The 72,089-nt window shown below is 44.2% G+C and overlaps 1 protein-coding gene across 1 annotated transcript; it reads left to right on the top strand.

Annotated features, from left to right (window-relative positions):
- Positions 1 to 7,193: 7,193 nt before the first annotated feature.
- On the top strand, positions 7,194 to 57,457 carry LOC122923185 (uromodulin-like; the record flags this gene model as incomplete). The annotated part of the gene is made up of 15 exons (XM_044273919.1): positions 7,194 to 7,211; positions 7,444 to 7,576; positions 14,020 to 14,079; positions 16,394 to 16,549; positions 20,400 to 20,638; positions 22,476 to 22,595; positions 26,704 to 26,878; positions 29,490 to 29,627; positions 41,883 to 42,704; positions 44,820 to 44,924; positions 49,649 to 49,857; positions 50,875 to 51,032; positions 51,628 to 51,867; positions 53,803 to 53,956; positions 57,434 to 57,457. Coding segments are annotated over exons 1-15 (2,751 nt in total), but the record flags the coding sequence as incomplete, so codon positions are not given.
- Between the last annotated feature and the right edge of the window lie 14,632 nt (positions 57,458 to 72,089).

Consider the following 72,089-nt stretch of genomic DNA (forward strand, 5'->3'; position numbering starts at 1 on the left):
CATTTTTTGTTCTGGGTTGAAGTACAATTCCCAATTTAGCAATTTCATAATTTAGTGGTTCCTGCTATATCAGAGCTATTTGAAATCTATCCCAAAAAGGGTATATAATATTCAAGGTGCACATTGGGTCATTCAGAATAACTTCACACACACGCTTCTGTGCATTTCCAAGTCTAATTCTGTCACTAAATCCATACCGGTCACCCAGCGCCTAAATACTAGGCCTCAAATTTATATCCCGCTGAATTTGAATACAATACATTGGGCCAAATAATATATTTGTTGTTGTGGTGAACCATAACAATGAGAAAAACATCTAGTAAGGGACGCGGACGTGGACATGGTCGTGGTGGTGTTAGTGGACCCTCTGGTGCTGGGAGAGGACGTGGCCGTTCTGCCACATCCACACGTCCTAGTGTACCAACTACCTCAGGTCCCAGTAGCCGCCAGAATTTACAGCGATATATGGTGGGGCCCAATGCCGTTCTAAGGATGGTAAGGCCTGAGCAGGTACAGGCATTAGTCAATTGGGTGGCCGACAGTGGATCCAGCACGTTCACATTATCTCCCACCCAGTCTTCTGCAGAAAGCGCACAGATGGCGCCTGAAAACCAACCCCATCAGTCTGTCACATCACCCCCATGCATACCAGGGAAACTGTCTCAGCCTCAAGTTATGCAGCAGTCTCTTGTGCTGTTTGAAGACTCCGCTGGCAGGGTTTCCCAAGGGCATCCACCTAGCCCTTCCCCAGCGGTGAAAGACATAGAATGCACTGACGCACAACCACTTATGTTTCCTGATGATGAGGACATGGGAATACCACCTCAGCATGTCTCTGATGATGACGAAACACAGGTGCCAACTGCTGCGTCTTTCTGCAGTGTGCAGACTGAACAGGAGGTCAGGGATCAAGACTGGGTGGAAGACGATGCAGGGGACGATGAGGTCCTAGACCCCACATGGAATGAAGGTCGTGCCACTGACTTTCACAGTTCGGAGGAAGAGGCAGTGGTGAGACCGAGCCAACAGCGTAGCAAAAGAGGGAGCAGTGGGCAAAAGCAGAACACCCGCCGCCAAGAGACTCCGCCTGCTACTGACCGCCGCCATCTGGGACCGAGCACCCCAAAGGCAGCTTCAAGGAGTTCCCTGGCATGGCACTTCTTCAAACAATGTGCTGACGACAAGACCCGAGTGGTTTGCACGCTGTGCCATCAGAGCCTGAAGCGAGGCATTAACGTTCTGAACCTGAGCACAACCTGCATGACCAGGCACCTGCATGCAAAGCATGAACTGCAGTGGAGTAAACACCTTAAAACCAAGGAAGTCACTCAGGCTCCCCCTGCTACCTCTTCTGCTGCTGCCGCCTCGGCCTATTCTGCTGCTGCCGCCTCGGCCTCTTCCTCCGCCTCTGGAGGAACGTTGGCACCTGCCGCCCAGCAAACAGGGGATGTACCACCAACACCACCACCACCACCTCCGTCACCAAGCGTCTCAACCATGTCACACGCCAGCGTTCAGCTCTCCATCTCACAAACATTTGATAGAAAGCGTAAATTCCCACCTAGCCACCCTCGATCCCTGGCCCTGAATGCCAGCATTTCTAAACTACTGGCCTATGAAATGCTGTCATTTAGGCTGGTGGACACAGACAGCTTCAAACAGCTCATGTCGCTTGCTGTCCCACAGTATGTTGTTCCCAGCCGGCACTACTTCTCCAAGAGAGCCGTGCCTTCCCTGCACAACCAAGTATCCGATAAAATCAAGTGTGCACTGCGCAACGCCATCTGTAGCAAGGTCCACCTAACCACAGATACGTGGACCAGTAAGCACGGCCAGGGACGCTATATCTCCCTAACTGCACACTGGGTAAATGTAGTGGCAGCTGGGCCCCAGGCGGAGAGCTGTTTGGCGCACGTCCTGCCGCCGCCAAGGATCGCAGGGCAACATTCTTTGCCTCCTGTTGCCACCTCCTCCTTCTCGGCTTCCTCCTCCTCTTCTTCCACCTGCTCATCCAGTCAGCCACACACCTTCACCACCAACTTCAGCACAGCCCGGGGTAAACGTCAGCAGGCCATTCTGAAACTCATATGTTTGGGGGACAGGCCCCACACCGCACAGGAGTTGTGGCGGGGTATTGAACAACAGACCGACGAGTGGTTGCTGCCGGTGAGCCTCAAGCCCGGCCTGGTGGTGTGTGATAATGGGCGAAATCTCGTTGCAGCTCTGGGACTAGCCAATTTGACGCACATCCCTTGCTTGGCGCATGTGCTGAATTTGGTGGTGCAGAAGTTCATTCACAACTACCCCGACATGTCAGAGCTGCTGCATAAAGTGCGGGCCGTCTGTTCGCGCTTCCGGCGTTCACATCCTGCCGCTGCTCGCCTGTCTGCGCTACAGCGTAACTTCGGCCTTCCCGCTCACCGCCTCATATGCGACGTGCCCACCAGGTGGAACTCCACCTTGCACATGCTGGACAGACTGTGCGAGCAGCAGCAGGCCATAGTGGAGTTTCAGCTGCAGCACGCACGGGTCAGTCGCACTACAGAACAGCACCACTTCACCACCAATGACTGGGCCTCCATGCGAGACCTGTGTGCCCTGTTGCGCTGTTTCGAGTACTCCACCAACATGGCCAGTGGCGATGACACCGTTATCAGCGTTACAATACCACTTCTATGTCTCCTTGAGAAAACACTTAGGGCGATGATGGAACAGGAGGTGGCCCAGGAGGAGGAGGAGGAGGATGAGGAAGAGGGGTCATTTTTAGCACTTTCAGGCCAGTCTCTTCGAAGTGACTCAGAGGGAGGTTTTTTGCAACAGCAGAGGCCAGGTACAAATGTGGCCAGCCAGGGCCCACTACTGGAGGACGAGGAGGACGAGGATGAGGAGGAGGTGGAGGAGGATGAGGATGAAGCATGGTCACAGCGGGGTGGCACCCAACGCAGCTCGGGTCCATCACTGGTGCGTGGCTGGGGGGAAAGGCAGGACGATGACGATACGCCTCCCACAGAGGACAGCTTGTCCTTACCCCTGGGCAGCCTGGCACACATGAGCGACTACATGCTGCAGTGCCTGCGCAACGACAGCAGAGTTGCCCACATTTTAACCTGTGCGGACTACTGGGTTGCCACCCTGCTGGATCCACGCTACAAAGACAATGTGCCCACCTTACTTCCTGCACTGGAGCGTGATAGGAAGATGCGCGAGTACAAGCGCACGTTGGTAGACGCGCTACTGAGAGCATTCCCAAATGTCACAGGGGAACAAGTGGAAGCCCAAGGCCAAGGCAGAGGAGGAGCAAGAGGTCGCCAAGGCAGCTGTGTCACGGCCAGCTCCTCTGAGGGCAGGGTTAGCATGGCAGAGATGTGGAAAACTTTTGTCAACACGCCACAGCTAACTGCACCACCACCTGATACGCAACGTGTTAGCAGGAGGCAACATTTCACTAACATGGTGGAACAGTACGTGTGCACACCCCTCCACGTACTGACTGATGGTTCGGCCCCATTCAACTTCTGGGTCTCTAAATTGTCCACGTGGCCAGAGCTAGCCTTTTATGCCTTGGAGGTGCTGGCCTGCCCGGCAGCCAGCGTTTTGTCTGAACGTGTATTCAGCACGGCAGGGGGCGTCATTACAGACAAACGCAGCCGCCTGTCTACAGCCAATGTGGACAAGCTGACGTTCATAAAAATGAACCAGGCATGGATCCCACAGGACCTGTCCGTCCCTTGTCCAGATTAGACATTAACTACCTCCCCATAACCATATATTATTGGACTCCAGGGCACTTCCTCATTCAATCCTATTTTTATTTTCATTTTACCATTATATTGCGATGCTACCCAAAGTTGAATGAACCTCTCCTCTGCCTGTGTGCTAGGCCTAAATATATGCCAATGGACTGTTGCAGTGGTGGCTGACATGAAGCCTGATTCTCTGCTATGACATGCAGACTAATTCTCTGCTGACATGAAGCCAGATTGTCTGTTACGGGACCTCTCTCCTCTGCCTGGGTGCTGGGCCTAAATTTATGACAATGGACTGTTGCAGTGGTGGCTGACGTGAAGCCTGATTCTCTGCTATGACATGCAGACTGATTCTCTGCTGACATGAAGCCAGATCCTCTGTTACGGGACCTCTCTCCTCTGCCTGGGTGCTGGGCCTAAATTTATGACAATGGACTGTTGCAGTGGTGGCTGACGTGAAGCCTGATTCTCTGCTATGACATGCAGACTGATTCTCTGCTGACATGAAGCCAGATCCTCTTTTACGGGACCTCTCTCCTCTGCCTGGGTGCTGGGCCTAAATTTATGACAATGGACTGTTGCAGTGGTGGCTGACGTGAAGCCTGATTCTCTGCTATGACATGCAGACTGATTCTCTGCTGACATGAAGCCAGATCCTCTTTTACGGGACCTCTCTCCTCTGCCTGGGTGCTGGGCCTAAATTTATGACAATGGACTGTTGCAGTGGTGGCTGACGTGAAGCCTGATTCTCTGCTATGACATGCAGACTGATTCTCTGCTGACATGAAGCCAGATCCTCTTTTACGGGACCTCTCTCCTCTGCCTGGGTGCTGGGCCTAAATTTATGACAATGGACTGTTGCAGTGGTGGCTGACGTGAAGCCTGATTCTCTGCTATGACATGCAGACTGATTCTCTGCTGACATGAAGCCAGATCCTCTTTTACGGGACCTCTCTCCTCTGCCTGGGTGCTGGGCCTAAATTTATGACAATGGACTGTTGCAGTGGTGGCTGACGTGAAGCCTCATTCTCTGCTATGACATGCAGACTGATTCTCTGCTGACATGAAGCCAGATCCTCTGTTACGGGACCTCTCTCCTCTGCCTGGGTGCTGGGCCTGAATATTATGCCAATGGACTGTTGCAGTGGTGGGCTGACGTGAAGCCTCATTCTCTGCTATGACATGCAGACTAATTCTCTGCTGACATGAAGCCAGATTGTCTGTTACGGGACCTCTCTCCTCTGCCTGGTGTGTGCTGGGCCTAAATATATGCCAATGGACTGTTGCAGTGGTGGCTGACGTGAAGCCTCATTCTCTGCTATGACATGCAGACTGATTCTCTGCTGACATGAAGCCAGATTCCTCTGTTACGGGACCTCTCTCCTCTGCCTGGGTGCTGGGCCTAAATTATGACAATGGACTGTTGCAGTGGTGGCTGACGTGAAGCCTGATTCTCTGCTATGACATGCAGACTGATTCTCTGCTGTACATGAAGCCAGATTGTCTGTTACGGGACCTTTCTCCTCTGCCTGGGTTCTGGGCCTAAATTTATGAAAATTGACTCTTACAGTGGTGGGTGACGTGAAGCCTGATTCTCTGCTATGATATGAAGACTGATTCTCTGCTGACATGAAGCCAGATTGTCTGTTACGGGACCTTTCTCCTCTGCCTGGGTTCTGGGCCTAAATTTATGAAAATTGACTCTTACAGTGGTGGGTGACGTGAAGCCTGATTCTCTGCTATGATATGAAGACTGATTCTCTGCTGACATGAAGCCAGATTGTCTGTTACGGGACCTTTCTCCTCTGCCTGGGTTCTGGGCCTAAATTTATGAAAATTGACTCTTACAGTGGTGGGTGACGTGAAGCCTGATTCTCTGCTATGATATGAAGACTGATTCTCTGCTGACATGAAGCCAGATTGTCTGTTACGGGACCTTTCTCCTCTGCCTGGGTTCTGGGCCTAAATTTATGAAAATTGACTCTTACAGTGGTGGGTGACGTGAAGCCTGATTCTCTGCTATGATATGAAGACTGATTCTCTGCTGACATGAAGCCAGATTGTCTGTTACGGGACCTTTCTCCTCTGCCTGGGTTCTGGGCCTAAATTTATGAAAATTGACTCTTACAGTGGTGGGTGACGTGAAGCCTGATTCTCTGCTATGATATGAAGACTGATTCTCTGCTGACATGAAGCCAGATTGTCTGTTACGGGACCTTTCTCCTCTGCCTGGGTTCTGGGCCTAAATTTATGAAAATTGACTCTTACAGTGGTGGGTGACGTGAAGCATGATTCTCTGCTATGATATGAAGACTGATTCTCTGCTGACATGAAGCCAGATTCTCTGTTACGGGACCTCTCTCCTCTGCCTGGGTGCTGGGCCTAAATTTATGACAATGGACTGTTGCAGTGGTGGCTGACGTGAAGCCTGATTCTCTGCTATGACATGCAGACTGATTCTCTGCTGACATGAAGCCAGATTCTCTGTTACGGGACCTCTCTCCTCTGCCTGTGTGTGTGCTGGGCCTAAATATATGCCAATGGACTGTTGCAGTGGTGGCTGACGTGAAGCCTCATTCTCTGCTATGACATGCAGACTAATTCTCTGCTGACATGAAGACAGATTCTCTGTTACGGGACCTCCCTCCTCTGCCTGGGTGCTGGGCCTAAATATATGCCAATGGACTGTTGCAGTGGTGGGTGACGTGAAGCCTGATTCTCTGCTATGACATGCAGACTAATTCTCTGCTGACATGAAGCCAGATTGTCTGTTACGGGACCTCTCTCCTCTGCCTGTGTGTGTGCTGGGCCTAAATATATGCCAATGGACTGTTGCAGTGGTGGCTGACGTGAAGCCTCATTCTCTGCTATGACATGCAGACTAATTCTCTGCTGACATGAAGACAGATTCTCTGTTACGGGACCTCTCTCCTCTGCCTGGGTGCCGGGGCCTAAATATCTGAGAATGGACTGTTCCAGTGGTGGGTGACGGGAAGCCAGATTCTCTGCTATGGAACCTCTCTCCAATTGATTTTGGTTAATTTTTATTTATTTAATTTTTATTTTAATTAATTTCCCTATCCACATTTGTTTGCAGGGGATTTACCTACATGTTGCTGCCTTTTGCAGCCCTCTAGCTCTTTCCTGGGCTGTTTTACAGCCTTTTTAGTGCCGAAAAGTTCGGGTCCCCATTGACTTCAATGGGGTTCGGGTTCGGGACGAAGTTCGGATCGGGTTCGGATCCCGAACCCGAACATTTCCGGGATGTTCGGCCGAACTTCTCGAACCCGAACATCCAGGTGTTCGCTCAACTCTAATCATAATTCCTTTTATTGTATGAAATGTGTAGAAAATATAATGAAGTATGACACCTAGATTATATGTGTGGCTCATGTCCAACTCAGAGCGCGCACACTGACACTTTGCTTTAATGTGCTCGTTGAAGTCATGTACCTTTTCAACAATGTAGCAATGTGTTGGCGATTTTATGTGTGAAAATTTTCATTAAAAAAAAGAAATCTTCATACGATTTTATTGTATGTTTTAAAAGGGCCAATTTTATCATGCGATTTTAAATAAACGAATGTTTATCGAATGTATACTATTTTATAATGCGATTTTAAATAATCAAATGTATATGATTTAAATAATCGAATGTTTATCGAATGTATACGATTATATGTGAATCGGAATTCAGGAAACAGGATCTGACATAAGAGTTGGGAGTTATAAGAACACAGCTTTGGCTGATTTAGTTTGTAACGCCCCAGATGAAGCAAAGGCGAAACCCGGGTCGGGCATCTACACACGCTTTTTACCTATTGATGTTTGTAAGTACAATAAACCTTACTTAATATTAAACACCCTGGGTATTGCACTATGTTCTGTTTCTCCTGAAGGAGAGGAGGAAAGAAACTTTGCTGGTCGGTATCGGGATTGTTATTGGAGATGTGCCTGTAACATCGTGGAATCTCCATAGAATCTTCCTGTGAGTGAAAGCCTGCCTGTGGAAACCTAGCGCGGACCCATACATATGTACTTTAGTCAGCAGCTACTGGCAAGCCAAGATGTGGGGAGATATCCGCCGTACACCAGTTGGGCAAGTAGTGATGAGGTGAGGCATGGCAGCTGGTGTTGCGAGCGATAAGGCTCCTGACCCAGAGACGATTGAGGAGGACATCAGTGACGTGCAGACAGTACTCGATGATGATGATGTAGCTGATCGCACTTAGGAGCCGGGTGATGAAGGGGCTTCATTGTCATCGGGATAAGAGGGTGGCAGCTTGCCCGTGAGGCAGCAGCGGAGCCAGCAAGTGGCCGGGAGTCAGCAGGGTGGTAACAGTGGGAGTTCAGGAGCCAAATATGCCCGGGGTAGACCACCTGCTTTGCAGGAGCCTACCTGCCCGGAAAGTAGTGGTGCTGGGGTTCACGGAAGCAGTGGCGATAGCAGTCAGTCAATGGGTAGTGTTGGGGGTAAAATCACCTACTCGGCAGTGTGACAGTTTTTTGTTAAGCCCCTAGAGGAGGTATACATGGCTATTTGTAGAATTTGTAGGCAGAAGGTGAAGCGTGGCAAGGGTGCCAATGTTGGCACCTTGGCCCTGCATCAATATATGTAGTGTCACCATAAAGTGGCCTGGGAGAACCATGGCTCCGATGTGATGGTTCAGTCTATTGCATCACCCAGTAGCACGCACCCGATTTCAGGCAGTCAAGGCTCCACCACCTCAGCCGAAGGGAGCTGTCTGTCCTTCCCATCATCTGCTGGTCCTGATGCTCCTACTCCTTCTCCTACTCCTCATCAGTCATTCCATCAGCAATCAATCACAGAAGCGATTGCCAAGAGACAACAGTATGCGTGCACTCATCCAACAGTGCAGAAGCTGAATGTGCTCCTGGCCAAGTTGCTGGTGCTGCAGTCCCTCCCTTTCCAAGTGGTGGACTTTGCACCTTGCAGAGAACTGATGGCTTGAGCGAAGCCGAGGTGGAGAGTGCCAAGCCGTAATTTCTTTGCCAAAAAGACCGTACCAGCCCTGCACACATATGTAGAACAGAAGGTATGCCAGTCCTTGAGCCTGTCGGTTTCTGCCAAAGTGCACAGCAGTGCCGACATGTGGAGCTGTAACTACGGTCAGGGACAATGCATGTACTTTACGGCCTACTGGGTGAATGTGGTTCCTGCACAGTCACACCAGCAATTTGGCCAGGTGACGCCTCCACATTCTCAGGCCGTTGTTCCTGCTACAATGTCCGCTTCTGCTTCCTCATCCTCCACCGTGTCCTCAGCCTCCACTGCAGGGACAATTCACAGTGCCCCTCCAGCATACCACATGTGCAGGGCACGGCAGTGTCACGCTGTTCTGCACCTTGTTTGCCTGGGCGAACTGAGTCACACATTGGAGGAACTGCTCTGTGTCCTTCATCAAGAAATCAAATCCTGGCTTCTCAAAATCAGAATTATGGTGACCGACAACTGGAAGAACATAGTGCCGGCGCTGCGTCAAGGAGGGCTGAGCCATGTGCCCTGCATGGCACACGTGTTTAATCTGGTCGTCAAGCGGTTCCTGAAGTCTCCCACCCATCTGCAAGACATCCTAAAAACGGCCAGGAAACTTTTCATGCATTTCAGCCACTCACCGCAAAGCACACCCTCCTTGAGCTGCAGCGGCAGAACGGCATCCCCCAACATAGGCTGATATGCGACGTTTCCACCCGTTGGAATTCCACCCTCCATATGTTGGACCGACTATACAAACAGAGAAAGGCCATAAACTATTTCTTGATGATCCAAGCGTACAGGAGTACTCGCCTGTGTAACTTCGATGTCAGCCAGTGGCAGCTCATGCGTGACACCTGCCGTTACCTCAGACCCTTTGAGGAGGCCACGTTATTTGTCAGTCGCCTGGACGACGGGATTAACAACGTCATTCCACTGCTTCATGTCCTGGAACAGATACTTCTAAATCTGGATGGTCAGGGGACTGGAGACGTGGAGCCTAGATCTCAAGGCCACATGAGCCCTGTGGGAGCTGAACTGGAGGAGGATATTGGAACACAAACAATGTTTTTATACACAGGTGACAGAAGAGGAGGAGCAGGAGCAGCCAGAGGAGCTACAGGGCGATCAGGAAGATGAGGCAGAGGATACAGACACACCGTGGCAGTATGCAGTGGAGATGGAGGCAGGGAGTTCCTCCGAGTCACTTGCACAAATAGCCCGATGCATGCTCACTTGTGTGTGTAGTGACAGCCGAATTGTCAGCATTCGGCAGAGGGATGACTTCTGGCTCTCCACTATGTTGGACCCTCTCTACCGGTCCAAAATGGGGGCCTTTTTTACACCCGCTGAGATGGAGGACAAACTGAACTACTATAGAGACATCCTATGTAGTCAGTTGGCCGCTGCCTATCTGCGCCATCGTCCATCCTTTCACAGGTCTGACCGGGGGGGGGGGCATCTGCGCTCACATTCCTCTGCCATGGCTGCTGTGGCAGGGTGGGGGGGTAGGAGCAGTACCAGCTCCATCAGCAGCAATTTGAGTCTAGAGTCGCTAATGAGCAGCTTTCTTCACCTGCCTAGTAAAGAAACTACTCGCCAGCAGCAGCTAGACCTGGAGCAGGACCTGAACCAGCAGGTGGTGGCAAACTTGGACAGCACCCTGCCACCCCACATTGAATATCCACTGGACTACTGGGCAGCCAAACTGGATTTGTGGCCGCAACTGGCAGAGTTTGCCCTGGAAAAGCTGTCCTGCCTGGCCAGTAGTGTGGCACCAGAGCGGGTGTTTAGTGCCGCGGGGGCCATAGTTACCCCAAGAAGAACTCGCCTGTTCACCCAAAATGTGGAGAGACTGACCTTTGTCAAGATGAATCAGGCGTGGATCAGCCAGGATTTCCACCCACCAATGCCTGATGCATCAGAGTAGATCATCCATGGTGCCATACCAACACTTTGACAAAAGAGACCAGTTTCTTCTGGATACCTGCCTCAGCTACTATTCTGATACTGCCACCCGCCTGATTCCACACATCTGATGCCAAGTGCTCCTTCTTTCATCCACCATCTTCAGTTGGTAATGGTATTGCCATCCACCACCTCCACTCCGGTCTCCTGATGCTGCTGCTGCCACGTCCACACTGTTATTGTGCCACCCTGTGGCCTCCTCCTGTGTCTGCTGCTGCTGCTACCTCCACACTGTCATTGTGGAACTCTGTGGCCTCCTCCTGATGCTGCTGCCACCTCCAGACTCTGTCATTGGGCCACTCTGTGGTCTCCTCATGCTGCTTCCACCTCACCACTATGTCATAAGGCCACTCTCTGGACTTCTCATGCTATTCCCACCCTCCCCACTTCATGACTGGGCCACCATTTTGCCTTTTGGCCTGGCTGACATCATAACTTATTTGACCCTTCTTCTGACCTGTCAGAAGGAAGGAAAAATGAGATGCATAACGGATCCTGTCTATGTAACAGCTGTAAGGCCTGCATGACATGGTCCCTATTTTGCATCAGAATTGGCTTATGATTTGGTAGCCAAAAGCAGGAGTGGGTACAAAACACAGAAGACATGCAAATATTCCATTCACGTGTCATCTCTTATTTGGATCCACTCCTGTTTTTTTGTTTTAGCAATACTGATTGATTACTAACCAAATGCTGACTAATTGAAGGCGGATGCTCCACAGATATGATCCGTTTTTTGGGGGTTATTGTTCTGATCAGAGGAAAAGCAAAATAATCAGTGACGTCAACACAAACTTACTGTTGACACCCTCTCCACTCTGTCGGGCGGCTCTACTTGTAAAAGCGTTAAATAGAACAGGTTCTGTAGACATCTATGTAGAATCAGCTGACGACGGTGTAAAAGAAGTAAGCTCTTTCACGCTATAGTAGGATCTTCGGCCTCTGCACGGTTCTTTATACCTGGTGCTAACATTGTTCACACTTCACACTTGAGTTCACACTTGAGTTATTTGGTCAGTTTTGGCCCCATAACTACCCAAATAAGAGAAGTGTGCAGTGATTCTAAGAGCGACACCTGTCATCTACATGTCATACTGACTCACAGTATTGTTTCACTACTCCAGCAGACTCCCTATGCGTGTTACTGAAAGGCACATTGTTCTACACCACTATAAAGTGTCCTTTAGGCCTCTTTCACACTACCGTATGGCTATTTCAGTGTTTCGCAGTCCGTTTTTCACGGATCCGTTGTTCTGTTTTTTGTTTCCGTTTTTTCCCTTCCGTTTTTCCGTATGGCATATATAGTATACAGTAATTACATAGAACAAATTGGGCTGGGCATAACATTTTTTAATTGATGGTTCCGCAAAAAACGGAACGGATACGGAAGACATACGGATGCATTTTCGTATGCATTCAGGTTTTTTTGCGGACCCATTGACTTTAATGGAGCCACGGAACATGATTTGCAGCCAAATATAGGACATGTTCTATCTTTGCAGAGAACGGAGATACGGAAACGGAATGCATACGGAGTACATTGTGGGTTTTTTTGCGGACCCATTGAAATGAATGGTTCTGTATACGGACTGTATACGGACCATATACGGAATGCAAAAAACGGCCTGCAAAATGGAAAAAAAAACAGTAGTGTGAAAGAGGCCTAAGGCACATTCTTTTGTTGGAGCCAACCACAACGTGATCATAGATCCTATCCCTACTATCAAAGGGTAATCAGAGCAGCTCTCACCTGTCTGGAAACTTCATTCATGGAGGCACGGACCGCTTCCTCACCCGGACTGGGAGAAATTCCAGTAGCACTTTATTTCATATAAAAGTTTAAAAACATCCAGATACAGAAGATATTGGTCTACGCGTTTCAGGCAACAAAACAGTTAAGGGCTGTAACTGTTTTGTTGCCTGAAACGCGTAGACCAATATCTTCTGCACCTTGATGTTTTTAAACTTTCATATGAAATAAAGTGCTACTGGAATTTCTCAAAGGAAAGGCTGGACAACCTCTTTTTTTCATTTATACAAATACTCTCCCTACTGTATGTCAAAGCAGTAGACTTTGTTTCTTTGCTGTGGTTTTTTTTCTGTAGTGTTAAACAATTAACTAGCTAAAATTCCTCTGCTATTGTGGTTACCGAATAATAGCACCTTCTGAAATGTCACATACCGCGCATTTACAGGTTTATAGACTGCTACGCCTCTGTTCATAAACTTGTAGTTTTATGGTTTTGCCAGCTTTGACTGGATCAGCAGGAGCAGCGAGAAATATAAATACCGCCACCTCTTCTACTCAACTTCATTTTGCTAACCATAACTATGAAGCATTATAGGCTTATTATAGGCTTATTATTGATGCTATGCACATATACATCAGGATGGACTACAACAGTTCTGACTACAAAAAGAGCAACCACTTCATTCCTGTCATCTTCATATTCCAGTGGTATGTATCATATGCTAACATGGCCAATTAATGAAATCCATTATTTAAATAGCAGCTTTATCGCCTGTGATCCATATACTGCATGATAGCAATATTACACTGAATACCAAATCTTCAGGGCCAGGAATACTACAGATGTACTCATACTTGACTAATACTTCTGCATTGAGCATCGTTATATTATTGTGGCACCACTAGTGTGTGTTAAATCGTTTTATGATCATTTGTAATATATCTTCTATAAAATATACAATGTTGGAAATCTAGCAGGCCTATTTAATAGAAGCAGAGAGTTGATCAGAATTTAAAATCGCTAACTTTCTAGTAACAGACCCAATGTGTTGGGACCACTATTGGTTTTAATGGTACCTATTAAATTAGTAGATAAATCCTTAAAGGGGGCATTCTGGTTATGTTAAGTTAACCCTTATCCACAAGATATAGTATAACTATCAGATCAGTGGGACCCCCCACATACCACTAGAATGGGGACCCCTCAAAGTGAACGATGCAGCCGATTGGGCATGTGCACTGGTTAACTGCAGACCATGATTCTCTGGATTAATTTCCCATTGGGGAGCACCACACCTTACTATTACTTCTATAGAGTGGCAACACGTTGTGACACCTCAACAGTAGGGTTAGGGTCACCCCAAACCGGACCAGTGCACTTTTTCTCCTGTTATCCCTTGTGAAAATGAAAAATGTGGGGCTAAAGCAACATTTTATTGCAAAAAAAAATATTTTTCACGGTTAAGTGTTTTTAAATTCTATGAAACGCCTGTGGAGTCTAAGTGCCTCTTTGCTATCGTTTTTTTCATTAATCACCTTATGACTCTTTTCCTTTTCAGGTTATTATTATGACAACAGCAGCAGCGTTTATAATGTGTCTTGTGATGATGTCGGAACAGGTACCAGACAAGAAAGAGATCATTATAAAGATAAGGGACAATGTTTAGTAAACTTCTAAACCCAGGACTCCAATCTTTCTATGATTTACTACATATGTCATTAGGTGTGGGGACCATCAGCGGCCACCCATACATAAATCAGATCTGTTATAGCTTTTTTATATTGTATTTAAATGCATTACCTCTCTCTCTCTCTCTCTAAGACCTGGTACTTTCTTGCCTCATGTGGACATTTTTTTTTAGTAGGTAAAATGTAATGGTTAATTTCCCCTGTGGTGGCGCTGCAGGGAAATGAAACACTTGATGACTTAAGGTCAGTAATTTGTATGTGAATACTCACCTTTGTTTCCCCACTGTGCACCCTCAAACTGGCTGAGAAATGGATTGAGAGGACTCCTGAGCATGCACACATAGTGGAGAGGACTACAGGAGAAGTCTTCTCTACACATTCCACAGCTGGTTTGAAGGTGCACTATGGGGGTGAGCAACGCCATGCAAATTACTGATCTGGAGTCATCAGCATCAATACTCTTCATGTCTTACTCCACTTAATAGCACCTACAGGAGGAGACAGATTTTCTTTAAATTGAGCCTGAGGAAAAACTGGCACTAGATGTTGGTATGCCCCACAGTGTCGACTGGTTTCTTCCATATTTTACAGTATAAAACCACTAATGCTGATGGATAGGTCCAATAGAAACAAGTCCAAACATCTCTATAATGGTGTTCATAGTGGTGGCAAATCTAAAAAAAATTAACTTTTGGTCTTGGGCTGCTAATTTTCTGCTGGGTGTGACCAAACCAGAAAAGTGCTTTATTGAATATTAGAATTAAAAAAAGGGTAGGTGCCAACCAAGGATCCGTGTACAATAAAATTGTAAAGTTCATGTGGATGAGGTACCTTGAAAATGCTTCCCAAATGGCTTTCTGTAACGAAGACCCACCCAGTCAAGTCAATTTACATCAGTCACAAGCTGCAAGGGGAGAGGTTGGGGAAGCCATATTGAAGAAAAGCTAGAATTCTTCACCGGCTTGGCCACATCCAGCGGACACACAATTAAACTTGCCGCTATGTATTCCACCATACAGATGTATCAATCAGTAACCTACTACACAGGGGATTACAAAAATCTAATAAGGCTGCATAGCAAAACTTCTGCCTGCCCTACCCAGTTTCCCAATACACATTCATTCTGAGCACCAGATTAATCGGTTTATTTACCTTTGACAACTGGCATAAATACATTGATACATCTGCTCCCCTTCTATTACAAACCAGGCTCTCTGCAGCCACCACTAGGGGGAGCTTAGTGCATAGAAATATTAACAGTTACCATTATGCTGAAATAATTTCTGTGCACCAAGCTCCTCTTAGTGGCGTTTGCATGAAAACGCTGAGTTTTCCCGACGGCAAAATAAATAGTTCAGTGCCACTCTTCCTCCCCATAGCAGTTGCTTGGTCTGCCTCCATTAAAGCTACGCCACTTCTACTATGCATTTAACTAGTAGTCTAATGTGACATGCATGCAACACAATAAAATAAATTGCAAAAACAGTCCACTATGTTAATTGCTTAAGGTGCCGCGGCAGTTAGGCTGACAATTGATACATCAGTAGACATACTTGGACATGTTTTAATCTGACCTATCCAGGATTGTTAGTGGTTTAGTACTGAGCAATGTCCTGACAGCCTCCCCATAATGATAAGAAAGATGGTATTTGCTATGGCAGAGATATTGTAGACACTCTGCTGAGATAAAGCAGGTTAACAGAATGGGTTGTCTTGGATGAAAAAAATTGGTCTGGGTCTTCTAAAACCAGATCATCTCAAGCAAATGCAATATACAAGAAAACCCTTTTTTTGGACATAACACAGAACCCTTTTTCCCAATCCAGACAAACCACTTTAATTTGGAGGTCATTTCTTTTGGATAAATCCAATATCTTGTTGACTTTCATGCAATTAGCCATGTCATTGTGGAGGTCCATGAGCGATATCCTATTGCTAGCTATAGAAGGTGGTCTGTACCCCTTTGTATGGTAGCTTCCACATCTGAGCCAATGCCCATACATTTCGTTAGCACTTCCAGAAACGGAACTTATGGGCACCCGCAATGTGCATCACTATCCCATTACAGCCTATGGGCATGCCATCAATATTACATCAGACCCAAAGGGCATAGTGGTCTGTTGAGCGCTGCCAGTGGTCAACTTTCTTCTAATGACAGATGGGGATAAAATGTTATAAAACTGAAGGTTTACATCTCATTCCTTGCATTACGTTCAAATGAAACTCTTAATTCTGTATCTCCAGCTTTCCCATCGTTTACTCTGGTCATGGACACAACTGCTTCTATGGAATACTTTCTATATAATTTTAACGACGTTGCCAGGAATCTTGTCTCTCGTCTCAATGCAACATCTGTCAATGTGACACGACAATACACACTGATGGAATTTAATGACCCAAGTAAGACATTGCTTTACTTGATATAATACATTATTCCATAACATAAGGCTCTGTTCTTATTGCACTTGCTGTACGAGTTGTGCCTGCACAGACTCACTCTATCCAATCAGTGCTGCCATTCTCAGACTGTACAGGTACACTACCCCAACTGGTCACCTCCCCTCGGTACCCTTACTGCAGACTGCTAGCCATTCATTCATAACGCCTAGTAGAAATAATAAAGGAATGGCACATCACAGAGCCATAAGAATAGATGCTCCAGAATTGTTATTACATGGGGGATGCATGAAGCTATTTAAACAGGAAAGTCAGGAGCTGTGAAAGGTCTTCTTTAGACTACATGCACACGACCGTTAGAGATGTCCCGAACTATTCGCCGGCGAACAGTTCCCGGCGAATATAGCTTGTTCGCGTTCGCTGCGGTAGGCGAACATATGCGATGTTCAGTCCGCCTCCTATACGTCATCATTGAGCAAACTTTGACCCTGTACCTCACAGTCAGCAGACACATTCCAGCCAATCAGCAGCAGACCCTCCCTCCCAGACCCTCCCACCGCCTATCAAAAAGCAAGGACAGCATCCATCTTAGATTAATTCTGAAGCTGCAGTGTCACAAAGTTGTAATCACAATGCGATTAATACAGGTTATATTAATTGCATTGCGATTACAACTTAGAGCTGGGTTCCTAATGGTTGTATTGCTAGAATATAACAAAGATTGAGAATATAGTGCTATATTCGTTGTCCATTCTAGCAATACAACCATTAGGAACTCAGATCTAAGTTGTAATCGCAATGCGAATAATGCAGGTTATATTAATCGCATTGCGAATTCAACTTACCACACTCTGCGTCAACTACGTAATTTTCCATGGGAGTTTTGCGATGGATCCCCCTCCGGCATGCCACAGTCCAGGTGTTAGTCCCCTTGAAACAACTTTTCCATCACTATTGTGGCCACAAAGAGTCCCTGTGGGTTTTCAAATTCGCCTTCCTATTGAAGTCTATTGCGGTTCGTAAATTCGTGTTCGCCGTTCGCGAACGGAAAATTTTATGTTCGCGACATCACTAACGACCATATGTGTTTTGCGGATCCACAAAAAAAAAAGGATGACATCCGTATGCCATCCGTTTTTTTTTTTTTGCGTATCCATTTGTAACAATGCCTAAAATGGACAAGAACAGGACATGTTCTATTTTTTTTGCGGGGCTACGGAACAGACATACTGATGCGGAAAGCACACGGTGTGCTGTCCGCATTTTTTGCTGACCCATTGAAATAAATGGGTCCGCATCGTACCTGCAAAAAAAACGGAATGGACACAGAAACAAAATACGTTCGTGTGCATGAGGCCTTAATCTTAAAAAATAAACCAGGGGTCTGCCTGTCGTAGGATGCAACTTTTTTGCAACTTTTCTGCATAATTTCAATTGTCACAGTAAGTGTACCATAACCCAGGTTTAGTCTCACTTTTCTGCCTTAAACATAGGCCACATTGAAAAGTGGCATGGCTCCAAAATGTTGTAGAAATGTGGCAAAAAAAGTCACAATTGGCATGTCCTGCGACATTTTTAGACCAAAAACCAGATGTATCTGGTTTGATAAATGTCTCCCATAATCTTCATTAATCTTCAGCTGAAATGGGTGAAATCTCCAAAATATTAAAGTGGGTTTATCACTGATTCCGGCATCTGAGAATAATAGTGAGGGCTTTCAAGGGTTAGTCCAGTAAAAAAATAATACTCACCTTATCCATTTGAGCATAGAGAGGCCTCTGCGACCATCTTGATTGAAGACACCACGCAAAATTTCATCATACGTCACAGGATTTTACACGGGATCTTCAATCAAGATGCCCGCAGTGGCCTCTTCATGCTCGAATGCAGGGGTGTAGCTATAGGAGCTGCAGAGATAGCAGTCGCTACCGGGCCCAGGAGCCTGAGGGGGCCCAAAGACCCTAGGACACATAAGAAGACACCGGTATTATAGAAAGTGCATGCTGGTCAAGTTACACATCTGGCTGGAGGGAAGGGGTTAGGTCAAGAATCTGGCATGGGGGGTGCCATTTCAATTTTTGCCTCAGGCAGCACGAAGGCTATGTGCTTCCCTGCCCCTGACCACAAAGCACTGAGGGAAGGGGGGCCGAAGCTGAACTTTTGCACCAGGGCCCATGAGCCTTTAGCTACACCCCTGCTTAAATGGATGAGATGAGTATGTTTTGGTTTTTTTTACCGCCATTTCAGGGAAAATTTATTAGTTACCACGACGCGCGACAAAGTTCAGCTTCGCGGTGAATCAAATTCTTCCTGAAATTTGGATCGAAGTCCACTTCGAAAACTTAGATTCGCTCAACCCTAATTAAAAACATAATTTTTCTCAGTAATGCAGGCACATATGAACATGGGACCAACACAGATGCCTTCAGCTGCCAAGTGCACATGTAACAGGTCACCCAGTATCATAGGTGCAAATCTGCCGACAGATGCCCTTTAAAGGGATTCTGTCATGACATTTTAGGCCTATAACCTAAACATATGGCCAGGTCCGTACTAATAACCTGAATCCAAAACTGTCCTTATTAAATCTGCCTGTGGCTCTATTAGCACATAAAACTGGTTTTTATAATCTGTTATTCACCTACCTAAGGTGCCCAAGGGGATGTCGCTTCATACAGTGTGCCCGGCTGCACCCATCTCCGTCTGGTGCCCAGCGCCGCCTTCCCAGTTGAAATCGCCGCCTTCCTCACCTTAGCCTCGCCTCCGCAATCGTCCGGTCCGTCAGGTTATGCCTAGTGCGCACGGGCGGGATCTGGCAGAGGGACCGGATGATTGCGGAGGCGGGGCTGAGGTGAGGAAGGCTGCGATTTCAACTGGGAAGGCGGCATGATGCAGTGATGTTATCACGCTAGCTGAGCAGGACAGCGCACAGGCTGAGGAATTATCCCCTGTGCTCTTCTGCACAGCTCAGCAGGCACGATGACGTCACTACAATGCACCTGCTAGGGAGATCACAAGCTGGAAGCCCTGTAGCTGTGGGCCCCGTAGCAGCCGCTATGGCGGTAGTTCCACCCTTGTTTATTGGAAAGTAAAGACTGTGGGGGAAATTTATCAAACTGGTGTAAAGTAGAACTGACTTAGTTGCCCATAGCAACCAATCAGATTCAACCTTTCATTTTTCAGAGCTCCTTTGGAAAATGAAAGGTGGAATCTGATTGGTTGCTATGGGGAGCTAAGCCAGTTCTACTTTACACCAGTTTGATAAATCTCCTCCTGTATTTGCATTAGTGCCTATAGATGACAGATGTCAATGTATAATATACAATGGCTGACTTGTGTTTATATTTCCTCATAAGAACATATAGGAATCCTTAGATTTGATCAAGCAAGAACTGAGCAGTATGGAGATGATAAGTGGAAAAAAATATTAAAAGAGTTTATTTCATGGGAAGAAAAGTGTAACATGCAGGGCTATTCTTCCCAAGAAAATGACAGGTATGGAGTCCATCAAGTCACAATACATCTCTGGCACTTCATCGATTGGCCATAGATCTTACAGGGAATTTTCCCGGTGGGCCGATGACCAGGGGGGCGCCTAAGCCCTCCTCACGGCCGGCTCCGTTGGGGTAGTATAAAGGGCCTCAATATGATATTGCTGGCCCTTGCTTCCATCATTTTGGACCTGACTACAAAATGGGGCCACTCTTGTGACCCCAGTTCAGTCACTTATATGAAATGGCATGGCTCTTTCACATCTGTGCTTTCGATTCCATTGTTTTGCTCTATTATAATAGTGGTCAAACTCATCTCCCACAACTTGCCTATAATCATTTGACATTATGTATTTTTTCAGGTGTTGGTCCCCTTCGCGTTACCTGCTCCCCTACAGAATTTCTCAATGCCATTTATAACCTCCATGCCTATGATGGGGGTGATTGTTCAGAATATGCAATGACGGGGTTACTGAAAGCTCTAGAAGTCAGCCCATTGGGCTCATTGGTTGTGTTGGTAACAGATGCATCAGCCAAGGACAGCGGTCACACGGATACGGTCAACCAGATATTTTCTTTATTACGTTCTTTGCAAGTTAAGGTAAGATATACAAAGAGGTGCTACTGTGCCATATTTTATAATATTATCACTGTCATTAATCTTCTGCAATTTTTATTCCATATTTTTTTACCAGAAAATACTGCTTCATAATTGTTATTCTTTGTTACATTTTTTAATCAGTTATCCAGAAGAATCCAGGATAATCCACAAATGTTAATAAAACTACATTCTCCGCACAGAGCCTACTATACAGGGAGTGCAGAATTATTAGGCAAGTTGTATTTTTGAGGATTAATTTTATTATTGAACAACAACCATGTTCTCAATGAACCCAAAAAACTCATTAATATCAAAGCTGAATATTTTTGGAAGTAGTTTTTAGTTTGTTTTTAGTTTTAGCTATTTTAGGGGGATATCTGTGTGTGCAGGTGACTATTACTGTGCATAATTATTAGGCAACTTAACAAAAAACAAATATATACCCATTTCAATTATTTATTTTTACCAGTGAAACCAATATAACATCTCAACATTCACAAATATACATTTCTGACATTCAAAAACAAAACAAAAACAAATCAGTGACCAATATAGCCACCTTTCTTTGCAAGGACACTCAAAAGCCTGCCATCCATGGATTCTGTCAGTGTTTTGATCTGTTCACCATCAACATTGCGTGCAGCAGCAACCACAGCCTCCCAGACACTGTTCAGAGAGGTGTACTGTTTTCCCTCCTTGTAAATCTCACATTTGATGATGGACCACAGGTTCTCAATGGGGTTCAGATCAGGTGAACAAGGAGGCCATGTCATTAGTTTTTCTTCTTTTATACCCTTTCTTGCCAGCCACGCTGTGGAGTACTTCGACGCGTGTGATGTAGCATTGTCCTGCATGAAAATCTTGTTTTTCTTGAACGATGCAGACTTCCTCCTGTACCACTGCTTGAAGAAGGTGTCTTCCAGAAACTGGCAGTAGGACTGGGAGTTGAGCTTGACTCCATCCTCAACCCGAAAAGGCCCCACAAGCTCATCTTTGATGATACCAGCCCAAACCAGTACTCCACCTCCACCTTGCTGGCGTCTGAGTCGGACTGGAGCTCTCTGCCCTTTACCAATCCAGCCACGGGCCCATCCATCTGGCCCATCAAGACTCACTCTCATTTCATCAGTCCATAAAACCTTAGAAAAATCAGTCTTGAGATATTTCTTGGCCCAGTCTTGACGTTTCAGCTTGTGTGTCTTGTTCAGTGGTGGTCGTCTTTCAGCCTTTCTTACCTTGGCCATGTGCTTTTGGGCACTCCAGTGATGTTGCAGCTCTGAAATATGGCCAAACTGGTGGCAAGTGGCATCTTGGCAGCTGCACGCTTGACTTTTCTCAGTTCATGGGCAGTTATTTTGCGCCTTGGTTTTTCCACACGCTTCTTGCGACCCTGTTGACTATTTTGAATGAAACGCTTGATTGTTCGATGATCACGCTTCAGAAGCTTTGCAATTTTAAGAGTGCTGCATCCCTCTGCAAAATATCTCACTATTTTTGACTTTTCTGAGCCTGTCAAGTCCTTCTTTTGACCCATTTTGCCAAAGGAAAGGAAGTTGCCTAATAATTATGCACACCTGATATAGGGTGTTGATGTCATTAGACCACACCCCTTCTCATTACAGAGATGCACATCACCTAATATGCTTAATTGGTAGTAGGCTTTCGAGCCTATACAGCTTGGAGTAAGACAACATGCATAAAGATGATGATGTGGTCAAAATACTCATTTGCCTAATAATTCTGCACTCCCTGTAAAAATCATGATTGCAGTTGCCTTTCTGTAGTACAAATTTACTTTAATTTTCATTTACACCATTTTTATATTTTTTCTTTTCAGGTCTTCATTATTGGCAGCCATCCTTGTGGAAGTATGTCTAGTTATGACTTCCAGATTTATAAAGATATTGCTGCCTTCAGTTATGGCCATGTTTTTCAAACTTCCTATATAGGCCCTCAAGTAAGTACCAGGATATGAAAGGATACATTAGTGTATTGCAATAAATTATACTCAGAGATGGCTTTTCCCCCATTTAGGCAGCAAACGGGCTGGAAACTGCTAATAGCTGGAAGAAGGAAATTGCTTCTATGCTATACTGTACTTTCTATTGTCACAGATGATACACAAAACTAATTTAAAAACTGAATTTTTAAATTAAAATTAAAAATAAAATATTAGTGAAGCTGCACTTTAATAGGCTTTGTCATCCCAACAAGCTTTGTCCAAATAGTAGAAGGGCCTATAAGAAACCTTGTAATATGCTGTGTTGTGTAAGAGGAAAAATGCCTCTTTTTCCACTTATCAGCCATTTATTCTGGTACCACTGCACTAATCATCCATAATTCACTGGTAAAATCCATCCTGACAGATGAAAGGGACTATCAGCTCACTGACGTGTACTGTAAATTGGGGGCTGTTATATTGGTAGCCTCTGTCTGTTGCTGCTCCACTATTTCTATTATTAACATTATTCAGTGAACTACTACCACTCCCATTTTTGCCTTCACCACCACTCCCCTCTTCTCCTTGCTCTGTGTGCCATTGCATGGACGCTTCTAATTATTAATAAGCTTCTGCTATAAATGCTGAACTGCCTTCTCACTCCTAGCCTGAGCTTAGGTTCCTAGTTACTTTGATACTCTGCTGCCTGCGCTGACCACAGATTAGTGTCAAAGAATTTCTTGTACTCTGCCTGCCCTGACCTCTACCTGTTTACCAACTACAAGTATCGCCTGCTACTTTGCACCGATGTCTCTGAACGCCATGAGTTAGCTGCCAACTATACCAGTCTATTCCAGCAGGTACAGTAGCAACCTGGTAGGTTCCCTGCAGCAAAGACCAGATCCCTGTATAGTGGGTTAAAGGGTGAAAACCAGGGAATTGCCAGGATAACACCATTAGGATTAGCCCAAAGTCAAACCAGTTAGTTGGGGGGAGATGAATTCCGCTTACATGCAAGTTCTTAAAAATTTTATTTGGCTGCTTCGACGAATTTTACAAATAAATTCACTTTGTGGCGAATTACTTAATCACAAAGCACATTTCTTTGTAAGTAGTGGGAGCAATGACAGGGAACGTGATTGCGCAGCCTTGCGTCATTGAACCCCTCGGATGCCGGGTCCATCGCTCATCGCAGCATCTGAGATGACCATTGCGAGCTGTCAGGGGTTAATCATTAAAAAAATAAGAATTGTACTTACCTTATCCATTTGAGCGCAAACAGGCAGCCGTGACTATCTTGCTTAAAGATCCAGCGCGAAATCTCGCACGGTTCATGCACGCTGGTCAGCGTGGTGACGTCATACATCACATCGCACAAGATTTCGAGCGGGATCTTTAAGCAAGATGGCCACAGCAGCCTTTTTGTACTAAAATGGATAAGGTGAGTATGATTTTTTTTTATTTTTTTTCCAGCCATTTCAGGGAAAATTGATTTGTTACCACGAAGCATGAAGCAAATATCGTATTCTCCCTATAATTCGGATCGAAGTCTACTTTGGATACTTAGATTCGCCGAATACTAGACCACTCCAACATGCTGAGAGAAGTGCCTGGCTACTAAATGATACTGGTGTACCACAAATGGAAATGTTGCAATGTTCTCAGTAGGATAAAGAGCAGTGCAGAGAATTGCCAGCCCCATGCATGATAGGGAGGATGGGGTAAACCTGGCATGCCCCATGATAGTTTGGTGCAAGCCACATGTTGTGCACTCTCCCTCTGTTGGGGGTGGGCAATGGTCACAGACCTAATGCTGCAGCGGCAGGTGGATGGCTATCAGTCTATATAGTATCGCAGCAGAACCGCACACAACTACTGCACAGTTCAAATGCACTATATGGAAAGTATATTATAGGTATATCATACCCCTGCCTCAATCAGTTTTTTGGGGGTCTACAGGTATATCACACCCGTTGCAATTAGTTGTTCTGATACCGTTGAACCTCTATATAGCTGAGGTATCACAGCAGAACCACACCCAACTGCTGCACAGTTCAAATGCACTATTTAGAAAGTATATTATAGCTATATCACACCCCTGCCTCAATCAGTTTTTTGGGGGGCAACTGGTATATCACACCCGTTGAAATTTTTGTTCCAATAGGTTTTGTCCCTCTATATAGCTGTGATATCGCAGCAGAACCGCACAAAACTGCTGCACTGTTCAAATGCACTATATAGAAAGTAGATTATAGGTATATCACACCCCTGCCTCAATCAGTTTTTTTGGGGGGCAACTGGTATATCACACCCGTTGCAATTAGTTGTTCCGATAGCATTTGTCCCTCTATATAGCTGCTGTATCGCAGCAGAACCACACACAACTGCTGCACAGTTCAAATGCACTATTTAGAAAGTATATTATAAGTATATTACACCCCTGCCTCAATCAGTTTTTGTGGGGCAACTGGTATATCACACCCATTGTGATTAGATGTTCCAATAGCGTTTGTCCCTCTATATATGAGACCTGCACATACTAAGGCTTATTCATGAAGATTTTCGGGTGTTGCTTGTGCCGACCAGTTACCTTCCAGCTGTGATTGTGTAGCCTGCACTATAGGAATGAGCTGGAGTTGGCTTGTTTGCTGGACTGTCCTCCAGTTATCAGCCATAACCCCATACATTTCAGGATCAATATGCACTACCATCGTGGTCACCCCAACACTGGTTGTCAATCCATTCTTGTTGACGGAGCACTTTTTTTTTCAGTTTGTCTTTTATATCTTGTGGTTTTGCCCCTTCTGTGCCTGCTGCGTGCTGTTTGTGAAATAAACGTGTGTTTTTTTTCTCCCACGTTCCAAAAAAAAAAAAAGAATTGGCTTATGATTTGGTAGCCAAAAGCAGGAGTGGGTACAAAACACAGAAGACATGCAAATATTCCATTCACGTGTCTTCTCTGTTTTAGATCCACTCCTGTTTTTTTTTGGGCATTAGCAATACTGATGGATTACTGACCAAATGCTGACCGAGTGAAGGTGGATGCTCAACAGACAGGATCGGTTTTTTGGGAGTTATTGTTCTGACGGATTAGAGGAAGGGCAAAATAATCAGTGACGTCAACACAAACTTACTGCTGACACCCTCTCCACTCTGTCGGGGGGTTCTACTTGTATAAGAGTTTAATAGAACAGGTTTTGTAGACATCTATGTGGAATCTCATGTCAAGATCAGTAGATAACTTTTACAGATATGTAATGTTTAACTAGTTAAAGACACCACTTTGTAAAAAATGTCAGCAGGTATCTTGAGTCATGAGTCAAGACCCATTATTTCTTGTGTATTTGTGTAAACAGTGACATAAAGTTCTGGGTGCAGCACATAAAGATCAGGCCCTGTTTTATTTAGTGACAATTGCCTTAAAGGAGTTTTCTAGGATTTTGTCAATGTTTTATTGTTGAGCCCCCTAAGGGTACTTTCACACTAGCGTTATTCTTTTCCGGCATTGAGTTCAGTCCTAGGGGCTCAATACCGGAAGAGAACTGATCAGTTTTATCCTAATGCATTCTGAATGGAGAGCAATCCGTTCAGGATGCATCAGGATGTCTTCAGTTCATGCTGCGGTTTTATCTCTGTCCAAAATTCCGGAACACTTGCCGGAATGCCGGATACAGCATTTTTTCCCATTGAAATGCATTAATGCCGAATCCAGCCCCGAGTGTTATGGCAAAACGGGTCCGGCATTGCAGTCTGCGCATGCTCAGACCGCAAAAAATGTTAAAAAATAAATGCCGGATCCGTTTTGCCTGGTGACGGATCCGGCATTTCAATGCATTTGTCATACAGATCATACGGATCCTGATCCATCTGACAAATGCCATCAGTTTGCATGCGTTTTTACGGATCCGGCAGGCAGTTCCAGCGACGGAACTGCCTGCCGGAATCCTCTGCCGCAAGTGTGATTGGTAGGTAGAAGTCACGCTTGGACCATGGTGTCTGAGGAGCACTGATGAGCAGATATCTTATTAGAAACGACAGATGGTAGATGGGGTCCCTGTTACAGATTTTGCCTTGCGTCCTAGGAGCTTCACGTTATAACTCTTCCCTTCTTCAATTTTCTTACCAGACAGCAGAACTGCTGAATTTCTTTCTGAAACTTCCAGTCGACAGTACAAGTCGCCTGTTTTCTGTGGATAAAGACACGTATTATGGTGCTAATTTTTCAGTGCCATCAAACCTTACTGCACTCATCATATCGCAATCAGGTTCAATTTACTCAATGCGTCTTAATAATCCATCTGGTGAGTTCCTACAGTATATCATACAGTGTTCTAATTATATAAAAACTATTGTAAATGGAACGTCAGAAAATGACTAATTATTTAAATCAGGTTTTTATGTTAAAAATATTATTAAATATCTTTTGCTGATGTTATTTTGAATTTTCCACGTCACTATCTATATTGTACAAAAATACTAAAACCTTGCAGTTTTCAGACTGGCCAGTAAGCCTAATAATTTGCGCCAACTTTTGGTCTGTACTGATTACTTTTCAGCAGTCATTTCATTATTATCAAAGGCAGGATTACAATGACAGATATTATTTCTATATAGATAAAACAGGATCCGGGATCTAAGCGTTGATATCACAGCTTATCTACTCCCTATTGATCTTTGCACATGTCACACAGCATGCCTAGAAATCTCTTCCATAGAAGTCAACGAGTCCCCTCCTGTCCATTGTGTCTATGGCCTATGGTGGCTGCCATTAACTATAACTCTAAGTACTATTGAACACAGCTCAGGCACGATGACATGGCCAATAATAATATTCAGAAAATAGCATTAGAAATAGAAAATTGAATCAGGCCTGAACAGTTCATTCCCAATAATTGCCTGATCAGGCTGCCTGTGTGAAAAAGGGTCTGGGTAGAGTTGCAGTAAATATGTCAGTCCACCACTCCATTCACTTAGCTGAATTTCTTAACCAACCCTTCCTTTCAGCCCTACTGTTAAAGACATACTTGGAAAACATTACATACAGAGCTACAAAACATACAGGGTAATACAGTGCCACATACTGTGCCCACTTCCCAATACTATAGTGCAGAAACTGATAATCCCCCTTCTTCTGCCCCACTCTTACCCCTACCTGGTGCTGCCTGAGGCAATCGCCTCAGCTCGCCTCATTGGTTGTGCACCCCTGCCTCCAAGTGAATCGGTGGACTGACATGTACAGCACAGCTCCATTCAGAAAAGAAAGCTTAGCAACCCTTTGTTCTTGGGACCATGTGGGATCCCAGTGGTCGGATGCCTTGCTGTCCTATATTTGTGACATATCCTGTGGATAGATAATAAATAATTTCCATGAGAAAACCACTTGAAGAAGGCAACTTCATTGGGAAGTGTTTCTGGACTGGACCAGTCTCTTCCTCAGGAACCCGACCTGAAGAAGGGATTAGCCCAGTTCCAAAATGCATTATTTTTTACACACCTAATACATGGACCTGATCATTTAAAGGGGTTGTCCGGGTTCAGAGCTGAACCCGGACATACCCTTATTTTCACCCCGGCAGCCCCCCTGAGCCTAGCATCGGAGCATCTCATGCTCCGATGCGCTCCCGTGCCCTGCGCTAGATCGCGCAGGGCACAGGCTCTTGTGTTTTCAATAACACACTGCCGGGCGGTAACTTCCGCCCAGCGGTGTGTTCGGTGACGTCACCGGCTCTGAGGGGCAGGCTTTAGCTCTGCCCTAGCCGTTTTACTGGCTAGGGCAGAGCCAAATCCCGCCCATCAGTGCCGGTGACGTCACCGGGCTTCCTGTCAGCCCCATAGAGAGCCCCGGTACATCACCGGAACTCAGAAAAATGCCTTTGCCCTGTGCAATTTAGCGCAGGGCAAAGGAGAGCATCGGAGCATGAACTGCTCCGATGCTCATGTCAGGGGGGCTGCCTGGGTGAAAATGGAGGTATGTTCAGGTTCAGCTCAGAACCTGGACAACCCCTTTAACTACCCATTGGAAATTTGATCAGGAAGCAGCACCTGTGCATATCCCCTTTTTTTTCTGCCTTTTTGAGACAAATTTCTTCTGGATCATGTTTCCGGTGTGGCCATTGGGCAGCAGTTTGCAACATCATAATTTCAGGCCCATTTGATTGTTGTGCCTCCACCACAAGACCCTAAGATGAGTGGTACCAACACACACACCTTTTATTGATTCACCCACAGGTACTTCTCTATGTACGCTTTTCTTGTATTTCTACTAGATACAGCTATATCCTTAACTCATTTAACAGTGAATGGGAGCTAAGCAAATAGAATAGCCTTGCAAGCTACGCTGTTTCCAGAACTTTGACCTGCTTGGCCATTTCCATAACTTGCCTGCTTCCGGCCGGTGCGTACTTCCCAGCCATGAAATGCATTAATATAATAATAGAGGGACATGATGTTGAAAACTCGTCTTAAATCTGTATAATAAAAGTATAAGTAAACATAACAACAAGGTTTTTGGGTTTCCTTGAAGATAAATGGTAAAACCATAAAGATGGAATTAGATACCAATTCTTTGGCGTCATTCATGTCTCAATGTTCAGTTGGAAACTTGGTGAAAAGATTGGACCTACTGGGGTCCTACCTGTAAAACAATAAAGACCATCACAACTTGAAATTTGTATATTGCTGATGTCAATGGACCTGCCTTGTGGGGTCGAGACTGGCTTTTAAAGGTGAATCTAGATTAGAACTCCACAGGGGTTGTCTACTCCTTTTATATTGATAGATCATCAATATCTGATGTATGGGCACCCCCCACTGATCAGCTGGCTCTGGCGCAAAAGACTTTAGAGAGAGAGAAAAGAGAGAGGGGGAGTTGATTGTACCCAGATTTGAAGACTTAACTTTCTTCTATTTTAGGTGCTGTACAAAATCTCACAACCATCATGTCAGAATCTTGGGGCTCTGTATTTTACTTGAAAAATCCCAGACCTGGAACATGGGCAATTACAGTCTATGGATCGGGTCCTTATTCTATACGTATTGAAGGATATAAAGGTAAATATTTAAAGGCTATGTACACCTTTGGGGACAATTTTCTTTATTATTGCATTTTACTCATTTTGGGCTAAAAATCATTTTTATTCAACTGGTCCTTATTGAGAAATATTGAGCCATTCTGTCACAAAGGGTTAACAGTTTTTCTACTGTAGCTGTGTGAATCCTACTTTTACTTTCACTTATCTCTAAATTACTAAGAGGTCATAAACCCTTTATTTAAGCCACATTCTGATACAGTAAGAATTGAATGAGTGTTCTGAGAGGTCTGAGAGCAAAGAGCAGGGATAAGGAGCCCGTCAGCTCGCTGTCTGATGGAGCAGAGAGAAAATTCAGATCCCTCTATTACAGCATCTCAGCCCTGTATAGAGAAAAGGACTCCATATTTTTTTTATAAAAATCAATTGAAAAAAGTATTTTTACCTCATAATGAGTACAATGCAATAAGGTTTATATAGCCTTTATGGTTCATCTGAAGATGGAAAAATATAACTTATTGTTAAAACATGATCTTAAAATATTGGGCCTAACATTACAACACTTGACTTATATCACCAGGCAAGCATTATCATTATCTAAAAATTATGTTACTGCACTAAACAAAACTGACAGGCTCCTTCAGTGTACCTCCTCCCCTAATGTTAAAATGTCACACTGTCACGGACGGTGTACAGAAAACAAGACAATGCAACATGCATATATGACTCACTGGATCCAAAGCTAAGGAACCAAAAGGGAGACCCCTGCCCAAAACCTGGCACTTTCCCTGGCTGCTCAGCCTATGCAAAAATCCCAGAGGTGGATGGTTGCATATTCACGTACCTCGACTATATAACACCTGAACACCCTACAATAGTGAGGGGACACGACCACCGGCTCCCTACACCAGACACGGAGGGAGTCAGGGTCACCTGGGATCCAGCAAACAGAAAATAACAGATAAATGTACAGCACTTAACTTAGTAGCAGACTGGGAAATAGGATCAGCATGCACACACACTCCAGGAAGAAGTATAAGCCGCCCAGTAATGCATTATGGGGAGGAATTTAAAGGGAAGCAATCAGTCCAACTACATGACAGCTGAGAGAGGCTAACGAGATGAGGAACTGAACACCACAAAGAAAACTCAAGGAGGAGGTTCTGAAAGGCTTCTGTCAGAGCTTCTCAGCTGTCTGGTTGTGACAGTACCCCTCCCTCTACGAGTGGACTCCGGACACTCAGAGCCCACCTTCTCAGGATGGGACCTATGGAAAGCCCTGATGAGACGAGAGGCCTTAATGTCCGTCACTGGGACCCACATCCTCTCCTCAGGACCATAACCCTCCCAATGAACAAGGTACTGAAGAGAACCACGGACAAGACGAGAATCCACAATCCTAGAGACCTGAAATTCAAGATTCCCATCAACCATAATCGGAGGAGGAGGCAAAGGCGAGGGTACAATGGGTTGAACATAAGGTTTCAATAAGGACTTATGAAAAACATTATGGATCTTCCAAGTCTGAGGAAGATCAAGACGGTAGGCAACAGGATTGATGACAGACAGGATTTTGTAAGGCCCAATAAACCTAGGACCCAACTTCCAGGAGGGAACCTTCAATTTGATATTCTTGGTAGACAACCACACCAGATCACCAACATTCAGGTCCGGACCAAGCACACGTCTCTTATCTGCCACACGCTTATATCTCTCACTCATGCTCTTTAGATTATCCTGAATCTTTTGACAAATAGATGACAAAGACAAGGAGAATCTGTCCTCATCAGGTAAATCAGAAGACCCCTCTCCCGAGAAAGTCCCAAACTGCGGATGAAACCCATATGCACCAAAAAATGGTGACTTATCAGAGGACTCCTGGCGACGGTTATTTAAAGCAAACTCAGCAAGGGACAAAAAAGAACACCAATCCTCTTGATTCTCCGCCACAAAACAGCGCAGATATGTCTCCAGATTCTGATTGACGCGCTCTGTCTGGCCATTCGACTGCGGGTGGAAAGCAGAAGAGAATGACAACCGAACCCCCAAGCGAGAACAGAAAGCCTTCCAGAATCTGGAAACAAACTGCGTGCCCCTATCAGAGACTATGTCTGAAGGAATACCATGCAATTTGACAATGTGATCAATAAATGCCTGCGCCAGCGTCTTAGCATTGGGCAAACCAGGAAAAGGGATGAAATGCACCATTTTGCTAAAACGGTCCACCACCACCAGAATCACAGTCTTCCCCGAGGAACGAGGCAGGTCCGTTATGAAGTCCATGGACAGATGTGTCCAAGGACGGGAAGGAATGGGTAAGGGAAGGAGAGGACCTGATGGCCGTGAATGAGGGACTTTGGCATGAGCGCAAGTCTCGCAGGCTGCCACAAAACCCTCAACCGACTTACGAAGCGCAGGCCACCAGAATCTCTGAGCGATGAGATCCAGTGTGGCTCTTGCCCCCGGGTGCCCAGCAAGGACCGTATCGTGGTGTTCCTTAAAAATCTTGTGTCTTAAAGCGAGAGGCACAAACAACCTCCCAGGAGGACAAAGATCAGGAGCCTCTGACTGGGCTGCCTGCACCTCTGCCTCCAATTCAGAAAAAAGAGCAGAGACCACCACACCTTCAGCCAAAATGGGACCCGGGTCCTCAAAATTCCCGCCTCCCGGAAAACAACGTGACAGGGCATCTGCCTTCACATTCTTAACTCCAGGGCGGAACGTGACAACAAAATTAAACCTAGAAAAGAACAAAGACCATCTGGCCTGTCTCGGGTTCAGACGCTTGGCTGACTCCAAGTAGGCCAGATTTTTATGGTCAGTAAATACGGTAATAAGGTGTCTGGCTCCCTCTAGCCAATGGCGCCATTCATCAAAAGCCAACTTGATGGCTAACAATTCCCTATCTCCCACATCGTAATTTCTCTCTGCGGAGGAGAGTTTTTTCGAGAAAAAGGCACACGGTCGCCATTTGGCAGGAGAGGAACCCTGAGACAAGACCGCCCCCACACCCACCTCAGAAGCATCAACCTCAACTATGAAGGGTAAAGAAATATCAAGTTGCACCAAGATGGGAGCGGAAGCAAAACTCTCCTTGATATTAGAAAAAGCTTTACGTGCCTCTACTGACCAAGAAGAAAAATCTACCCCCTTTCTGGTCATATCAGTGAGTGGTTTAACAATAGAGGAATAATTCAAAATAAACTTCCTGTAATAATTGGCAAAGCCCAAAAAACGCATCAGCGCCTTCTGATTCTCAGGAAGCTCCCACTCAAGCACAGCGCGGACCTTCTCAGGGTCCATGCGAAAACCAGAAGCGAAGAGAAGAAACCCCAGAAATTGAATTTCTGGAACCGCAAACACACATTTTTCCAGTTTCGCATATAATTTATTCTCCCGCAGGATGAGCAAGACCTGACGTAAATGTTCCTTATGAGTTTTGAAATCAGGAGAAAAAATCTAAATGTCATCCAAATACACTAATACAAATTTTCCCATCAAATGATAAAAAATGCTGTTCACGAAATGCTGAAAAACGGCTGGGGCATTCATCAAACCAAAAGGCATAACCAAATTCTCAAAATGGCCCTCAGGGGTATTGAAGGCCGTCTTCTATTCATCTCCTTCTTTGACCCTGACCAGGTTGTATGCCCCTCTTAGATCTAATTTGGAAAAGACTTTAGCCCCAACAACCTGGTTAAACAGGTCCGGGATCAGAGGAAGTGGATAAGGGTCACGAATAGTGATACTGTTCAGCTCCCTGAAATCCAGACAAGGTCTTAAAGAACCATCTTTTTTCTTAACAAAGAAAAAACCAGCGGCAACAGGTGACTTCGAGGGTCGTATGTGTCCTTTTCTCAGACTCTCAGAGATATAAGCACGCATAGCGATTCTCTCAGGTTGGGAAAGATTGTATAAACGAGATTTAGGCAGCTTGGCGCCTGGGATGAGATTAATAGGGCAATCGTACTCCCTGTGCGGGGGCAAATCCTGAACTCCACTCTCAGAGAAGACATCCGAAAATTCAGAGAGAAAAGATGGTACAGTCTTAGTAGCAACCTCAGAAACAGATGTCGTGAGGCAATTCCCTCTGCAAAAGTCACTCCGACCATTTATTTGCCTCGCTTGCCAATCAATGGTGGGGTTATGTTTAGTGAGCCAGGGTAGCCCCAACACTAGAGGAGTAGGCAAACCGCTAAGGACGAAACATGACACATCCTCAACATGAGCATCACTCACAATTAAACGGATATTGTGAACTATGCCCTTTAATGATTTCTGAGAAAGTGGAGCGGAATCAATAGAAAAAACAGGAATATCCTTTCCCAAAGTGCGCACCTGGAAACCATGAGTTATTGCAAATTGATTATCAATGAGATTGACAGCTGCTCCACTATCCACAAAAATCTCACAAAAAATGCTCTTGCTCTCTAGCGCCACCCTAGCAGGCAGGACAAAACGGGAACTACAAGCAAACGGAAAACCTTCAATTTCCGCCTCAACCCTGCCAATAGTAACAGACGGAACATTTTTAAAAGATTTTTTCCTGTTTGTTTCTTTATTACTCCCAGAAAACTGCCTGAATCTCCTAGAGGGACAAACATTTGCCAAATGATTTATACCTCCACAACAAAAACAAACCCTCCCATGCGAGCTGAATCTTCTGTTGTCAGAAGCAATCAACGCCAGCTGCATGGGCTCCTGCTCAGAAGGGGCTGACAGCGACCGAGAGCCCTGCGCTCAGAATGAGACCGCTGCACTGTCCTGGGACTGAGTATGACAGGAAGGAGATATCTCTCCTTTCTCTCTAAGACGCCTGTCAATACGAACGGCCTGAGACATAGCAGAGTCCAAGGAAATAGGCCTCTCATGAAAGGCAAATGCATCTTTCAATCCCTCTGAAAGACCATGGCAAAATTGACTTCGGAGTGCAGCATCATTCCAACCAGTATCAGCTGCCCATCTCCGAAATTCTGAGCAGTATATCTCTGCGGATTGTTTACCCTGGCATAATAGACGTAGTCTAGACTTAGCCACAGCAATACGATCCGGATCATCATATATCTGACCCAGGGCTAAAAAGAATTCATCCACTGAACGGAGAGGCCGTGCCCCCTCCGGCAGCGAAAAGGCCCAAGACTGAGCGTTACCCCTGAGCAGCGATATAATGATCCCCACCCTCCATTCCTCATCACCAGAGGAATGGGGAAGAAGGCGAAAATGGAGTTTGCAAGCCTCTCTAAAACGCACAAAATTCTCACTACCCCCGGAGAATGTATCCAGGAGCGAGATCTTAGGCTCAGAACAAACTCCATGAACGCAAGCTGAACCGGTCACTTGAAGCTGAGAAAAAGTCTTACGGAGATCAGCTACCTCCAATTAAAGACCCTGAAAGCGTTCAGCCAAAAGTGAAACCGGATCCATGCTTGAGACGGTTTTTGCGGCTTATAATGTCACGGACGGTGTACAGGAAACAAGACAATGCAACATGCATATATGACTCACTGGATCCAAAGCTAAGGAACCAAAAGGGAGACCCCTGCACAAAACCTGGCACTTTCCCTGGCTGCTCAGCCTATGCAAAAATCCCAGAGGTGGATGGTTGCATATCCACGTACCTCGACTATATAACACCTGAACACCCTACAATAGTGAGGGGACACGACCACCGGCTCCCTACACCAGACACGGAGGGAGTCAGGGTCACCTGGGATCCAGCAAACAGAAAATAACAGATAAATGTAGAGCACTTAACTTAGTAGCAGACTGGGAAATAGGATCAGCATGCACACACACTCCAGGAAGAAGTATAAGCCGCCCAGTAATGCATTATGGGGAGGAATTTAAAGGGAAGCAATCAGTCCAACTACATGACAGCTGAGAGAGGCTAACGAGATGAGGAACTGAACACCACAAAGAAAACTCAAGGAGGAGGTTCTGAAAGGCTTCTGTCAGAGCTTCTCAGCTGTCTGGTTGTGACACACACTGCTCAGTACATGCTGCAGCTTGGCAGTCAGAGCTATGAAACCCTATCTAATCCGCAAAATGCTGCAGATTTCATGGATGCAAATCCTTTAAAGGGGGTTTTCCATCACAGACAATGGAGGTAATATCGCTAGGATATGCCCCATTGTCTGATAGGTGCAGGCCCCACCTCTGGGACCCGCACCTATGCCGAGAGTGGCGGAGGGTGCATTGTGCATGCGCTGCCGCCCTCCATTTATTTCTATGGGGCCGCCGAAAATAGTCAAGCGCTAGCTCTGCTATTTCCGTAGATCCCATAGAAATGAATCGGAGCTGTGGCTGCGCAAGCGCAGTGCACTCCCATTCACTTATTTGGGGAGATTGCTTGGCTGTGGCCAGACCTCACCTATTTATCTATTATCTATCTGTAATTATTATGAAATAATTTTCAGTAAAGGTTTTTTTTTTAACTTTAAATGGACCCTATCTTTCTCAGTACTATAAGTATCTATCAGACATTACCTCGTTCTGGCTATATCTGGTTCTTCACCCCATTTGACTTATTTTTTTCTTTCCTTTCAAAGGTGACAAGTTCAAAACATCTTGTAAGTATCTGTTGTTTTACATTTGTAGGATATATATCCACCAATAATTGTATTTGCTCCCCACTGTCACCAGTTCTTGTTTCCCTACTTGGCAGAATATTCTAGATGTCTTGTCCAGCAAAAGGCAGGGTGAAGAAGTGGTGTAGGGGCATTAGCAATGTGCTCAACCAGCACTGCAAGTGTATGGTGCATGGCTGCTGCAGTCAATCCGTGTCCTCAGCAATCTAAGGGCTCGTTCACACGACCGTGACGTTTTTTGCGGTCGGCAAAACACGGATGGCGCCCGTGTGCCTTCCGCAATTTGCGGAACGGAACAGGAGGAATATTATAGAAATAATTGTTCTTGTCTGCAAAACAGTCAAGAATAGGACAGGACTCATAATTTTTGCGGGGCCATGGAACAGAGCAACGGATGCGGACAGCACACAGAGTACTGTCGGCATCTTTTGCAGACCCATTGAAAAGAATGGTTCCATATACAGACCGTATGTGGAACGCAAAATATGTTCGTGTGAACGAGCCCTAACACTGAGAACAGTAATTAGCTGCAGCGGTCATGTGCTATATATCTGCACATCAACACTACTGTTTTGGCAGAAGAATTGGACTAACATTAGAAAGACTGGCACTGGAGAAAGGGTAAGTATAAGATGATATTTTATTTTAGGCTATCTGAGGGCCTGTCCAAGATTTTTTATTATCTCAAACAATCCCTTTAAAATAAATTATTTTAAATATTTCAATTAATTTGCTAATTAGAATAAAGAGAAAGAGATCATCTAGTTCATTCCATTAGAGTAAGAAGAAGATAATATTTAAATAGGAACAGATGATATGATAATATAAATACAATCCTCTGTGTAGATATGGATTTGGAGAATAATATGCACACACCCACCAACAGAGGGTGCTTTCTGCACACTGTTTAATTGGGCTGACAATTCCTGTTCTGTAGAGAGAGCTTCTCAGCAGTCATTTCATTATCATCACAAGCAGGATTACAGTGAAAGATAACACCTATATTATTATAGAGCTGGAGGCAGATAACATGATATCCACCATTGAAAATAGCTAGAAACCGCTCACTTTCCCTCGCATACCAACCTGTTCATAGGTCACAGAGCATGCCCACAACATATTCTTGAAGAAGCCAATCATCTCCAAACTACAGTTTCCAATTTCCATGTGGGTGCTGTAAAACAAATCCCTGAAAAGCCAAAAACAGAGCAAAGCAGGAGCTTTTTTCAAGATGGCTACCCAAATAATCATGTACAGAAAATATAATAATAAATATACAATCGGACAATGAAAGAAAGAAAATGTTTCACAATATGGTTTTATAACAATATGGTTGTATAAATAAAAAAATAGGTAACATAGTAACATAGTTTATAAGGCTGAAAAAAGACATCTGTCCATCCAGTTCGGCCTGTTATCCTGAAAGTTGTTCCAGAGGAAGGCAAAAAAAAAACCTGGGAGGTAGAAGCTAATTTTTCCCACTTAAGGGGAAAAAATTCCTTCCCGACTCCAATCAGGCAATCAGAATAACTAACTGGATCAACGGCCCCTCTCTAGTAGCTATAGCCTGTAATAATATTACGCTCCAGAAATACATCCAGGCCCCTCTTGAATTCTTTTAGTGAACTCACCATCACCACCTCCTCAGGCAGAGAGCTCCATAGTCTCACTGCTCTTACCGTAAATAATCCTCTTGTTGTCACAGTCACAGTCCTGGGGATAAATAGATGATAGGAGAGATCTCTGTAGTGACTCCTGATATATTTAGATCTCCCCTTAGTCGTCTTTTTTCTAAAGTTAATAACCCTAATTTTGATCATCTTTCTTGGTACTTTAGCCCATTCATTCCAGTTATTACTTTAGTTGCCCTCCTCTGAACCCTCTCCAGCTCTGCTAGGTCTGCCTTGTTCACAGAAGCACAGACCTGTACACGGTACTCAATGTGTGGTCTGACTAGTGATTTGTAAAGTTATAGTCTGCTGTTCACTAAAATTGCTAGGTCCTTTTCCATGTCAGTGTTACCCAGTGTTTTACCCTTTAGTATGTACTGGTGACTTGCATTATTCCTTCCCATGTGCATAACCATACATTTGTTAGTGTTAAACCTCATCTGCCACTTCTCTGCCCAAGCCTCCAATATATCCAGATCCATCTGTAGTATTATACGATCCTCTTCCATGCTAATTACTGTGCACAGTTTAGTGTCATCTGCAAAAATTGATATTTTACTGTGCAAGCATTCTACAAGATCATTAATAAATATATTGAAGAGAATAGGGTGCTATACTGACCCCTGAGGTACTCCACTAGGGACAGTAACCCAATCTGAGTGTGTACCGTTAATAACCACCCTCTGTTTTCTATCACTGAGCCAGTTACTTACCCACATACAGACATCTTCCCCCATTTGGAGAAGTCAAGATATATGACATCCATTGATTCGCCACAGTCAAGTCTAGAGCTTACCTCCTCATAGAAAGTGATTAAATTAGTTTGACATGACTGGTCCCTCATGAAGCCATGCTGATATGGCGTTATTTGCTTATTTTCATTGATGTAATTCAAGAAAGCATCTCTTAGAAATCCTTCAGTTTACCCACGGCAGATGTTAAGCTTACAGGCCTATAGTTTCCAGGGCTCTGTTTTTGAATATTGGTACCACATTTGCTATGCGCCAATCCTGAGGAACACTCCCTGTCAATATAGAGCCCTTAAATAACAGAAATAAGGGTCTGGCTATGACGTTACAACATTTTCTTAGGATACATGTATGCCATCTGGTTCCGGTGATTTGTCTATTTTAATCTTTTTAAGACACCACTTTCTAGGTCAGACAGGGCAGTTTTAATGGGAAATTTACTTTTACAGTCTGCATTTCACCTGACAGTTTATTTTTGGTAGTGAATACAGTGGAAAAAGAAATATTTTATGGCTTTGCTTTCTCCTCATCGCTGTCTTCAACTATGCCCTGATCACTCTGTAAAGAGCTAACACCTTCAGATTCATACTTTTTACCATTTATATAATTGAATATTTTTAGGGTTAGTTTTACTCTCTTTGGCAATTAATCTCTTTGTCTGGAGTTTTCAGGTAATGGTCAGCCGGCACTCTGTCCAAGAGGCGTGGTGCACGTGTCCGAGATCACAATCCCACATATATTAGAAGAAGAGACCGGCACTCACTTTATCTTCTGCAAATTCAATCTTTTTATTCGTCACATATGGAAAATTCCATATGTGACGAATAAAAAGATTGAATTTGCAGAAGATAAAGTGAGTGCCGGTCTCTTCTTCGAAAAAATTTTGTCTGGAGTTTGACTGCTTTCATTTGACTTTTAGATATTCCATTTTTTCCTTACAGCTTTTCAGTGCTTTCTCGCTACTCTCCTGATTTAGTGATTTAAATGCTTTCTTTTTGTCATTTATTGGTTTCTTTACAATTCTATTCATCCACATAGTTTTTTTCTTGTCTCTTACCCTTTTATTCCCATAAAGTATATACCTATCACAATTAGACTTTAGGATGCTTTTAAAAATATCCAATTTTGTAGTTGTATTTTTTTTTTTTTGAGGACTTTGTCCCAGTTAGTCAGGCCAATGGCCTCTCTTAGTTGGCTAAATTTAGCTTTTTTTGAAGTCTGGTGTTTTTGTGCTTTCCTGAAGAAACATTCTTTTGAATGACAATTGGAAGGTTATTATTTTATGGTCACTATTTCCCAGGTGTCCCCCAACCTGCACATCTGTTGTTCTGTCTGGTCTATTGGTTAGCGCCAAGTTCAGTATGGCTATCCATCTAGTCGGGCCCTGAACCAGTTGGGAAAGGTAATTGTCTTTGGTGATTGCCAAGAACCTGTTTCCTTTATGAGATCTACAGCTTTCAGTTTCCCAGTCTATATCTGGGTAGTTGAAGTCCCCCATAATAACGACCTCATGAATTGCCACCTCGTCTATTTCGTTTAGTATAAGATTTTCATTTTTATGCCCCCCTTGGCTTGGCATCTCTGTGCCCCAAGGCAGCCGCTTGGTCTGCCTTATAATAGCTCTGGGCCTGCTCGTGGTACAGGTAGTATTTTGGAAAGCACTACCTTTGAGGTCCTTGCCCTAAGCTTGTGACATAAATCCCTAAAATCATTTTTAAGGACGCTCCACCTAGTGTACCTCTAACTTTGTCATTGGTTCCAATATGGACCATGACTGCTGAATCTTTGCCAGCCCCTCCCAGTAATCTGTCAACCTAATATATGTCGAACTCGAGCACCAGGAAGATAACACACTGTTCAACAATCCCAATATTTGTAAAAGATCACCCTATTATTACCCCTAATAATTGAGTCACCCACTGAGCACCTGCAATGGACGGGCAATGGCCATGGGTCCCTTAAAGTAAATGTTTTTCGTGACGCCAGTTGCAGTGAAGCAACAAGGGCACAGGGCCCCCTTTAGTGGATGGTACGCAGGTGAAGGAATTCCAAAGTGGTGTAAGGTATCCTAAATGTCCCTTAATGTTGGTGCACGTGTCATGGTGCTCCTACTTGGATATGTTGGAACCTAGGCGTTGTTGTCCGAGGCAGACAAAGGGGGTAGTTAAATGGTGGGATGAAGAATAAATTGAGTCCAGATTTTGTGATGAAGTTGAAAAGCAGCTTAACTTGGCATAGACGTTTCTCCAAACAGTTTCAGGCTTTGTCTTGGTTCCCAGCAGGCTTTGGCATGAACAAAACTGTGGCAGGCAAACTCCTCTTTGCTACGTCTGTTGCTCTCTGGCTCTACTGTACTGTCAGGGTAGTTATATAATTCAGATTTCTCTGGGTGCTGGATCTTCTCTCTGTAGTTTGACTCTAAACTGGTCCAGGGAGCTTTACTCCTGGCTTCAGAGGCTTCCAGCTTCTGCCTCCATATCCAGCTGAGCTGAAGGTGCTCCAGCTGGCCTGGGCAAAGCCACGTTCAATAGGGACTTTCACCTGCTGCACACCCTTCCCCTGTCTAGGGAAGACCTAAACTGGAACTAACTGGTCTCCACCCTTCCTGCAGAAAGCGGGACACGCCCACCACACCATAGAGGGGGTGTTAGAATGGAAGGAAAGCTCCATTCTCTCTGAGTGTAGCTCTACCATTTATGCTGCCACCTGCTGGTGAACCAGGCATTTTACACTTAAACATAACAGTTACATGACAAGAGATATGCACACCATATAGGATCTGGAAATAAACAAACAGATGACATTAGGTTAATCAATAAAGACAGTAGCGGGGTGCAGAAGTGGTAATGCCCCTCTGGGGTGTTGTCACTCAATCTAAAGTCACACACTTAGTACAAACACACAATGGAAAACAAACACGCGAATGCTCACAAACTGTCTGCTTGTATAGGTGCTGCTCCCAAACAACTTCACACCCGAATGCTTTTTTTTCTTCTGGATTCAAAGGTGATACATTCTATTTAAAGACATTGTAAAGAACTAGAAAAGATGGTCTGTTTTTTTCTGTAAATAGAGCCACTCGGGCTACGTCTGATATTGCGTTTAAGCTATAATTATTAAAGTGCCAAGTGGTAATTTTTATAGAAAAAAAGGAGATCCTCAGATCCTTTTTTCCAGTCCTGAAGAACCTCTTTTATCTTCTTATGTGTTTTAGAATATAAATAAATATAACTTTTATTACCTAAATAATAACATTTGATGTTTTTCACAGCATTTTGCGAAACCTGTAACAGCAATGCTGCATGTAAAAAAGATTTACTCGACTACACCTGTGTCTGTAATGAAGGCTTCAGTGGAGACGGATTTTCCTGTTATGATATCGATGAATGTAGCTATTACGGATATTATTCAAACGACAAATGCAGCTATTATGGTTACTGTATCAACACATACGGCTCATACTACTGTAACTGTAACACAGGCTTCACTTGGGATAATGCAACTTGTGTTGATGTGGATGAGTGTTCTTCACCCTCGTTGAACAACTGCGACCCAGCAGCAACATGTGTCAACTACTTTGGATCCTATTCCTGCTATTGCCCCGAAGGATATTATGGAAATGGATATAAATGTGAAGTCGATGAATGTACAAGGGATGTTTGTGGATTTGGTAGAGAATGCATCAAATTCACCGGGTCCCATAACTGCACTGATCCATGCTTTACCTATACCACCCTGAATGACCCCACCAGGAGCACATCATATTATGATTACTATTACTATTACTACTATTACTCCTATTATGGACGCTCTGACTATTACCTAAGTGGATGGTATCGTTTTGAGGGCAGTGGCGGATCCCGTTTGGCAAATTTTTGTCCCTCTGAGGGTAGTTGTTACATCAGATACCCCATGTGGATGAATGGAACACATCCAGTACCCTCAGATGGAATTGTGAATCGTACAATTTGTACCTCCTATTCTGGTTATTGCTGCAGTTTTACATCAGACATAAAGATCAAGGCTTGTCCTGGAGGATTTTATGTGTATAAGTTCAGCACGCCCCCTGTGTACTATTCTGGATATTGCACAGGTAAGAAAATAAAACTCTGTTAAAATCACATTTACTTACAAAGAACTTGGGGAGATCCCAGTCTATTGTAAATACACTAAATGGGGTTTTCCTGTATATATGCCCTATGATTGAATCTCACTCTCTCATATGCAGACCTGAGACCTCCACCACAGAGTAGAGGACACAGCTATATCACCCTGAATATACCATATATTACTATATTTCTCCAGTAGCCTCTATAGTAAAGATATGTAATTGCTCGCAGCTCCCTCTCATGGTAGCAGTTCACATGGAAGTTATCCAGTTGAGACAACTGCCTTAAAGGGTTTTCTGAGATTTTTTAATAGGTCATTAGTATCTGATCGGTGGGAGTATGACTCCCATCCGCTGTTTGAGGAGACACCAGCTATCATAGTAGCGCTGCAGCACGTGTCATGGTGCTCCTACCTGGATATGTTGGAACCTAGGCGTTGTTGTCCAAGGCAGACAAAGGGGGTAGTTGAATGGTGGGATGAAGAATAAATTGAGTCCAGACTTTGTGATGAAGTTGAAAAGCAGCTTTACTTTGCATAAACGTTTCTCCAAACAGCTTGACCAATGAACGTGACTTCACATGGCCTAGTCACAACTCAGCCACATTACAGTGAATGTGGCTGAGCTACAATACCAAGCACAGCCGCTATACAACTAGCCACCATACAGTCATTAAAAATGTCTTGTAACACAAGCTCATCTGAATGTAATGAAACCTTTTACTTAGTAATCCAATATTTTAATCTGGAGAAAAAGTACTTTTAATCCTTATGCAAAAGAGAAGTTAAGTGCACCAAGGGCAGGCCCAAGCCAATCTGTGCACCTTTGCTCCTACTGCCAGACCCTTCCTCTGCCAGACCCTTCCTCTCCTTCTTGATTGGTAGGGCAAGACAAGATACAGGAACCGAGCCCTCTCAATCAAGAAGAAACTGCTCTCATCCAGAAGTGGCATCACTGTTGTCCATGGGCTCTTTCTGATGATGCAGCTTCAGTTCCCTTGCTTTTGACAGACCTTGTATTTGGGCTCTGGTCTTATTAATGCTTCAGTCCCCATACCCTAAAGATAAAAAATATATTAATACTGTAATGTGTTGGCAGGTATTTTAGTGGTTCTTTCCCTTTTAATTCCTTGTAATGTAGTTGGTTATTGGTACCAGATACCTGGCAGCATTCCTGAGGTCTTAAGTAACTTTACATACATACTTCACACTGAAGACCTTTTAAGGGGGCTAGGAGGGGCCAGAAATCTAGAAAACATCTAGTTATGTAACAAAGAAGTTAACTCCAATGAGGAAATTACTGGGGGTAAGATTTGTCTTCCTACTTGCACTGCTCTTGGTATCATATGGATGATGGTGAGGTGCCATGTTGGAAACTGGTCAATGGGGAGCAGAATAATTTGTTCACAGCTTTGGTGACTGTTACTTACTTTACTCTGTATGTTATCTTTTGTATATATCTTTTATCATAGTATAGTAAACGTTCTACACACCTAAAGGCGGGTTTAGATGGGCTAAAGGAGCGTCTATTATTGGGAAGGAAGTGTTCGTTCCCGACAGTCGGGTGCTCCCTTAGTGAAGAAGACTGCTGCTATAGTGATCCCTTGTGATCCAGAATCATTGTTTCTGGATAGCAGGTCACTGTTTAGACAGCTCAATCTGCTGACAAGAAAGATGAGTGGTGGTGCCTGCACGAACAACAGGATCACACGATGAACGAACGTTTTACTTGTTCATCGGGTGATCGGCAGAACATTTTGATGGCCAGATCATCGGGAACTAGCATTCACAGAAACGGCCGTTCTTGGTTCGTCGAAATCCACCTTAAGACGTGTTAAGCCTATCTATTCCTGAATCTCAGAACTCATGGTAATACAGTAAGTAAACAAACTATTTATTTAGATATTGTCTGAATAAACAGAAGCTAATATCCTTACTGATAGTTTCCAGGTAGCCTAAGATTAGTTCAATGGGAATGTTTTATCCAAAAACTACCTACTTTTTAAATCACATTTTTATGTTCAACATATTTTCTAGAATGCTTAGTGAGATTTCTTTTAAATTTTTATAAAACATTTTTTCTTTTCTTTTTTTTTTAAAGATCCAGTCACCATCCCTGGTTCTTGCTCATGTGCTGACAATGAAGAATGTATAGCAGTTGGCGGACGTTACAGCTGCTACTGCAAAAACCATAGCAGTCCTTCAGGTATGTTCAGATAGATTACATGCAAGGAACAGAATGTGAAATATTATATAGTTCTGTCACTTTAATAACATATTCATGTCAAAGATACACTGTACTGTACAATGGTTTTAAAATTTTCACATAGGAGACTTTCATAAAATGTGATCACTAGTTTTAAAATTTATTGATTGGCTTTTGACAGAATTCTCTGAAAATGTTTCTTTCAGTTGTTCCAAGATGTATAGAACAAGTTCACCAGCTTTAAAAAAGCATGATCTCGTGACAAGGTTGTCACAAGATGTTTATACTATAATGAAAGGGTGTATTAGACACCCGATGCTGCAAGCAGTCTCCGGATAGCTATCAGAGGATATTACATGCAGCGATTTCTTCTGCAACATGGGGAGGGGAGATCGATATGCCATCGTTCCCATGCAGGATAGCGGTGTGCCCGCGGCAGTGTGACATTACACAGCAGAATCTGCCGCTGGAAAATCCAGAACTTTCAGCAAGCTGAAAGATCTGAATTGCCCAATGAACAAAGCAGTATTACACTGCTGGATTATCGCTAATTATCGCGATTATCAGGTAGAAAATGTGTCTAATATACCCTTAAAAGGGTTATCCAAAGTGAAAAACTTGTCCCCCAATATTCAGTCCCCTCAGATAGATTATACTTACCCCGCTCCCCAGCACCTGCATCGCTCCTGATCCCCGCACAGCCGCCACTGCATCTCCCCCTCCATATTATTATTATTGTTATTATTATGTTTTGATTTTCTCTACCCCACCTGTGGCTATTTGACAAGTGGCACATCTTATTGAAGGGTATGTGACCTGTGGGCCTAGTACTCAGTATTACAATTGTGGTCACCTTTACCATTGTTTGATGTCTCTTTTGCCTTAATCATGTTTTTCTAATTTTGTTTGTTTGAACTTGTTTTCAATAAATGTCATATTTTAGTATACACTGATTCCGGGCACCATTGCTTGTTCCCTAGGGAACATTCTTGTAGGTGTTATTGGTATATACACATATATTATATATTTATATATACCATAGCTACTGTTTGAGACTTGTTTGTTCTCTATACAAAATACGGCTGTGACAGCTCTCATCCTTCAGAGGGACCAAAGGTATTATTAAGAACAAACTGCCATTCAGTCCCCAGGAGTGCAGCACTCCTGGGGAAAGCCACCTCAGATGCAGTAGTCGAATTTGACCATGGCATCTGAGGGAGTAAATGTCTGCAATCAGCATTATAGCCGATCGCAGACATTAGCCAAAAACAACAAAAACCCAGTGACTAAGATGCCTTATGCATTTTAGTAGAATTAAATGTTTTTAAATATGCAAATTAAGGCTTAAGTGTACCGAGGGTGGGTCCTAGTAACACTGAGCACCCTAGATTGTCTGTTCTGTTTCCACCCTCCATCTGGAAGCCTGGCCATGTCAATCAAGTTCAGAGGGAGTGTCCAGGAAAGCAGAGCAGAGTGTTGCTAAGGCCGCCCTCATTACACTTAAAGAGCACCTGTCACCTGGAAAAACATTGTGAACTAAGTATCCTGACATATACAGCGGCGCCCAGGGATCTTACTGCACTTACTATTATCCCCGGGCGCCGCTCCGTTCTCCCATTATGTCCTCCGGTATCTTCGCTCAGTAAGTTATAGTAGGCGGAGACTGCCCTTGTTCTGCTGGGCGTCTCCTCCTCCTAGGCTGTAGTGCTGGCCAATCGCAGCGCAGAGCTCACAGCCTGGTTTTTTTTTTTCTCCTAGGCTGTGAGCTGTGTGCTCCTCACCACCAGAGCTCTCTCGCTCTCTTCTTCCTGGTTCTCGGTGTCAGCTGTGAAGGCTGCGCACAGTGAGGTCACATGGTGCGCAGCCCTTTACAGCAGACAGCCGAGTGGAAGACCAGGAAGCGGTGAGTACAGATCCTTCACAGCTTCCCGGTCCTCCGGTACTAATGAAGTGCATCCAAAATCGAAGCGTTTCATTAGTATTCACCCCATAAGACCCAGGGGCGAAAAATACGGGGTATTTAAGAAAAAAAAGTTTCATTTTTTAAAAAGTTTCATTTTTACGCCCCCCCCCCCCCCCGTCTCTGCGCCCTAAGGCAGCCGCTTGTTGCCTTACTATAGCGCCGGCCCTGGCTACGACTACAGAGGACACTACACGTCACTACTTTGTTTTCCCCTTCTCATGTTAGGCAGTTAATGGTATCCAGATTATATAATTCACCTGATACTGCTGGTAACCAGATGGTATCATTCATGTTTGCCTAGACTACCTTTCTCCTTCTGGAGGGCTAAACCCAATTCTCTGTGTTCGATATCATATTATTAATAATATGTACTTGACATTAACCTTAACCTTCTCATTTTAACATCTAGCGTGAGGGTTTAGCCTTGTATTTTCATTTGCATATATTGTAGTGCACCTTTGCAGTGATTTATTTATTCTCACAGTCTAATCCACACATTATTTCATTTTGTGTAGGATTTTTTTTTGTGGCACATGTGGTCCTCTGCCGGCATCCTCCATTGTATGCATTATTTGCTGGGGATTGCATTTGCAGCGGATCACATGTGGAGGGTTTGCTCCCCCAGTTATAAATACTCTACAGTATTTGGAATTTTTAGCATTTCCTCCAATTTAGGAAACTTTATTCAGTGATTTGTCTTTATATGTATTGAATGTGCCAATTTTCATTTTTGTAACATTCTGGTGCACCTGGTAGCCTGTGTCACACTACCCTGTTATAGGTGGGGCTCACAGCCTCCTCACATTGCATTTGTGATCTCACTTTGGAGGTTTGTGGAAGCATGGCTGTAAGTCGGACCTTAGCACCTAGCACCTATCAGACAGTGTTCACACACTATAGGTAGGTTTAGCCTTAGGTCCCTCACTAACTGAGATACCTTGACGGGGTACGCAGGCTACGATATGTTCTTGAACTAAATATATTGGCTAAATTCTCATTTTAATATCTATTGTGAGGGTTTAGCCTTGTATTTTCATTTGCATATATTGCAGTGCACCTTTGCAGTGATTAACCTTAACAACCAAATTAGTCTTACTGAATGTACCCTTGTTAGATTGTAAGTTAACCCTTGTAAACATAATTTGCCTACTTTGCTTGCAAAATTACTGTATTCACTCCACTTATTCACAAAAATAAAATAAAAAATCTTCTACCTTCAAGAATTAACTAGCTGAGAATCCAAATCACAAGAGAATTTTTTTAAACTGTGGTCTTATTGAGTTTCTTCTGTATTAGCCAACTTTTGACGAGCTGCTATTTCAGTCTTCATTACACTGCATCCCTTTGCAAGGTTGCAAAATACAATAGCTCTTACACTTTGTATTTTTCTCAATGGGCCTACCGTAGATAACTGAAAATAGCTATTTAATTTCTGAGCCAACCTACATTTATTTTATGGTATTTCTCACAAGACACATTAGACTTTGCTTTTGTGCTATATACTGAAGATGCCAGATATTATATTAAAAAAATATACATGTTAAAGAAAAACGGGGAAAATTATAAAAAAAATATATTTTTTCTTTCTTGTCAATTATTTTCCCAAATGGTTACAAAAGATTTCAAGACAAATCATTTGTAAAATCATTGCCATATGTTTGTACTGAGAAAATGGATGCTACTTGTGTAATTAATCTACTGGCTGGGCTCAGCCCAAGACTTAAAAGACTAGAGTGCATTTTCAAATTTTTAGTGGACTATTTTTCTATTGCTGGTTCTATGACATCAGAATGTCAGTACAGATATTGTCCACTGCCAAAACATTAGAAACTCCTTCAAAGTGGACATTTTAAGCTTTTAGCTTTTTCAATTATTATTATTTTTTTATGCAAAAAAATATATATGCATGCATTTATGTATTTTATACTGCCCCCCCCCCCAAAAAAAACAACCTAAGAACTATATTGTTTATTTTTGTTTATGAAAAAAAAGGAGATAAATGAAATATGTGTGTACATAATCTGCTATGCTAGTACTGAAACTAATAACTAATAATTTTTGTATTTTACTTTCTATTTCTATTTATTGTATTAATTAATTTGTTACTTAAAATGTTTTAATTAATTTTTACATGGAAAAAAGTGATTGAACCCTTTCCTGCCATTGTCAGGGCAAAAAGGAGTTCATTTGCAGCTAATGACAGCACTGTCACAGCAAATTGCAGCGTCATGGGGTGTTGGCAGATCGTTATGTAACACTATGCTTTTATATATCGAGTTACAATTAACAGCCTTAAAGTCATGCAGCGGTTGAAAACTGATTAAACCATGTTCTGCTCTGTGGCAGCCAAGTGGAACGTCAAAGAAAAAAGGGATTATGAAGCACCACTAAGTGAACAACTGTTTATTAAAAACAACAAACATGGGCAAATGATAAAAGAAGTAACACATTTCAAAGGGGTCCCCATTCTTCATCAGACACTTGAATAACTACTTTGTGGCAGAGATAAGGCTGTATTGTCTTCTATCTGCACTTTGTATTGGTTATCACTGCCTCAATATTTCAACTTTATTGCATGAATGTATTATCGCTAGTTTTGCATAATTCACTTCATTATAAAATGTTGGGAAACTGCTATAGATTAACCTTTAAGTTCCTGTTATATGTCCTAACTAAACCACCATGACCAATAGATATTTCCTTTAAAAAAGTCCAGTTATTGACATTATCAACACTAACAATGTTGTGTCCTCTTTTTCAGCCTTAGAAAACATTCGTCCGGTGCTTTCTTGTGGCAATCAGGAAATTAAAGCTTCTTTTGAAAAATGTGATCTGCAAAAATTCAACCTGAACATCCAAAACATACATCTAAAAGACAGCTACTGCAAAGGATTTCCTGATTTCAACACGACAAACATCATATCTGTAGTATCTATCCTAAAGAACGGAGTCTGTGGAAATGTGCTGGTGGTATGTAGATATGAATGATACCTACAAAGGTAGCTTTGCCAAAGTGTCTTAGATGTCTTACGTGAAGTGAAAAAGCGGCAAAATGTGTAATATGGGTCCATATGTCTCCCTACATTACCAACCAAGAGGTCCCGTAGTAAAAATAGAAGTTAGGCCACTTTCAAGGAGGTTCTAATGTCTATATTTCCTTTTTATAACATTGTATGTTTCCAAGCTCAATGTAAAGACCATATCCCTGTGAAGGTTCTCACCATTAGAGATGAATGAATACATTATAAACTAATCAAATACAATACGAATTTCCCCCAAAATTTTGTTTCTAGCTAATCCAAAACTTTTGAGATTCCATTCAGACAAATCTCCCAAAATGGTGGCTACCATTTTACAGAACAGAAGGCAGAATGGGGAAGACATCTGCCACCAAAAAATGATATTTTGCTAATTTTAATACAAAAAGAATCAGTGCAGTATATTATTACACAGGCTGTTTTTTTTTTTACCAATGGCTACCATCTGTTCATCCATAGTCATCATGCTGCCATTTTGACATTACTGAAGCTGTCATAGTGTTAAAGAGTTTGAAAGGGGTTGAATACAGTGCTAGTAGACCTTATATACTACTATTCGGACCCAAATTCAATCTGAGAACTGGTTCATGCTGATTGGACCTCGAACGATTTTCAAGAAATCATCTGTATTCATCACTCATTAAAATGGAGATGAAACAACCCTAGAATAGGGCATTTCACTCCAGGGGCCCCATAACAGCCGCTTGGGCTACCTCTATAACGACAGACCTTATTGGGGAGACCAAGGATCTATATTAGAGATTTATCTGTTTAGACTTTATTCACTTATGTGGAATGAATAAGGATCTGCAATTAGGGTTTTGGTAAATTCAAATTTTGCTGAATCCGTAGTTAATCCCAAAGAAATCTCTATTGATGTGCTTTGACCTAATCCCCCCACCAAAAAAAATAAAATAATAATAATAATGATATTTCTTTCTTTGTACAGAACAACGGCACACATGTCATCTATAAAAACACAATTTTCCTATCCAAGGATACAGGTGCATCCCTTGGCGGAGAAGATATACTTAAAATTAACTACTCTTGTGTATATCTATTAGACATACATGTGTCCCTGGACACAGCTCTCCAGCCCTTTTCCAAGTAAGACACAAAGGTCATGTAATATGGATATTTAATATAACATCTTATCCTCTACATTGTAATCGTTGCTGGTAATATTGGTTTAAACCTCAAGGCATCAGAGAAAAGATATGTAGAATGAATTGAGATGAATTATTAATCAAGGAGCGTTCCTATCTTATGTCAAGGGACATTCATATTCTATAATAGCATGAGTGGTGAAGGTCTATCCTTTGTGATCCCCACTGATTGTGAGAAGAAAAGAACCTCAGTGTTTTTTAACTATCTTTCTGTTGATCCATCTACCTGTAGGTCTGTCTACAATTCTCTATTTTCTGCAATATAGATGCCACCTTTGGCTGAAATCTAACTTGCACTGTAACTCCTTCTATGGATTGTATGTATTGTGTGATGTTGCTCTGCAATCTTTTATATGTGATGGGACAACCCTTATAATCCAAGCCATACATGGCACAAAAATATGCTGTAAAGAGGTAACCGTCACACCCATGCCCTGACCAATCGGCAAAATAAGACATTAGTTTTATGCATGGCCTATGGAGGACTCTGTTACCGAATTTTGGTGCCGTAAAACAGGCTTTTCTTATCATTACAGTTCAGTCATTGTGGATATAAATGGCACAGGGACGTTAGAAGCAACTATGGCTCTGTATAAAGACTCAAGCTACACGTCTCCCTTTGAGGGATCTGCAGTTCTACTGACATCCACAACCAACCTGTTTATTGGAATTATCCTAAAGATAGCAGATGTTTCTCAATATGCTGTGCTGATGAAAAATTGCTATGCCACACCCTCAGTGAACTCCACAATAAAATATGAGATCATTAAGGACAGGTATGTATTTTGTTATATAGGACACTTGCAGCAAGCCTGGGAGGGGAGATGGAGAGGACAGGAGCAGTGGTGGTGACTAAGATTACAATAGCAGTAGTTACGGTAGCAATCCTCTCAATGGGTTTTATGGAGAAAGGCAGTGTGCCCTTGGGGTACCGGCAATAAAAGGGCAATGGTGTGACAGTGCAGGCAATGCAAGGAAATGAGGAGGCTGGTTTTAAAGTCTACTTTACGGAGGCAATTTGAGAATACAATATGTCACACACAGGCACTTGCAAAAATAAGTTTAGTCTTTTCAAATTATATACACAGTTTAATGCTGTGTATGGGGATATAGGCCATACAATGTGTACCTCCTTCAGTCTCTCTCCTGTTAATCCAAGCAAACCACCCAATTTGGCCAGGATTTACAAATCTCTCACAATAAATTGTCACTCTTAATATGGTTATACAAGACTTAGCTGAGGTGTGTAGTATTTAACAAATGTCCAGTCTATCTTAAAAATATGGCAGGGTACCAGAGGCTTCTCCACCACCAAACGCAATGAAGTCCACAGTTTCACATAGTTGCATTACTTTCTGTCAAATTCTTCTCTCCCTCAGAGATTGGCTTGCCTTAGAATCACTGTTATAGCTGCTCTGGTCTTGCACAGTTGAGGTATCCCTGTTGGTTGCTTCTCTCAGGTACCATCTACATACCAAGGGGAGGGAACTGCTCGCACCCAGCAGCTGCATCTAAGGGCCAGGACATTAACCCTTTACTCCTCATACACAGCTTTTGGTATAAAAAAAAAAAAAAGAAAGAAAGAAAACAATTTAACCCATTTTGCTGTGAACCACCAGGTCACTGCACATTTCCTTGCTGCAGAGCATTATATTATAATGAATCTGAGATAGATCCACAGTGCAATTGAACAGATTTGGCTTGGCTCTTCTCCTAAGGCGCTATTTAAGTGGTCTTCACCCTTTAACCCGTATACGGGGATCTGGAGTTGGCTGCAGGAAATCTATTCAGCCTGTACCTCTTGGTTTGGTCTCTGTCAATAAGACTGCTGGCCCATAGGGTCAAGAGACTCTGGTGGGGAGCCCAAGAAATCAGGCAGAACCGCAGTCAAGGATAGACCGAGATCAAAGCAGGCCGGGTACAAGCGATCCAATAGACATCCGAGGTCAGGGCAGGCAGCTCGTTGTCAGAATGAAGATCAGGCAGAGGTCAGGTCAGGCAGCGAAGGGTCACATCCAGAAGTCAGTACACAGGAAAGCAAGCTAACAGCACACCTCTGCAGGACAGTAGAGTTCAAGAACCTATTGCTCAGGCACATCCCCACAGGCTGGCTAGCCATAGACGGGGGAAAATCAAGGCTTGCACTGACCATTTAAAAGTCAGACGTGCAGTGAGAAGCATTACCAGCAGAAAGCAGATCTCCGCCTGCATAAAAGAAGAACAGTGTTACTCTGATGGCCGAGCCCAGCAGATGGGGTTAGATGGGCGCCAGGGGAACTGAACCACCAGTATCCAGTAGCTGTGGAGTGGGTGAGCAACGAGGAGCAGAGTAGCGGTGAGCACGGATCTCCACAATAACACATATCTTGTGTTTTCCATAGCTCATATTCAGTGTGACACTGGGGTTACTTGGTCCATCTATATAATGTGAATCTAAAGAGCCTTTATCCACCTATACAGAACATAGGAATGCCCACTTTTTTGATATTTTAAACCTTGCTGTTATCATTGCACCTATAGTACATATCATCAGTGAAATCTATTAGCCAATCTGTGAATCATCCCATAAGAAATAAACCTTAGACTCAAAAGAGGATCCCCTGGTACTCTAGTCTATCAGACCGAACCTGCTTTGGTTTTGAGAATTTGAGAATTCCTGCCTAATTACCGATACCAGAATGACTTCAGATAGGTTGTGTTTTTTCTTGCAGTTGCCCCAGCAAGCAAGACTCTACCATTAATGTGATGGAAAATGGAGTGTCTACAAAGGGACGTTTTTCTGTGCAGCTCTTTGGATACATAAAGGATTTGGATGTTGTGTATCTGCACTGTGACATCCATCTTTGTAATAGCAACTGCAAACCGGTGGGTTTAAAAATAACAAGAAACTGCTGTATAGTCTATTTGCATAAAACAACAAGAGCAGTGACAACTGATTCATATGCCACATCTGAGGTTAAATAAGGCTAGCTTTTTACCAGGTTTTTCAATTATATTAGCCTTGTCAATTCATTAATAGCAAGCATAGACCTTGAAAAATGTGATGAATTAAAAGGCACAGGATATTTGAAATGTTTAACTATAGAAGAGTTAATGCAATAAAAGCAACTTCCCTAGTTTCAGATGGAAATTTGACATGGGCTAGTAGAGAATACTCTTCTCCAGGGCTCTCCATGTTACCTATTTAGCCACAGGTTCATTAATTCCAGGAAACCTCTTTTGCTACTCAAGATGGCTGTGGCACTTCTCAGACTACCTCATCCACAGTGTGGTTGTATGAGAGAAAAATATTAGGGTCAAACTGGTGTAAATTAGGACTGGCTTAGTGGCCCATAGCAACCAATCAGATTCCACCTTTAATTTTCCAAAGGAGCTGTCAAAAATGAAAGGTGGAGTCTGATTAGTTGCTATGGGCAACTAAGCCAGTTCTACTTTACACCAGTTTGATAAATGACCCATATGTCTCTATGAAACTACCCTTTGACATGTCTAAGAGATAATAGGAGTTACAGTTGCTGGTAGTCCAGGTCCTTAGACCACCACTCACCACAGGAACAGAGGGAAACAGTCGCTCTACTTTGCATTCTGCCACTCCACAACCTTTTTTCTCTGTTTATACACTGATGAGCAAAAGGATAACAATGTTTTGAACTTTTGACTTTCAGGCTCCATATCTCACCATCCACTACAGCTTCGAACATGAGACTAACATCATTTTATAGACAACCATCTTGGCTATCTCATACGCAAATTGGGCTGGCAACTATTTAGCATAAGATTAGATATGCAGATTCTTGTTATATAACTGCATTCTTACTGTTTTGATCCTAAAATTTTAAATTTACATTTTTATTTTGTTAGCATTGTGTAAATCCACCTTTGGCTTTTAACACTGCCTAAATCCTTCTGGACATGCTCTCGATCAGATTCCAACATATCTCGACTGAAATCTGTTCCCAGATCTCTTCTACGTGTTTTTAATGTTGGTGCGTACTCACGTGGGTTCGAATACAGCTTTTTCTTCAACTCTACCCACAAGTGTTCGATTGAGTTGAGGTCTGGGGACTGTGGGGGCCAATCCAGCACCTCTACTTCATTGTCATCGAACCATATCTTCGCCAATCTCTACGTATGCTTTGGGTCGTTGTCCTACTAGAACACTATGTCGTCCTTTTCACACCATAGTACTCTAGTGTACAAAGTAACTCGTAGAATACTCACATATAGCTCAGCATTGAGAACACCATCGATCTTGGTCAAGTATTCAATGCCTTTGGCTGTAAAACTATCCCATATCATCAGGCTTCCTCAACTGAACTTGACAGTTCATTCAATTTCTCAATCCATTAGCCCCCTTTTCACTTGTTTCTTCCAGACCCATTTGCACCCATGAGAGCCCAATCTATTGACTTTCGTCTCATCACTCCAAATCACCCGTTTCCAATCTTCTGCTGTCCACTGTTCGTACTTTTTTGCAAACTTGAGCCAACGCTTCTTATGACGATATTGAAGTTGAGGCTTCTTCGCCTTTTTTCTGGCCACCATTCAAGACTTGTGTAATGCGCGTCTCAAGGTGCTTGCATGGATGTCTGTGATCTCACTATTCTGAAGCATAGGAGCCACATCCACTACTGTGTTCGCGCCAGAACAGATAGACCTTGTGATGATCCGACTTGTTGACTCTAATGTTTTGCCTGGACATCCACCTCTTCACTTTGAAATGGATGGATGGACTTCATTTTGCATTCTTCCAACTGTCATGGCAATCACATGATGCAGTTTGTCAATGTTCTTGGCCGAGATACCACTATTAATAAACTGGAATATGCTGTTTCTCTTTTCTTGGGAAATCTTTATGGTTGCTCCTCGATTCGAACCAGTGACCCTTCGCTTGGGAATCAACCTAATACTGCACTGATCTATTAGGGAATGTGAGAACAGGCTCTCAATCCAGCACAAGTATACAATAAGAAAAAGATTGTTCCACCACCAGGACCAAAACATTAACAATGCAGTTACATGACAAGAATCTGTATAACTAATCATATGCTAAATAGTTAAGTCCAATTTATGTATGAAATACATACATTCAAAGCTGTAGTGGATGGTGAGATATAGAGCCTGAAAGTCACAAGTTCAAAACATTGCTACCCTTTTGCTTGTCAGTGTAATTATGTTGCATATGACATATGAACACCATAGAATGTGTTCCTCAGTTCAGGACACCTCCCGTACCCCTATGTAAATCAAAGTGGAGAGTCAATGAGTAAGAACAGTCCCTTCTCTGATAAAATCAGCCTGGCCATGCATTACACGCCACTAATTAATTTGATGGGGCGCCTTGCTATACTGCAATCTTGTGTATCTACAGAACATCCTTTGAAAGTAGTTGTCCCATGTGAACATTTGTGGCATATTCACAGGAGGATATGCCATAAATGTCTGATTGGTGTGGGTCCCGACTCTGGAACCCACTCCTATTTCAATAACAGGGTCCTACTGAAATGGAGATGACACAGTAAATGTGCACCTCTTTCTATTCATTGCTATAGGACTTTTTAAAACAGTTGAACCCACTTACTCTGCTATCATTATGCTATAAGTGTCCAGATGAATTGGTAAAATGAATAACTGTCACAACATTAACATTTTGACTTTTAGACCTGCACTGGACTGAGGGCTCTGAGCACCGCAGATAGCGTGACAACTGATGCCAGTTTGACTGTGGGCCCTATCGTTAAACAAGGTTTATATATTAATTTTCATTATTAGTCACAATATATTGTCATCATTTAGATATTGTTTTAAACAGTAGAAGAATACCCCAGTTTTCTGCTTAAAGCTGTTTTTCCCTAAAGCAGCACTGTTACCCTACTACAGGATAGGGAATGTGTTTGATCAGCAGGGTTCTGGCTGCTGGGGTCCCTTCCAATCATGAGAACAAAGGTCCCATGTTCCCCCATTTGAACAGAGAGCTAGTCATGTCTGCTGCCTCTACATTCAATTCTAGAGCTAGCCAAGCACAGTGCCCACAAATATGCTGTAGCAGAGGGATGCACACAGCAGGGGTACAACAAATAACTATGCAACCCCATGCCAAAACTTGGAATGAAGCTCAATTAAATTTTTAACACTCCTCATCCATCACCCATAGTCATCTCTAACGGCCTCTAAGTTGTGAAGCCACCTAGTTTTTGGCCTCAATAGCAACTGGTTTGCCTGCAAATTTGGAAGTTACAACCATTACTGGGACCCACTCTCAAATATTTGGGTCTCAAGTGCCTCTTTTGGATTGAAGATCCAAATTTGTTTCCTCTAACTATGTTTTCTTTGTATTTGCAGCTGATACATCACCCAGCACTGGAGGTAAGCACTTGATTCTGAAGGCTCTTTCACACTGACCAAGGATTGGGACAATTATTTGGCAGTAGCTCAATTCCAATAATTGCCCTTTTGATCACTTGCTATGTGTCATGACTATTGTTTAAACTACCGATGTCCCTTGGACCAAATTACACCTTTAAATCCTGCACCTCCTTATCCTAAAACTTAACCTTTAATAAATTCATATCTAATAGTTAACTAAGGATGCTTTTAAAATTGCCAGTCCGTCTCTGCAATTGTGGGTAGTGGTTGTCATTCCCTGTTGGTATCTCCTAACATGGAATATACATTGTTACCTTCCTGGCTGCGCCATGCCAGTATTGCTGGAGGTACAATGTAGCTAATGTCTCCTACTTATATTTTGCTAGAGACTGTGCTGTATTAAAACATGAGATCCACGCTGCCCCCCGACATGTTTCGCCGAGTACCGGCGTCTTCAGGCGTTAGGGCAGCGTGGATCTCATGTTTTAATACAGCACAGTCTCTAGCAAAATATAAGTAGGAGACATTAGCTACATTGTACCTCCAGCAATACTGGCAGCGCGCAGCCAGGAAGGTAACAATGTATATTCCATGTTAGGAGATACCAACAGGGAATGACAACCACTACCCACAATTGCAGAGACGGACTGGCAATTTTAAAAGCATCCTTAGTTAAAGGGCTTCTGTCACCCCCCAAAAGTCATGACACCGATGACGTCTTCTCTTTCGGGTGATGTCATCGGCGCAGGCGCACTGAGGGAGTGCTGAGGAAGCGAGCGTCCTTCTCTCAGAGCACCTGCGCTGAATGAGGTGCAGGCGCGGGATTTGAATTGCAGACAGGGCCAGCCGGAGGAGGAGAGCACTCGCTGGTCCTGTCAATCAGCAGGAGAAGGGGGCGTTTTTTTGAAAGGAGGATGCAGCGGCTACCAGCAAGTAAACATCCTACTTGCTGGTAAAGAGGTAATTTACATATTATAAAAGTGCCGTTTTTAAAGAAACTAGCCAACAGAAAAGGGTAAGAGCCCTATATATTGAAAAATCGCAGTATAAGGATTTTAATTAGCCTAAAAAAAAATATGACTTTTGGGGGGTGACAGAAGCCCTTTAACTATTAGATATGAATTTATGAAAGGTTAAGTTTTAGGATAAGGAGGTGCAGGATTAAAAGGTGCTATTTGGTCCAAGGCACATCAGTAGTTTAGATTTAAATAGTTAAAACACCGTATTCTGACACCATAAGGGAAAATATAGGTAGTTATGACTATTGTTTGGTACGCCTATGCTGTACCCACATCACACATCAGTGCATGCTCGAAGGCATCATGTTTCCCATAGCATTAGAAGGCAATCATAAATAATATACAAACAGTTGAAACTAGAAGTTTACATACACTATATAAAAAAAGACACATATGCATGTTTTTCTCAATATCTGACATGAAATCAAAACAAACCTTCCCTGTTTTGGGACAATTATGATTACCATAATTATTATTATTTTCCAAATGCCAGAATAAAGAGAGAGATAATGTTATAAGGCATTTTTATTACTTTCTGCAATGTTAAAAGTTTACATACACTAAGACTACTATGCCTTTAAACAATTCTGGACTGCCCATATGATGATGTCATGTGTTTGGAAGCTTCTGTTAGGTTTGTTGGCATGGAAACATCTCAGTTAATTAGAGACACACAAGTAAATGTATTTATACGCAAGTATAAACAAGATGGGAATGTACCGCTCAGGAAGGAGATGGGTTCTGTGTCCCAGAGATAAACGTGCTTTGGTCCGACATGTGCATATCAACCCAAGAACAAAAGAAAAAGACCTTGTGAAGAAGCTGGTAAGATTGTGTCAATATCCACAGTGAAACGAATACTGTATCAACATGGGCTGAGAGGCCACTCTGCCAGGAAGAAGCCATTACTCCAAAAGAAACCGGAAAAAGCCAGATTAATGTTTACAAATGTACACAGGAACAAAGACCTACATTTTTGGAGACATGTCCTGTGGTCTGACGAAACTAAAATTGAACTTTTTGGCAATAATGACCATAGTTACATTTGGAGGAAAAAGGGAGAAGCTTGGAAGCCTAAGAACACCATCCGAACTGTGAAACACGGGGGTAGCAGCATCATGTTGTGGGGTTGTTTTGCTGCAGGAGGGACTGGTACACTTTACAAAATAGATGGCATCAAGAGGAAAGAAGATTATCTGAAAATACTGAAGCAACATCTCAAGACATCAGCCAGGAAGTTAAAGCTTGGATGGAAATGGTTCTTCCAAATGGACAATGACCCGAAGCATACTGTCAAATTGGTTACAAAGTGGCTTAAGGATAACAAAGTCAATGTTTTAGAGTGGCCTTCACAAAGCCCTGATCTGAATCCTATTGAAAATTTATGGGCAAAGCTTAAAAGGCAGGTGTGAGCAAGGCGACCAACAAACAAGGCTCAGTTACACCAGTTTTGTCAGGAGGAATGGGCCCAAATTTTGACCAACTATTGTGAGAAGCTTGTGGAAGGATATCCAAAACGTTTGACCCAAGTCATACAGTTTAAGGGCAATGGTACCAAATATTAATGAAATGTATGTAAACTTTTGACTTTGCAGAAAGTAATAAAAATGCCTTAAAACATTCTATATCTCTCTCATTATTCTGGCATTTGGCAAATAATAATAATTTTGGTAATCTTAATTGACCAAAAACAGGAAAGTTTTATTCAGATTTTGTGTCAGATATTGAGAAAAACATGCATATGTGTCTTTTTATATTGTGTACAGGGGCGGACTGAGAACCCTCAGGGCCCCCGGGCAAAATAGATCAATGGCCCCCTTTCATGCCCCGCGCATGTTCCGCCTCCATCCACGCCCATGTTCCGCCTCCAGCCACACCCATATCCCGCCTCCACCACCCGGTCGTGGTCGCAACACGATCATTACGCCCCTGATCCAATCACAACAGAAATACAGAGCCCCATACCTCTTACATACAGTGACGTCTCCTTTGACGTAGATGTTCTCTGTCCTCGTCTTCTCCTTTCAGACCAGACCACCATTTTGTCGCCATTTTCTGTCTTTTTGACAACAAAAAAAATCTTAGTTTACTACTTTTCCATCATCCTCCATCTTCTGGACAAATCATCCTACTACCCCCAATACTGTGCCGCTGTGCTCCCCAATACTATACTGCAGAAACATATAATACCCCTGATATTACTAGTACCACACAGAGCCCCCAATATAACAAGTAACAAGTGCCTTCTCCTCCCCCCCCATAGGCCAGTAACAGTGCCTCTCTTCCCCCCATGTGTCCAGTAACAAGTGCCCTCTCCCCATGTCCAGTAACAAGTGCCTCCTATCCCCACATGTGCCAGTAATCAAGTGACTCATCCCCCCATGTGCCCCAGTAACAAGTGCCTCTCTCCCCCCCCCATATGCAGTAACAAGTGCCTCTCTACCCTCCATATGCCAGTAACAGTGCCTCTCTTCCCCCACTGTGCCAGTAACAAGTGCCTCTCCCCCATGTTGCCAGTAACACGGTGCCTCTCTCCCCCTATGGGCCAGTAACAAGTGCCTCTCCCCCCCATATGCCAGTAACAAGTGCCTTCTCCCCCCCCCATATGCCCAAGTACCAAAGTGCCTCTACCCCCCCCCATATACCAGTAACAAGTGCCTCTCACCCCCATGTGCCAGTAACACGTGCCTCCTCCCCCCATGTGCCAGTAACAAGTGCCTCTCACCCCCACCGTGGGGGGCCGCCCCAAGTAACAAGTGGCCTACTCCCCCCATGTGCAGTAACAAGTGCTTCTCCCCCATGTGCCAGTAACAAGTGCCCCTCTCTTCCCCCCCCTATGTCCCAGTAACAAGTGCCTCTTCCCCCCATATGCCAGTAACAAGTTCCTCTCTTTCCCCCTTCCCGCCCCTGTCCCCGTAACAAGTGCCTCTCCCCCCCCTAGTTCCAGTAAACAAGTGCCTCACCCCCCTCATGTCTCAGTAACAAGTGCCTCTCTCCCCCCTATGCCAGTAACAAGTTCCTCTCTTTCCCCATGTGCCACTAACAAGTGCCTCTCTCCCCCCCATATGCCAGTAACAAGTGCCTCCTTCCCCCCCCATATACCAGTAACGAGTGCCTCTCTCCCCCCATGTGCCAGTAACAAGTGCCTCTCCCCCATGTGCCAGTAACAAGTGCCTCTCCCTCCATGTGCCAGTAACAAGTGCTTCTCCCCCCATATGACAGTAACAAGTTCCTCTCTTTCCCCCCATGTCCCAGTAACCAAGTGCCTCTCTCCCCCCAATGTTCCAGTAACAAGTGCCTCACCCCCTCATGTCTCAGTAACAAGTGCCTCTCTCCCCCCCTATGCCAGTAACTAGTTCCTCTCTTTCCCCCATGTGCCAGTAACAAGTTCCTCTCTTCCCCCGATGTGCCAGTAACAAGTGCCTCTTCTCCCCCCATATGCCAGTAACAAGTGCCTCTCCCCCCCCATATACCAGTAACAAGTGCCTCTCCCCCCATGTGCCAGTAACAAGTGCCTCTCCCCCCATGTGCCAGTAACAAGTGCCTCTCCCTCCATGTGCCAGTAACAAGTGCTTCTCCCCCCATGTGCCAGTAACAAGTGCCTCTCTCCTCCCCCCCCATGTGCCAGTAACAGATAGTCCGGTATAAAAAAAAAAAAAAAAAAACACTTTTATTTACCTCCGCTGCGATGCAGGCCTCTTCCGGCCTGTGTCCCGCGCTGTACAGCTCAGGCAGCACAACGTCATCGCACCGCCTGCCTTGTGCCAGCAGCCTGTCAGAGAAACAGGAAAGGGAGACGCCTCTCCCTCCCCTACCCCATAGCACAGCCATCTGTATCACTGTCCTGAGGACGGCGATACAGATGACTATGGAGATGAACGCGTTCATCTCCCTCTGAACTGCCGCCACGGGCCCCCTTCCCGGCCGGGCCCTTGGACCACGTCCAAAGTGCCTGACCTCTCAGTCCGCCCCTGATTGTGTATGTAAACTTCTGGTTTCAACTGTATATACATATATTTCCCAATATCAGTTGTATGATTGATAAATCATTCAACTAAATACTATTATACTAAATATAATATTCACAGTACTATTTAACCTTTCATTTATTTATTTTTTTAGGAACATACTCCATGGCAGTGAGCTTGGCAACTCTTCTCTTCTTCCTATCAGGAGCCTTGCTCTTTACCGCTTAAGTTGATCACTTACCTTTGACATTGTTTTAATCAATTGCTGACTTCCCTATATACTCAATGTTCAGTATAATTATATTACAATTGTAATGAAACAAGATGTATTAGAAATTGTATAATCATTTATAAGCAGTGTGTCCTTATTATCAATGGAAAGAAAATAAATTGTTCCCTTCTTTGGGAAAGTGGCAAGGGTGACGTAGAGATGCCACTTGCACATGGATTTAGGCACAATTGAATTTTAAAACTCTCAAACGCGAGGTTTGGAACTTTTTAATGCCAGGAAAATGGTGTGGGTGAAATGATAGGTTGCTCCCCATGTGCCTCACCTGTATTAAATGCAAATCTGTGGTAAATGATGTGTATTATGTGCTTTTTATACAGCCCGTGAACAACGGCCATCAAAAAAATTAGGACATGTCCTATTATGCCTGTTTTCGCGGCCCAACAACCTACTATTGAAGGGGACCATTTTAATGGATGTTTCTAAGAAAAGCATCAGTGAAAAAACATCCATTAAAAATTGTGTGAATGGAGCCTAAGGCTGGGGCTGCACAGCGACATGTGTCGTGCATCAAGAAAGTTGTGACACTGAATCCAATAATTGTCAATGATGTCACACTGCAACTAGAGATGAGCAAAGTACTGTATGCTGCTTCGCCGAATTTTCCCCCAAAATTTATTTCATAATGAATTACTTCGTCACAAAACGCATTTCTTTGTAAGTACTAGCGGGTACAGTGACAGGGGGCGACGATTGCGCTGCTGCCCGTCATTGTGCCCCTCAGATAGCAATAAAACAGTCTAAAATAAAATAAAATGAATAAAAATTACATTATACCTACCTCATTCATCTGCTCTCAACTGGCCGGCCGCTGTCACCAAGATGGGGTGGGGGGGCCGTTGCTAGCAAATGGATAAGATAAGTATATTTTTTTTTTTTTACATCATTTCAGGGGGGAAAAATCACAAAAAACACAAAAGAATTTCGGCTTTGCGAGAATAGAATTTTCCCTGAAATTCGGATCGAGGTCCACTTTGTGGACTTTAATTCACTCAACACTAACTGCAACAAACAACATGCTGCGATGCGGGGGGGTTTTTTTTTTTTTTTTGGGGGGGGGGGGGGTGCACAATTGGTATGATTTTGTTGTCGCAGGTCTCAAAAAACTGGCTTGCTGAGGAGGAAAATGTCTTCTCCTGGGGTCTCTGGACGGTACTCACAGCTATTGTCTCAGGGTATGCTTCTTCCTGTAACTGGAGGTGGCTGCTTGCTTTCTTCCAGCTGAGGCTGCAAGGCTCAGGCTGGGGATGATGATCAATGTCTCAGCCGAGACAAGATCCTGGCTTGGATCCCTATATCTGGGAGCTCCTACTCGCACAGCCTTCCCCAAGCAGGGGTGGCTGGCACACTAACGTAGCTTCCTTCCCCACCCATGAGGCAGGATATGGGCGCAGACCATTTATGCTCACAGAAGGGGGAGCTGAACTGGAAGGTACTATTCCAGCTCAGAAACACTAAACTGGCTTTTAAGGGCTTCTGTCACCCCCCTGGAAAAGAAGCATTGGGTGTAGGCTGACGTCATCGGCGCAGGCGCACTGAGGAGGGAGCGGGAAAGCGAGCGTCCTTCTCTCAGAGCGCCTGTGCCGAATGAGGACTGGTACGGTGCAGGATTTTATGGGCAGAGAGGGCCAGCGATAGGAGGAGAGTGCTCGCTGGCCCTGTCAATCAAGTGGAGGAGGGAGCGTTTTTTTTTACCGAGGATGCGGCGGCTACCAGCAAGTAACCGCCCAACTTGCTGGTAGTGAAGAAATTTGCATATCACAAAAGTACTATTTTTAAAGAATTTAAAGCACAGCCAGAGGTAAGAGGGGTATATATGGACTCTGCGTACATTAGCAATTATATTAAGTCCAATACTGAAAATTGCTGTTTGGGGGGTGACAGAAGCACTTTAAGGCTACTTTCACACCTGCGTTCAGGTGTCCGCTCGTGAGCTCCGTTTGAAGGGGCTCACAAGCGGCCCTGAACGCAGCCGTCTGGCCCTAATGCCGCTCCGCTCAGTGAGCGGACACCTGAACGCTGCAAGCAGCGTTCGGGTGTCCGCCTGGCCGTGCGGAGGCGAGCGGATCCGTTCCGACTTATAATGGAAGTCAATGGGGATGGATCCGCTTGAAGATGACCCATATGGCTCAATCTTCAAGCGGATCCGTCCCCATTGACTTTCAATGTAAAGTCTGAACGGATCCGCTCAGGCTACTTTCACACTTAGAAATTTTTCTAAGTTATAATGCAGACGGATCCGTTCTGAACGGAGCCACCGTCTGCATTAATATGACGGATCCGTTCAGAACGGATCCGCTCGAACGCTAGTGTGAAAGTAGCCTTAGTCCTTGCTGAACACATTGCAGCCACCTGCTGGTGAACATAGAAATTACAGCAATATATACTTTACAAGGCTTTAAATCAGTGTTTCTCAAATGGTGGGGCGCACCCCCCAGGGGGGGCGCCAGGCTCCATAAAGGGGGGCGCGCAATGAAATATGCGGCAGGGAGATGAGCGCTTCCATTGTGGAAGCGCTCATCTCCCTTCCTCTGATCAGAGGCTGGCGCAGGCGCTGAGGGACTGGGAGGAGGAGCTGGGGGCCGGGAATAGCAGCAGGGCGGTGCAGTCAGTGTACTATAGCCCCGCCCCGCCGCTCCGGTATAGCAATATAAAATATCTTATTCAATTAAAATGTATTAGATATGCCCCCTCACTCCTAAATTCCTAGTACCTTACATCCTATTCCTAAGTTCTGTAATGCCGGCAGGTCGGGCGGGCGGTAGCGTAACTCCCTGGTGTCACGTGCCTGCGCCGCCTACTTTATGAATAAAGCAGGCGGCGCAGGCAAGTGACGTCAGTGAGTGACGCATCGGCCGCCCGCCCGGCCTGCCTGCCGGCATTGTACAGAACCTAGGAATAGGATGTAAGGTACTATTAGGAATTTAGGAGTGAGGGGGCATATCTAATACATTTTAATTGAATAAGACATTTTATATTTGAATAAGGGGCAGTGGCATCCACAGTTAAGGGGGGTCTGTGGATGCCACTGTTATAGGGTGGGGGGTCTGTGGATGCCACTGTTATGGGGTGGGGGGTCTGTGGATGGCACTGTTATGGGGTGGGGGGTCTGTGGCTGGCACTGTTATGGGGTGGGGGGTCTGTGGATGGCACATATATAACAGTGCCAGCCACAGATCCCCCACCCATAACAGTGCCATCCACAGATCCCCCCTGTAACAGTGCCATCCACAGATCCCCCTATAACAGTGCCATCCACAGATCCCCCCCTGTAACAGTGCCATCCACAGATCCCCCTGTAACAGTGTCCGTCATCCACAGATCCCCCCGTAACAGTGTCCGTCATCCACAGATCCCCCCATAACAGTGTCCGTCATCCACAGTTGCCCCCCGTAACAGTGTCCGTCATCCACAGATCCCCCCGTAACAGTGTCCGTCATCCACAGATCCCCCCGTAACAGTGTCCGTCATCCACAGATCCCCCCCGTAACAGTGTCCGTCATCCACAGATCCCCCCCGTAACAGTGTCCGTCATCCACAGATCCCCCATAACAGTGTCCGTCATCCACAGATCCCCCCAAACAGTGTCCGTCATCCACAGATCCCCCCTTAACCACCTCCGACCGCTGTACGCAGATATGCGTCCGGGAGGTGGTTGCTTTACTCCTCCTGGACGCATATACGTGTCTTCTCGCGAGACGCGAGATTTCCTGTGAACGCGCGCGCACAGCGCGCCGCTCACAGGACCGGAAGGTAAGCGAGTGGATCTCCAGCCTGCCAGCGGCGATCGTTTCGCTGGCAGCTGGAGATCCGAATTTTTTAACCCCTAACAGGTATATTAGACGCTGTTTTCATAAACAGCGTCTAATATACCTCCTACCCTGGTCCTCTGGTGGTCCCTTTTGTTAGGATCGACCACCAGAGGACTCAGGTAGGTTCAGTACAGTCCCACCAAACACCACACTACACTACACCCCCCCCCCCGTCACTTATTAACCCCTTATAAACCCCTGATCACCCCACTAATAACTCCCTGATTCACCCCCCTGTCATTGATCACCGCCCTGTCTTGATCACCCCCCTGTCAGGCTCCGTTCAGACGTCCGCATGATTTTTACGGATCACGATACATGATCGGATCCGCAAAAAGCATACGGACGTCTGAATGGAGCCTTACAGGGGGGTGATCAATGACAGGCGGGTGATCACCCATTAACTCCCTGATCACCCCTGTCATTGATCACCCCTGTCATTGATCACCCCCTGTCAGGCTCCATTCAGACGTCCGCATGATTTTTACGGATCCGATCCATGATCCGTAAAAATCATGCGGACGTCTGAATGGAGCCTTACAGGGGGGTGATCATGACAGGGGGTGATCACCCTGATTACCCTGATCACCCCCTGTCATTGATAACCCCCCTGTAAGGCTCCATTCAGACGTCCGCATGTTCGGATCCGATCCATGTATCCATGGATCCGTAAAAAATCATGCGGACGTCTGAATGGAGCCTTACAGGGGGGTGATCAGTGACAGGGGGGTGATCACCCTGATCACCCCCTGTCATTGATAACCCCCCTGTAAGGCTCCATTCAGACGTCCGCATGATTTTTGGATCCGATCCATGTATCCATGGATCCGTAAAAATCATGCGGACGTCTGAATGGAGCCTTACAGGGGGGGTGATCAGTGACAGGGGGGTGATCACCCTGATCATCCCCTGTCATTGATAACCCCCCTGTAAGGGCTCCATTCAGACGTCCGCATGCGTTTGTGGATCCGATCCATGTATCCATGGATCCGTAAAAATCATGCGGATGTCTGAATGGAGCCTTACAGGGGGGGTGATCAGTGACAGGGGGGTGATCACCCTGATTACCTCACCCTGTCATTGATAACCCCCCTGTAAGGCTCCATTCAGACGTCCGCATGCGTTTTCGTGGATCCGATACATGTATCCATGGATCCGTAAAATCATCGGACGTAACTGAGGAGCCTTACAGGGGGGTTGATCAGTGACAGGGGGGTGATCACCCTGATTACCATGACACCCCTGTCATTGTAAACCCCCCTGTAAGGCTCCATTCAGACGTCCGCATGCGTCTTGTGGATCCGATCCATGTATCCATGGATCCGTAAAAAATCATGCGGATGTCTGAATGGAGCCTTACAGGGGGGGTGATCAGTGACAGGGGGGTGATCACCCTGATTACCCTGATCACCCCCTGTCATTGATAACCCCCCTGTAAGGCTCCATTCAGACGTCCGCATGCGTTCTGTGGATCCGATCCATGTATCCATGGATCCGTAAAAATCATGCGGATGTCTGAATGGAGCCTTACAGGGGGGGTGATCAGTGACAGGGGGGTGATCACCCTGATTACCCTGATCACCCCCTGTCATTGATAACCCCCCTGTAAGGCTCCATTCAGACGTCCGCATGCGTTTCTGTGGATCCGATCCATGTATCCATGGATCCGTAAAAAATCATGCGGATGTCTGAATGGAGCCTTACAGGGGGGGTGATCAGTGACAGGGGGGTGATCACCCTGATTACCCTGATCACCCCCTGTCATTGATAACCCCCCTGTAAGGCTCCATTCAGACGTCCGCATGCGTTTTGTGGATCCGATCCATGTATCCATGGATCGCTAAAAAATCATGCGGAATGTCTGAATGGAGCCTTACAGGGGGTGATCAGGGAGTCATATAGGGTGATCACCCCTCTGTCATGATCCACCCCCCCCCCCCTGTAAGGCTCCATTCAGACGTCCGCATGCGTTTTGTGGATCCGATCCATGTATCCATGGATCCGTAAAAAATCATGCTGATGTCTGAATGGAGCCTTACAGGGGGGGTGATCAGTGACAGGGGGGTGATCACCCTGATTACCCTGATCACCCCTGTCATTGATAACCCCCCTGTAAGGCTCCATTCAGACGTCCGCATGCGTTCTGTGGAATCCGATCCATGTATCCATGGATCCGTAAAAAATCATGCGGATGTCTGAATGGAGCCTTACAGGGGGGGTGATCAATGACAGGGGGGTGATCAGGGAGTCTATATGGGTGATCACCCCCCTGTCATTGATCACCCCCCTGTCATTGATCACCCCCCCCCTGGTAAGGCTCCATTCAGACATTTTTTTTGGCACAAGTTAGCGGAAATTTTTGTTTGTTTTTGTTTTGTTTTTTCTTACAAAGTCTCATATTCCACTAACTTGTGTCAAAAAATAAAATCTCCCATGAACTCACCATACCCCTCACGGAATCCAAATGCGTAAACATTTTTAGACATTTATATTCCAGACTTCTTCTCACGCTTTAGGGCCCCTAAAAGCCAGGGCAGTATAAATACCCCACATGTGACCCCATTTCGGAAAGAAGACACCCCAAGGTATTCCGTGAGGGGCATATTGAGTCCATGAAAGATTGAAATTTTTGTCCTAAGTTAGCGGAAAGTGAGACTTTGTGAGAAAAAAACAAAAAAAAATCAATATCCGCTAACTTATGCAAAAAAAAAAAATTCTAGGAACTCGCCATGCCCCTCATTGAATACCTTGGGGTGTCTTCTTTCCAAAGTGGGGTCACATGTGGGGTATTTATACTGCCCTGGCTTTTTAGGGGCCCGAAAGTGTGAGAAGAAGTCTGGGATCCAAATGTCTAAAAATGCCCTCCTAAAAGGAATTTGGGCCCCTTGCGCATCTAGGCTGCAAAAAAGTGTCACACATGTGGTATCGCCGTACTCAGGAGAAGTTGGGGAATGTGTTTTGGGGTGTCATTTTACATATACCCATGCTGGGTGAGAAAAATATCTTGGTCAAATGCCAACTTTGTATAAAAAATGGGAAAAGTTGTCTTTTGCCAAGATATTTCTCTCACCCAGCATGGGTATATGTAAAATGACCCCCCAAAACACATTGCCCAACTTCTCCTGAGTACGGCGATACCACATGTGTGACACTTTTTTGCAGCCAAGGTGGGCAAAGGGGCACCTTTCGGATTTCGCAGGCCATTTTTTACACATTTTGATTGCAAGGTACTTCTTACACATTTGGGCCCCTAAATTGCCAGGGCAGTATAACTACGCCACAAGTGACCCCATTTTGGAAAGAAGACACCCCAAGGTATTCCGTGGGGGGCACGGCGAGTTCCTAGAATTTTTTATTTTTTGTCACAATTTAGCGGAAAATGATGATTTTTCTTTTTTTTTCTTTTTTCCTTACAAAGTCTCATATTCCACTAACTTGCGACAAAAATAAAAAATTCTAGGAACTCGCCATGCCCCTCACGGAATACCTTGGGGTGTCTTCTTTCCAAAATGGGGTCACTTGTGGGGTAGTTATACTGCCCTGGCAATTTAGGGGCCCAAATGTGTGAGAAGAACTTTGCAATCAAAATGTGTAAAAAATGCCCTGCAAAATCCGAAAGGTGCACTTTGGAATATGTGCCCCTTTGCCCACCTTGGCAGCAAAAAAGTGTGACACATCTGGTATCGCCGTACTCAGGAGAAGTTGGGCAATGTGTTTTGGGGTGTCATTTTACATATACCCATGCTGGGTGAGAAAAATATCTTGGTCAAATGCCAACTTTGTATAAAAAAAATGGGAAAAGTTGTCTTTTGCCAAGATATTTCTCTCACCCAGCATGGGTATATGTAAAATGACACCCCAAATCACATTCCCCAACTTCTCCTGAGTACGGCGATACCAGATGTGTGACACTTTTTTGATGCCAAGGTGGGCAAAGGGGCACATATTCCAAAGTGCACCTTTCGGATTTCACCGGTCATTTTTTACAGATTTTGATTGCAAAGTACTTCTCACACATATGGGCCCCTAAATTGCCAGGGCAGTATAACTACGCCACAAGTGACCCCATTTTGGAAAGAAGACACCCCAAGGTATTCCGTGAGGGGCATGGCGAGTTCCTAGAATTTTTTATTTTTTGTCGCAAGTTAGTGGAATATGAGACTTTGTAAGGAAAAAAGAGAAAAAAAAAAAAATCATCATTTTCCGCTAACTTGTGACAAAAAATAAAAAATTCTAGGAACTCGCCATGCCCCTCACGGAATACCTTGGGGTGTCTTCTTTCCAAAATGGGGTCACTTGTGGCGTAGTTATACTGCCCTGGCAATTTAGGGGCCCATATGTGTGAGAAGTACTTTGCAATCAAAATCTGTAAAAAATGACCGGTGAAATCCGAAAGGTGCACTTTGGAATATGTGCCCCTTTGCCCACCTTGGCAGCAAAAAAGTGTGACACATCTGGTATCGCCGTACTCAGGAGAAGTTGGGCAATGTGTTTTGGGGTGTCATTTTACATATACCCATGCTGGGTGAGAAAAATATCTTGGTCAAATGCCAACTTTGTATAAAAAAAATGGGAAAAGTTGTCTTTTGCCAAGATATTTCTCTCACCCAGCATGGGTATATGTAAAATGACACCCCAAATCACATTCCCCAACTTCTCCTGAGTACGGCGATACCAGATGTGTGACACTTTTTTGATGCCAAGGTGGGCAAAGGGGCACATATTCCAAAGTGCACCTTTCGGATTTTGCAGGGCATTTTTTACACATTTTGATTGCAAAGTTCTTCTCACACATTTGGGCCCCTAAATTGCCAGGGCAGTATAACTACCCCACAAGTGACCCCATTTTGGAAAGAAGACACCCCAAGGTATTCTGTGAGGGGCATGGTGAGTTCCTAGAATTTTTTATTTTTTGTCGCAAGTTAGTGGAATATGAGACTTTGTAAGAAAAAATAAAAAAAATAAAATCATCATCATTTTCCGCTAACTTGTGACAAAAAATAAAAAGTTCTATGAACTCACTATGCCCATCAGCGAATACCTTAGGGTGTCTACTTTCCGAAATGGGGTCATTTGTGGGGTTTTTCTACTGTTTGGGCATTGTAGAACCTCAGGAATCATGACAGGTGCTCAGAAAGTCAGAGCTGTTTCAAAAAGCGGAAATTCACATTTTTGTACCATAGTTTGTAAATGCTATAACTTTTACCCAAACCATTTTTTTTTTGCCCAAACATTTTTTTTTTATCAAAGACATGTAGAACAATAAATTTGGCGAAAAATTTATATATGGATGTCGTTTTTTTTGCAAAATTTTACAGCTGAAAGTGAAAAATGTCATTTTTTTTGCAAAAAAATCGTTACATTTTGATTAATAACAAAAAAAGTAAAAATGCCAGCAGCAATAAAATACCACCAAATGAAAGCTCTATTAGTGAGAAGAAAAGGAGGTAAAATTCATTTGGGTGGTAAGTTGCATGACCGAGCGATAAACGGTGAAAGGAGTGTAGCGCCGAAGTGTAAAAAGTGCTCTGGTCATGAAGGGGG

Source organism: Bufo gargarizans, unplaced genomic scaffold, assembly GCF_014858855.1.
Source record: "Bufo gargarizans isolate SCDJY-AF-19 unplaced genomic scaffold, ASM1485885v1 original_scaffold_1327_pilon, whole genome shotgun sequence".
In the NCBI taxonomy this organism is placed as follows: Eukaryota; Metazoa; Chordata; class Amphibia; order Anura; family Bufonidae; genus Bufo; species Bufo gargarizans.